A 72,089-nucleotide genomic window follows, 5' to 3' on the forward strand; every position below is an offset into this window, starting at 1 on the left:
GTTGATCACATACTTGAACTTACCAAAGTAGTAACTCATTCTGTTTTATGCTCCTCTTCTATAAGATGGATTTTTTTTATCATCACTTAAGATAAAGATAGATACGCAGGTATGTATGAAAAGACAAATATAGATATGTCTATATCTATCTTGAATATATATTCAGTTTCATGCTTTGTTTTGTTTTTTGTTATTTGTCTACTTTTTAAAAATAGTAGTTGAAGGTTATGTCAAACTGCCTTTTAATCAAGTCAAACTAATTTAAAAATATTGCTTTAGGAAACTCAATCAACTTCACTGATTTTGTTAATCATACCATACTGAAAATGACAAAAAAATTCAAATTATTTCTTAACTTCTGTCAAGGGCTTCCTTAAGTAAGTAGGTATGAAGGATATTTAATGAGACATTTGTACAATCTCCAAATAAGCAAACAAAGTGAATGTGGCCTTTGGAAAATGTGGTTTGTGGGTTTTGTTTTTTTGTTTGTTTTTGGTTTTCATTTGTGTGTTTGTTTTTATCAAGGAATCTTTCTCTTTTAGTGTAGGTGTTTAGTGTGATTGATTTCCTCCTAAATTTTGTTTTAGTGGCCCCCTATTTTTTTATGCTGTGTTTTAGTTTTTCCAGTTTAAAATATCTCTAAATTAACTTTTGATTTCTTCTTTGACCACAAAATTAGTCAGAAATTTTGTCATTACATAGAGAACAGACTTGTGTTTGCCAAGGGGGAAGGATGGAGTTAGCAGATGTAAGCTATTATATATAGAATCTATAAACAACAAGGTCCTACTGTATAGCACAGAGATGTACATCCAATATCCTATGATACACCATAATGGAAAGGATATAAAAAAGAATGTATATAAATATATATATGTATAACTGAATCACTTTGCTGTGCAGAAGTTAACACAACATTGTAAATCAACTATACTTCAACAAAAAGTAAATTTAAAATAGAAGGTTTGTCATTAATTTCTAAATATTTGGGGATATTCTAGTGTTCTGTTATTAGTTTTTAATTTAATTCCATTTTAGTCAAAAGATAAAAGACAAACCTTTAGCTAGATTTACCCAAGAGTGGACTCAAATTAATAAAATCGTAAATTCAAGAGGAGACATTATAACTGAAACCACATGAATACAAAGGATTATAAGAGACTACTATGAACAATTTTATGCCAAGAAATTGGATAACCTGAAAGAAAGGGATAAATTCCTAGAATCATACAAACAGCCAAGACTGAATCAAAGAACTAGAAATCTGAATCAAAGAACTAGAAATCTGAACAAACCAACTTTTATTATGAAGATTGAATCAGTAATCAAGAACTTCCTGACAAAGAAAAGTCCAGGAACAGATGGCTTCATGGTTGAATTCTAACAACCATTTAAAAAGAAATTAATATCAAACCTTCTCAAACATGTCCAAAAATCAGAATAGGAGGGAACAGTTCCAAACTCATTTTACAAAGCAATATTATCCTGATACCAAACCCAGATAAGGACACTACAGGAAAAGAACAGGTCAACATCTCTGATAAACAGATGCAAAAATATTCAATAAAATATTAGGAAACCAAATTCAACAGTACATCCAAAAAAAGCATACACCATGATTAAGTGGGATTTATTCCACGGATGCAAGGATGGCTCAATATCTGCAGATTGATCAATTGATATACCACATTAACAGAATGAAGAATAAAAGTCATTATCTTCTAAATGTGGGAAAACATTTGACAAAATTCATATGCTTTCATGATAAAAACTGTAAACCAACTGGATATAGAGGAAATATGTCTCAACATAAGACCATGTATGACAAGCCCACAGCTAACATCATTCTCAAAGGTAAAATGGTGAAAGCTTTTCCTCTAGGATCATGAACAAGACAAGGATGCCCACTCTCACCAGTCTAATTTAACACAGTACTGTAAGTTCTAGCCAGAGCAATTGGGCAAGAATAAGTAAAAGGCATCTAAATCAGAAAGAAATAAGTAAAAGTCTCTTTACTTGCAGATAACAATTATATATAGGAAACTTTAAAGACATCACACACAAAAAATGTTTGAACTAATAAATTAAGCAAAGATGCATGATGCAAAAATCAATATCCAAAATGAGTTGTGGATTTATATATGACAATGAACTATCAGAAATACAAAAAAACCAATTCTGTTTACAACTGTATTAAAAAGAATAAAATACTTAGAAATAAGCTTAAACAAGGAGGTGCAAGATCTGTAAACTGGTAATCATAAGACATTGATGAAAAACTCGGAGACACAAATAAATGCAAAGATATTCTGTGTTCATGGATTGGAAGAATATTGTGAAAATGTCCACACTACCCAGAGTGATCTACAGATTCAACGTTATCTCCTATCAGAATTCTAACAGCATTCCTATTTCATAGAAATAGAAAAAAAAATCATAAAATTTGTATGGAACCGCAAAAGAGCCAGAGCAATCTTAAGAAAGAAGAACAAAGCTGAAGGCATCACACTCTGGTTTAAAACTGTATTACAAAACATTAGTGATCAAAACAGTATGGTAGTGGCATAAAAACATAGATCACACAGATCATAAAAACATGGACAAAAAGATTAATGGAATGGAGTAGAAAACCCAGAAATAAATCCATGCATAATGGTTAATTAATTCATAACAAAGGAGCCCAAAATATACAATAAGGAAAACTAGTTTCTTCAATAAACTGTTTTGAGAAAACTGGATAGCCACATGAAAGAATAAAACTGGACTCTGGCTTATATGATACACAAAAATCAACCCAAAATGGACCAAACACTTGAGCATAAGACCTGAAATTGTAAAACTTGTAGAAAGAAACAGAGAGGGTAAGCCTCTTGACATCAGTCTTGGCACTGATTTTTTTGGATTCCACACTGAAAGCAAAGGCAACAAAGGTAAAATAAGTGGTACTATATCACACTAAGAAGCTTCTACAGAGCAAAGGAAACTAACAACAAAATGAAAAGGTAATGTACCAAATGGAAGAAAATATTTGCAAATCACATCTGATAAGGGGTTGATATCTAAAATACATAAAGAATTCATACAACTCAATAGCAAAAAATCCAAATAAAAAATGAGCAGGGGAGCTGAATAAACATTTTTCTGAAGAAGACACACAGATGGCCAACAGGTACGTGAAGAGGTTCAACATCACTATCAGGGAAATGCAAATCAAAACCACAATGAAATATCAACCAACACCTATTAGAAGGGCTATTATCAAAAACATAAGAAAGATTAAAGAGATAATACATGTTGGGGAGGATATTTCTGGAGAAAAGGGAACCCTTGTGATCACTGGGAATATAAATTGGTGTAGCCACTATGAAAAACAGTATGGAGGTTCTTAGAAATAGAACTATCATAGATCCCACAATTCCACTTCTGGGTATTTATCTGAATGAAATCACTGTCTTGAAAAGGTATCTGCAGCCCCGCATTCACTGCGGCACTATTCACAATAGCTAAGATACAGAAACAACCTAAATGTCTATTGACCAATTAATGGATAGAGAAACCATAAAAAAGGAACTCTTGACATTTTCAACAACATGGCTGGACCTTGAAGGCATTATGCTGGGTGAAATAAGACAGAAAGAGACAAATACTTTTTGATTCCACTTATATGTAGAATCTAAAAATCCAAACATGTAGAAACAGAGACTAGAATGGTAGTTACTGGTGCTGAGGGTGGGGTAAAAGGGGAGGTGATGGTCAAAGAATACAAACTTCCAGCTATAAGATAAATAAGTTTTGGGGATATACTGTACAGCGTAAGTATTATAGTTAATAATACTGTACTATATACTTGAAAGTTGTTAAGAGAATAGATCTTCTTTTTTCTCAGAATGAAAAAGAAGTGGAAATTATGTGATGTGTTACAGGTGTTAAGTAATCCTATGGTGGTAATCATTTTGCAATATATGTAAATCAAATCATCATGTTAAAACACAAATGTTAAACATGTAAGACGTTTAAAATCTTAAAGTTTCACAATGTTATACATTGATTAAATCTCAATAAAGCTGGAAAAAAGATAAATGAAATCAAAAATAGTATGAAACAAAAACATTAAAAAATTTTTTTTAATTTAAAAATTAAATAAGGGAATTCACTGGCAGTCCAGTGATTAAGACTCCACATTTCCACTGCAGGGAGCACGGTTCGATCCCTGGTTGGGGAACTAAATAAGACCCTGCATGCCACATGGCATGACCAATCAATCAATCAAAATAAATAAAAATGGTATGAAACAAAGAATATTAAAAAATTGGTAGAGTTACTGTTCTGCTCTAATTAAGTCAAAAAAAATTAAACTGTCATATTATTTTGAATTAACCAAGCAATTGATACTTCAACTGCCTATTAAGCTGGTTTCAATTAATAATTATATTAGAAATTCACTACTACCTAGTTTATCTACAGGAAAGTAAATATTAGTAACACATAGGAGTCAAAATTATTTCAAACTTTGAATATGCTAAACTCCACACCCAGCTGAATTCAAATGTGTTTCTGAAGATTAGGTATCACTGGCTAGAACTTATTTACTTGCCATTACTTAGAAAGACTATTTAGTAAGGAATAAACAATTGTCATCTCTTCTTCAAAAGAAAAAATGATAAATAATCTGTTTCAGGCCCAAACAATCCATTTTGTGAGTATTTTAAGTAATGTTTAGATATCAATCCTAAACAGATTAGAAAAAAAGAATATATATGCAACAATTAAAGTAAAAATTACTTTTTGTTCAAACATTTTATGTCCAGAATATTCATTCTCTGAATAAAATTTCATTATTCTCTTTCATTTGCTTTTGTTTGGTGTATGAAAATGAAATCACAATGAAACAAAAATTAAATAGCTTATTTCCTACATAATACAAAATCTCTTTGTCATGACTACAGCTCCATCCTTCAGCTTCCAGAAGATTTTGCCAATGGATACTAGGTATGACTGTTTCTTACAAATTGCATCTGTGTTAAAGCTAATTATTACAGTTCAAAATAAGTTTAACTAATTGTATAATGACAATTACTTTAAAAATCCATAGAAAGCACTAAAATGTTAAAATATATTTTCAAAACTGCAATAAGTGTTTAATGCACAAAGCAAAATCTAACACTAAATTTTCATTGTTAGTGTTGTTATTTTGTTCTTCTACTAAGTAAAAGATTTAATAAATGAGACATTTATGTCTGTTTTCCAAAACTGTATTTTTATTTTAATGGAATATCCCATTTAAGCGAGAAGAATGATAATATTTGATACCGAATACTATTCTCAGTTTTAAAAAAAGCCCATATAGATTATTAAAACCTCTTATATAACTCCAAAATTCCATTTCCTTCCTCATCATCCCAGAGGTAACCACTATCCTAAGTCTGAAGATTCCTATGTATATTATTCCCAACAAACACTCCTCTAAACTCTAGGGAGATTATAGTGAACAATACTGTAAAAGTTTTATGCGTATATGCTTTGTCAGATTGTGATAGGTGGAAAAAAAGAAAAATAAAACGAGTAATTGGGATAGGAAGAGCTATCAAATGAGTGACCTCATTGGTCAGTTACTATTTGAGCAGAGACTAAGACGTTAAAGCCAAGTGGTTACTTGGGGAACAGCATTACAGGCAAAAGCAAGTTCAAAGGTCTAAACCAGAGCATTCTTCTTTTGTTTGAAAAATAAGGAGGCTATCGTGACCGAGTGAAATGAGTGATGGGGGAGATATGAAGTTATAGAAACATTGGGGGTTTGCAGATCAACATGTCTTCTAAATTTACCTAGATTTTATCCTGAATGGAAGGCATTGCATGGTTCTAAGTGGAGGATTGACATCATTCAATTTACACTTCACGTAACCACTCTGGCAGCTGTTTAGAACGGACTATAGAAAGGGAGAAATGGACACCTGGTGACCTGTTTGGAGACTATTGCAAATATGCAGGCAAAAGATGACTGATGACGACTTGGATCAACTGGTAAAGTTGGAAAACATGAAGAATATGAATCGGAGAGGTTCTGGGTATAATATGAGGGAATAGTTCACAGGCTTTGTGGTACATGAGACGTCTTTAAAAGATACACTTTTCTGCGTTTTATGGAGTCATTTGATGGACAAATGTTAATTTTTATTATATTAAAAATGCATCTTTTATGATTTGTAATTTTTGCATCTTCTTCCAAGAACAAAATGACATTTCCCTAAACATTCATATAAAAATGTAAAGGTTTTATTGTTTAAGACTTTAATTCAATTTGGGTTTAGCTTTGTGCCTGGTTTAAGGCAGAGATCTGACTTTATTTTGCTCATATGTACAATCACCTATCCCTGAACCATCTACTGATCAATCCACATTTTTCTCATTAAGAAGCAATGCCTTCTCTGTCATATATGAAGCTTATATATGTGTGAGTAATTTATTTCTGGGCTCTATAATTTCTTCCAATGGTCATTACCTACACTTTATCATATTACTCAATTATTTACTGTAGCTTGATAAGTATGAATGTAGAGAGAAATCTTTTCTCCCTTTTTCAATGTGGTACTGTTTTTGTTCTTGGAAATTTATATTTCCACATTCAGGTTCAAATAAGATTCATAATTTGCCAAGTATCATTAATGTAATTTTTAGTTAAAATTCCAGTGAGCTTATAGGTTAAAATACAGAGATTACTGACATAATGATGTAAGATTTACCATCCACTGGAATAGTATTGCTATGTGTTTATTAATGTCTTTCAAAAGCATGTTTTAATTTTTCAATTATCTTTATAAAGTCATGATATTTTTATAATATTTAAACCCAACACTTTTAAAAGTGAAGGTTCCTATTTAAGATATATCTCATAAAAACCAATAATCATATACTTTTAGAACAGCAACACATTAAGTTGGTGTATTATTATGTAGAAAGATGTGGTGAAGCCAAGTTTTGGTCAGAAAGGGGAGGTGAATATGTGTCATGTTAAGAAATTTTTTAAAAAGTTAGTAAGTAAAAGGGTCCAGTTAAAAAAAAGGAATAAGCTCAGTGTGATGCTTTTGTGGGGAAAATAAATAAAATACAAGTGTTCCTAATTACAAATACTATATAGGTATATACTTTTTTGATATAAACTTAGATAAATACGTGAGAATACTGTTACAAATGATCGATATTTGTTACTTGAGAGTGTGGCATTACTAAGGTATTCGGAAAGAAGTGGAGATTATTTTTAATATAATAGTATTTTTATCTGCATTTTTATCATGTATTGTTACTTAGAAAATTAGCAAATAAGTAAATTAATCATGAGCGCATCTGGTAGCAGCTGGCCATTAGCTAACAAGGCTGTTGCTTATACTTTTGGAATCATCACCATGATTTCATCTACTTCGTCTAATTTATATATTCCCTAATACAAAAAAATACAGATTAAGGATGCTGAGGTTCACTGTTTTACCCCCTATATCCTCCTACTCTGGGAAATAGCACCTTGATTAAATTCAAAAGTAAAATACGAAGGATGGGAGGAAAATGGAAAACCATTTAACCAGGGTCAACTAAAATGAGACAGAAGTAGAGAAAAAAGGGTGGTAAATAGAAAGCTTGTAAAGCTTAGAATTGAAAAACTAGAAAGAGTACATTAGCAGAGACTCTGTATATATTTATATTAATAAGGAGAAAAATTAATAAAGGAAAAAGAACTTTGCAAAATTTTCCTGTAATTGAGAAACATGTTTCCTAACTTGGCATGAAATAGTTGAGTATATGGCAAACATAGTTCTTCTTATCAAATTTTATCAATCAAGTTATGTGTGATTAATGTGTTAAAACATCCCACAACACAATTATTTGTTCTTGATCCAAAGGTGAAAATTCCTAATTATTAAAATTAATGAATCAAATTAATTTACATTCAACAAAGTTAAGGAGTTCAGTGATATTACTGCAAAGAGGACTGAGCCTCTTACGTTAAGCACACATATTTTGTTTGCAAGAGTTTAGATTTTTAATACCTTATTTTAAAATTCCTTTAGACAAGTCTTTAAAATATATATTGCAGAAGATAAACACAAGAATAAACTCCTCTAAACATACATGGAAGAGTCAGTGCTTTTAAAATAAACTTAAAATTTATTTAGTTCGGCCATATTTAAAAAATAGAAAATAGAAAAAAAATTAAAAACCTATTTTAATTTTAATACAACAGCAATCTCAATGCTGCACTTAAACATTTTCGGCATTACAGATATATAACTTATTTATTATCTTGTATAGAGTCTAGTAGGCTGTGGGTTTATTTTTGCTTTTGTTTTGCTTAGTTTTGTTTTCTCTTAGCTTGCAGGTCATTTTCAGAGAATTCTTTATTATGTAGGAAGATGAAAGGAAGTTACCCTAGGCGATCCTAACTACCATCAATGAGAAGTCTTAAGTTCAGTTCACAAAGACCCCATGCTACTTAATAATAGTGTAAGTGTGTAAAAGAAGTAGGGCTTCCCTGGTGGCACAGTGGTTGAGAGTCCGCCTGCCGATGCAGGGGACACGGGTTCGTGCCCCGGTCCGGGAAGATCCCACATGCCGCGGAGCGGCTAGGTCTGTGAGCCATGGCCGCTGAGCCTGCGCGTCCGGAGCCTGTGCTCCGCAACGGGAGAGGCCACAACAGTGAGAGGCCCGCGTACCGCAAAAAAAAAAAAAAAAAAAAAAAGAAGTAAATCTCCAGACACTTATTTTCTGAGTTTGCATATAGAATATGTACTTATTATGCACTTATGGAAAGTTCAACATATTTGAAGAACTGGCAGTTCTGTTCAGATAAGTAAATTTTGGAAGTGGTAACTCTGGGGATAGGTGATTATAAGTGGGGCTATCTACCGTGCTAGGAAAATTCCATTGTATCCTTTAGAAGGAAAGGGACCTTTGTCTTTCTTGTAGTAAACACTATGAAGGATCTTCTAATGTTAAAAACAGTTGTTTAATTTCCATCAAATCTTAGTTTCTGAATTATATTACATTGTTATATTATACATTTTATTTCAGACCAGAACGGTTACTTTGTTAGAATAATTTGTTACTTGTTGATTTGTACATGTGATTTTGTCCAAGTTTGGAATTTACAGTAATATTAAAATTTAATGAGGATAATGGTGGCCATCTTGAATATTCCCACCTCCTTTTTAAAAACCATACATGTCAATAAGGAAATCAAATTCTACCACTCATATCTCAAGTTTACAGAGTGAATAAGAGAAAACAGTACTGCAAGCTTCAATATACCTGTGCCTGGAGGAAAAGACAAGACTAGCTGAGTCAGCCCCATAGCAGAGTATCAGGCAGAGCCTACACAGAAGAGTGTGGTGGATCTGTACTAGCGGCTAAACCCTGAAAATATACCTAGGGTTTACCACCAGAAGGTTATCCAGCACATCTAGGTGGGAAATACTAAGAGCACATTTGAGTTCTGGAGATTCAGAATTATCATCACTAGGAAGCTATAAGGAAGGGGCTTGGAAAGTGTGTAGGCTCGAAATGACAATTTGTGTAGGCCACTTTTGGATGGTGATGTCCCTAGTTTGCATGATAAAGGGTAACAAAGAAATAAAGGGCTCTACTGTTACAAGTATTAAATATTTCAAAGATGACATACAGAAAGCACCATTTATTAGAAAACCTGCACTTCTCCCTTGGAACATAAGCGGTAGAAAGTAGACCCAATATAATTTTCATCTCTAAGCAATTATATTAAGAAAAAAGTAAATTGCACACACACAAATACTCAAGTACTTATTAAATACAACTTTGCTGTGCCAGCTAAGCACGTTACAACTACTAACATTATATGTAGGATACAAAATATCTTTCTACTAGTTTAAAAAGCATTAGAAGCATATAAAAGCAAACTTTAGTAAGAAATTAAAGTACAAACGTCAATAATCAGTTTAGTATCTATATTGTTTTATATCTTTGTTATAAAAATATCTGCTAATTAGTCTAAAGTAATTGCTGCAGTAATATGTTTTTGCCTTCATGCCATTGGTCACACTGTCCTGAGAAAACTGCTGCAGGTTTATTTCCAACAAGTGGGCCAACAATAAGAAAAGGTGAAATGTAGGTGATTCAACACAGGAAAAACATTGCAAGATGCCTAAGCACAAATAGATAAAACTAAGAGTAGAGTAAGGGACATTGAGTATAGAAATAGAAAGGGCCAAGAAATAGAAACAATGGCACAGGTTTTAAGTTGTCACAGAAAGGATGATGAATATCGAAGACTGGTATTGAACAAAATTATTATTAAAACCATTAACTCAAGAACACCTTCATGGAATGGGGTGATGGCTTAAATGTACATAATGAAAGTTTCCACCTCAGGCCAGGGAAAATTTGCCTTGAGCAGTGAAAATATATGGACCTCCAAACAAAAAATACCAAGTCACATACAAAGTAAAGAAAAATAACCTATGTATCAGTATTTTGGACAGTAACGTACAGGGTATGACAGTAGTGGAGCAACAAGAAACCCAATGAAAGGAATATCAGAAAAGCATATATTCACCCAAGTGGCTTTAAGATCAAAGCTACAGAAATACCATTTTAATATGTCACCATTCAATGAATGCTATGCCCAAGAGCCATCCTGGAGATTCTGCTAGAGAATGTCCCTCATTCCATAAAAGATGCTTAAGGAAGCACAGACAAAAATCAATTTGAATACATGTAGCTGAAGATTCAAGATTAAAACAAAGGTGAGGGCTAGAGTCAGTATGTATAATAACTAGCTAGAACAATATAACTTAAACATGAATGAAGGAAAAACTTAAAATAGCTCACTGACTACTTGACAGGTAATAGGTAGAAGACTAGAATCTCATTTAGAGCTGACAAGCAGGGTAGCAGAATGAAATAAAGGGAAGGGAAATAGGGCACTATATCAAGGTTTTAGTATAAATGTAATCAGAATAAAGCAGAACTTATTAAAAAGGAGTACAAAACTAAAATTTTAAATTGTAATGTAGACAACAGTTGATACAGAGCATATAGAATGCAACATGCAGAGTAACAAAATAGTTATTGAAGAACAGACTAAAGTTTAGTTGTATAGATAAATGGTAACAGGCTCAGCTCACCTATTAAAAGAAAAATGTTTTCTATTGGCATACAGAAGAAAACTCAATCTACTTTCTATAAGAGAGATGTATTTTATTTACAATCAGAATGGTTAAAAGAAATGAAGAGTTAACATGCAAAACAAATGCAGACAAAAAGAAATTAGGGTGGTGATATGGATATCTGATGAATTAGAATTCACAGAAAATAAAGTGAAGCAAAGCAGGATACCAAATTAAACAGCAATGAGCAACACTCTTCATAAAGTGACACAATTATAATGGATAAAAGGAGATACCAAAAGAGGTGCAGTAATTGTAGGCAACCTTCATACACCTCTGTGTAAAACAAAGCCTGTGGATAAAAAATACATAAGGATATAGAGGAGCCAAACAATAATTAATGAGGTAGTTCTAGTGGATATTTATTGACCACTTATCTCAAAATTTAGAGAGGTAACAAAGTAAACCAATAAAATGAGGAAGAAATTAGGATATGAGCAGAAATAATGCATTTTAATAGAAAAAAATAAAGCTGCTAAGTAGATAAATATGCTGCTTCTTTGAAAAATCTATTTTTTAAAGAGGAGAAGGCAGAAAAACAAAAACGAGTACATAAATATTGACACATTCAAAATTTAAAGAGACAAATTTGGAAATACCAAAAGGAAGAAAGGAAGGGAGGGGGGGAAAAAAAAAGAAAAGGGAAAGGAAGCAGTAGAGGAAGGGGAAGGACAGGAGGAAGGGAGGGGCTTAATTAAACTGACTACTTTTCTAAGAAAATATAATTCACCAAAACTGAATCCAGTAGAGATATACAAGTTTAAATTCCAATTTTCTTAGAAGAAGTGGTGGAACTTACGTAAGAACAACTATACCCTACCCACACTCAAAAAAGACAGTCTCATATTTTCACAGAGGAATTCCACCATACCTTCAAAAACTAGATAATCCTAGTGCTACTTTAAGAAACACAGCAATGGTGAAAACAACGGTGGTACCTGTAGTAGGCTGAATGGTGATTCAAAAAAGACATGTCCATGTCTTAATCCTAGAACCTATAAATGTGACCTTATTTGGAAAAGGGGGCTTTGCAGAAGTAATTAAGTTAAAAAATTTGAGATGAGATTTTAATGAATTTCAAGGCAGATCCTAAATGCCATCACAAGTGTTCAGTTAAGAGACAGACAGAGGGAAATTAGACATATACGCAAGGGAAAGCGATGAAGATGGAGAGACATGCAGCCGCAAAGCAAAGAATGCTGATAGTCAGCAGGAAGGGCAAGAGGCAAGGACTAGCTTATCTCCTCCTGTAACCTCTGGGGGAACGTGGCTGTGCAAACAGCTTGATCTTGGAATTCTGGCCTTCAGACCTGTGAGTAAGTAAGTGTGTGCCTGTTGTCACCAAGTTAGTGGTAGTTTGTTATATCAGGCATAGGATACTAACAGAGTACCCAACCGTGATAAAGATGGTAAGAAAAAGGGAGAGTTACAGAACAATACCAATGTAAAAACTTAAAGAGTACGTTAAAAAGAACAGTGTATCAACAGATTAAAAATAGGCATACCATGATTAAGTGAGATTTATTCTAGGATTGTATGAATGGTTCACATTAGAAAATCCATTAATATGTTTATGAGATATAGAAAAAAAATCCTATCTAGCCATATGTTCCTTTCCTTGAGTTGCCAAAAATATATAAAAATTTCTGGATTAACAAACTCAATAGAATAGAAACAGATGTTTTCATACTTGAAAACATTTCAACCCCCAAATCAGTATGACATCTAAAGTCAGGTCAAAGGCCAGGATTAACTTGCAATCTCTACTATTTTTACTTATTTTGGGGTGTTATTCAATTCAGTCTGAAAAGAGAAAACTGAGTGATGGATAAGAAGAGGTAAAGGTAATATTCTTTACAGTGATTTGATAAATTTGGAAAAACAAATCAAGTGAAAAATTAATTTGAAAAATATTTCAGTATAGCAGCATGATGATTAGTTGATATATGAAAGTCAAGTTAGCATATATTAAAAAACCTCAAAGAGATAATACAGCGGAAGAAGTGATCAAATTTATAATTGCAAAAGATTCTAGGAAAAAACCTTTAGTATATAAGAATAGTAATTTTAATAAATGGTTTTTAGAAACTTGATTGTACTTCACAGGAAGACATTCATTTATATTATATTTATAATCTGTAAATGGGGAAAGTCTTTGTAACTATGACTCAAAATGAATTTTCTGTAACTTTCAATTAAATCAGCAGAAATATAAGCCCATGTATTTATTCATCTAGATGATGATGCAAATGTGGCAAATTTTGATAGTTAAAACTAGATTGTGAATATACAGACACTCGTACTATTCTTTCCACTTTTACATGTTTGAAAAAATACTAAATTAAAAAGTATAATTTGAGATTTTGGTATCATTAAAAGTATAACGATAATCTTATAACACACTTTAACCCAATATTAAAAAGCAGAAGTATGGAATTAATATTCCACAGCAGGGGGAAAAAAGGCACTGCTATTGTAATATGAAATCTAGCATAAAGAGAAAACCCAGGATAAATAGAGAAATCAACATTTTAGAATTTACTAGTTATTTTGGTGAAAATGATGGGACAGTGGTAGTTTTTTAATTTTTAAAGCCTTTTCTATAAGCATATACACATGGCTGCTAATAAAATTCACCTGTTTTCTAAAGACTGATTAATTTTGATGGCCTGTTAATTTAAAATCAGTTACATTTTATGTGGAATATAAATCTAGAATCGGCCATTCACATATAGTCAACATACTGAAAGAGAAATAAATCATTAATTTGTATTTAATTCAAGTAAAATTTAAAAAAATAAAATAAAACATTGCCTTTGGGTTGGTTAAAGTAAAACACAGAAATTGCCAAAGTTTATTGAAATTAGATTCTCTTCCCAAAACAGAAAGAGGGAATCTAAAATCCAGCACTGTTATCATGAAGAAAATGGAAATGTTCTGAATATTTTCCATGATTTGTCTCTCATTTGGCTGGAGATTTGAACATTAAATGGGGCAGTCCTCTTCTATCAACTTGTTTAAAATTGACAAACTGTTGAATAACATATCAGTTGGAAATTTAGTTGAAAATACTCAAGAACATTCATATCTATACCAAATGATGTTTAAACACATGTCCATGCTATGGCTGATGAAGAAGAAAAATAGTTAAGCTGGAGAGGTTTAAAATTTCAATATTCTATAGTTGTATCATAGGCAAGAATGCATAGCATTTAATGGAGACACAAAAGTGAGTAACAAAAAAGAAAGATTAATTTTTCCCTCTTCTTTTATGACAGCTTCATTCATATTTAAAGTCCCAATCACACCTATTGGAATGTCTGAGTTGGAAAATATGTCAAAATTATGAACATAGAAATTTCGGTGTCAATGGCTTGTTTTTTCTCTATTTTTCTTCAATGTTTGCTTAATGAGGCAGAGAAGTCTGTTTAAGCTTCTAGACTGGTGTCTGAACACCTTGATTTTCTTGCTTCTTTTCTGCCTCTCTGGAGAATTACCTAAATTACAGTGAGTAAAAGGGAGGGAGTTCCCAACCAGAGAAAAAAAACATTCAATCCCTTTCTATCACCAGAAGAGGAAATGTGAATCAGGTTTCAGTTCCATCTTTGCTTGAGACACAGGGCAAGTTATGCAACCTTTCTGAATCTCTGTTCATTCATCTTTAAAATAGAGATATATGGGGAGGGGGAAGGGTGAGCTGTGACAAAGCAAGAAAGAGGCATGGACATATATATATATACACTACCAAACGTAAGGTAGATAGCTAGTGGGAAGCAGCCGCCTAGCACAGGGAGATCAGCTTGGTGCTTTGTGACCACCTGGAAGGGTGGGATAGGGAGGGTGGAAGGGAGGAAGACGCAAGAGGGAAGAGATATGGGAATATATGTATAACTAATTCACTCTGTTATAAAGCAAAAACTAACACACCATTGTAAAGCAATTATACCCCAATAAAGATGTTAAAAAAATAAAATAAAATAAAATAGAGGTATTAATAGTACCTACTTATATACCAAAGTCACAATCACATAACATAGACACAGAAAAATAAATCTACAGAACAGCTGAAATAAGACTGTATTCTTGTGATAAGTACTAAAAATATATTAAAACGCCAAGGACTTCACAAATGAAGATGTGATATGTTCCAAATTACAGGATGTGGAGCTGGGCCTGAAAACAGGAAAAGTCCAGTGCAACTTTATATTTGGGACTTCATAATTATTTGATCAACTCTAAGCTGTTATAGAACTAACCCTCTTCCACCTTGAGAAGATCTGAGTAAAGTTATTTTTTGGAACAACAACTGAATCAGAGAATACTTGAACTTGAGGCCTGCCCGACTCAACAGAGGGGACATATTAGAAGAGGTTTAACTGAATTTATGTTGAACAATGGGATGCCAAACACTCCTTCCATTCCATACCACCTAGAATGCTGGTAGTCAGTTTATACCTGCAAACAGAAAATTAGAGGATTCATCTCTGCCGGACATGCACCAGTAGGCAACCATATCTATATGTAGGGTGTACGTTAACATTTTTTCTTTCAATCTTAAATGCAAATGAATTAATGACCATCACAAGATACTTATGACCTCTAACATGAAAGACAGGTAACATCCACACCAACAGAAACAGTAAAAAGAAACCCTGAAGAAATAGTCATGTTCAAGAGCAAGAATAAAACAAAAAATATATATGTATTACACACACATACCTCAAAATATGTATGTATAGACACACAATTAACATTTTCAGAGACAAAAATATTTCATAAAATAAAAACAAGATCCCACAAAAATAAAATATTCACAGAAGAAAGCATTCTTGAGAATTTTTTTAAAAAATGATAGAAAAACTCAATTGAAGGGTTAAAAGAGAAAAGCAAAAGGAATCTCCCAACATGTAGCATAATGGAAAAAAGGTGGAGGGGTAAACAATCAAGGAGGAGATACAAGATCCAATGTATATGATTTCCAAAGTATGGTGGGTGGCATTATTGGCCCTGATTCTTTAGTCCTCCGCATGCACAGATTTGCTATGGTCTCATCATGGGCAAAGTACAATTCTCTTCCAGTTATAGGGTGGAAATTAAAGTGTGCTGGTTCTAAGCCTGCTTGTTTATCTTCCATTGCTGTGTGAGGAACACACCTAGCTAGCCCGCTACTCAGAGACAGAGTCACAGTAGCTAACTCACAGACCTGTTAAGTATAAAGCAGAGCCATTCAGCTAAGCCATATCAAGTCAGTCAAGCCACAGCTGGAAAGCACAGAGGTGAGAAAAGATAAATGAGCATTGCTTTAAGACGCTGTTTAAGATGCAGCAGCTACATAGCAACTGCTAACTAAAATAGAAGATAAATGGAAGTCTTAAAATTAAAGAAATAATAAAGGAAACTTCCTAGAACTGCAGGTGTAGTATTTCAGTTCAAAAGGCAACAACTAAGTGTCAAATGCAATAAATAATATGAACCAATGACATAATTATGATATTAAAATGGCTAAGAAATTATGCTGTATCTTCTTAGAGCATTGTTAAGGGTAAAATCGGTAAGGATGTTCATACAAAGTATAAAAGCCAGAAATCATTAAGAATTAAATTTGTGAATCACAACAAGCACCTATGAGACAACAAAATGACTTCAAAATTTGAGGGGAAAACAATTTTCACTTCAGAATTTTATTACAGGCAATCTACTCTCAAGGGTGAAAGTAGCATCAAGATATGTTAGATAAGTAATACCTCAGAATGCCTAATTCGTAAACCTGCTTCCTTGGTCAACTCCTTAAGGAGAACATCCAACAAAGGAGAGAAGTTATTTTTTAAAAAAGACAATGGTTTAACAGGAAATATAGCCAATATTTTATAATAACTGTAAATGGAGTATAACCTTTAAAAATTATATAAAATTTTTTGTTTGTTTTTTTGCGGTACGCAGGCCTCTCACGGTTGTGGCCTCTCCCGTTGCGGAGCACAGGCTCCAGACACGCAGGCTCAGCTGCTCTGCGGCATGTGGGATTTTCCCAGACCGGGGCACGAACCCGTGTCCCCTGCATCGGCAGGCGGACTCCCAACCACTGCGCCACCAGGTAAGTCCTATAAAAATGCTTTTAAAAATGAAGAAACAAAGCAGGAAAAGCCTTTGATTACCTTGGCACCAGTAGATGGTATGTTACTACCTACTTCATGCTGAGAAAGAATAATGAGATTTAGGGGTGTAAAGTACAGAAAATGCCTCAGATAAGATTTTTAAGTACTGATTTACAAATCAACCATGACCCTATTAACTTTGAGGAATTTGCCTTAAATCATTTTTTCCACAAATTCCTCATAAATAAACTTTCCTTAACGTTATCAACAGCGGCAATCAGAAACTACTTCACGCTGGTTTGACTCAGTCTCCGTTTCTCCCATGACTTGCTGGCTGCACATTTTCTTCCAAGTACTTTATGACTTTGCCCTCTTATAAGACACATTATTGTTACACCCAGTAAAGACATCAAGGAAGAAAAAAAGACAACTAAAGGCAACTATTTAATTTAAAAAGAACAAAATATAGTTTTTACCTAAAAAAATTAAAATAAAAAAAAAGATACATAATTCCAAAGGTGATGTAAGGATCTGGCTAGGCTGCTCCTACCATCCTCACTCATCAGGAATCAAACACAAGCTGCTTTTTTCACAAAAACTAAGCTCGGCAAAATCAGAGAGTGAGTCATATTTTGCTGTATATTAACATAAACCTTTGTAATGAATTGCTCACTTATATAAGATGGATCAAGATTTCTGCATTTCCAAGTTGCAAATTCATTCTTTAAAAATATTTTTCTTCCATGTCCAGGGAAGATTTGTGTTATATGACTAGTTTGTACCCACAAAATAATCCCCTATTTATCAAAGAATGGTGCTCACAAGTCTGCCTGCCGATGCAGGGGACGCGGGTTCGTGCCCTGGTCCAGGAGGATCCCACATGCCGCGGAGCGGCTGGGCCCGGGAACCATGGTCGCGGAGCCTGCGCGTCCGGAGCCTGTGCTCCGCAACGGGAGAGGCCACAATGGTGAGAGGTCCGCGTACCACACACACACACACACACACACACACAAATGGTTGTGAAATTAAACAGAATGGTTAATTTATTCACCAGATTTGATTTCATAATCTTATGCAATCACATTCTAGATCCCACATTTTACATTTAACCCCAGTGTGTATCAATGAATATGCTTAATATATTTATAATAAAATATGCATCATATTGATAAACCCAGAGTAATGACTTAAATATTAATTATAAGAGTGAATAAAGTAATTCTAAATACTTCTAAATGTAAAGAAAAATCACAAATTTGACTAATCATCTCATTTCAATTACAACAGATTGTTTTAAGTCCAAACCTCTATTTACTTCATATTCTCTCCAGGTTTACTATATAGATGGCACCAATGCCTATTATTTCAGGACTTCGGGATTCTCTTTACTATCTTGTACAATGTTGGTTGCATTAAAAACAAATGCTGATTTTCAATTACTCCAGGAATCAAGGCAGTACAGAGTTTAACATATTAAATCACATGAAACTTATCTTAAGAGTACACCTATAATGCAGTGTCTATCCACATGTACTGAAGATGTCAAACTGCCCTGTCTAAAAGGAGAAATAAAAAGAATGGGAAAGAAATGCACAGAAGTTGAAATCAATATGGATCACTATAATAAAGGTATAAGTGTATATAAGAAAAATAACAAGCAGCTAAAAAACTAATTTAACAAATTGCATGGCAATATGCCACAGAAAGGAAACAAATGAACTATACCAGGTTACTCTTGAGAATAAAGGGCAATGCATTTCTATTTAATACAGCAGAGCCTCCCCGTTACTGTACAATGGCATATGTACATTTTACAGTCAAGATGCATATGCTTACCAAAAGGAAAAACAAAGACGCCATGAAAATCTCCTTGAAAAAAAATACGGTGGTTAGGGAGATATATGCAAAAGAACAGAGGAATGCAATTTTTTAAAGAAAACTAAAATTGCATATAAACCTGGACATGGGGAGAAGACAGAAAGCTCCAGTAAAAATATTCTACACGCAGAATATACAATAGAAAAAATAAAGTTTTATAGACTTCCGTATTAATTTTAAAGACCTTTGAAACCTCTTAGGACTATCAGTACATCCTTTTAATTATTCTTACTTGATGGCAACATTTTAGGTCTTTTAAGCTTCTCATTTTAAACTTTGGTTCATAAATTTTGCTGGCCCCAATTTTTTCTACAAGGGAGTAAGTATTTGTGTCAGGAAAAGTTCTCAGTAGTCTTTGTCACCCCACGCCCCCAGTATAAAGATGAGAATTGACAGAATTGACTAAATAAGCCAATCTTTCTGAGCACAGGTATTTTTGAGGACTCCAGGAAGATATAAACAAATGGAAAAGGCATGCATGGCCCAGACTGACATCCATAACATCAAGCTAAATGCATAATGTAGGTAATGCCATCAAATGTAATCTGGAAAATCTAGTTAGGCCGCCAGAAACTAAGGAAGTTCATCTCCCTACAGGAATGAAACTTGAGACAATCTGGGAATGAATGGACAGCTCAGCTCAATGCCATCATAAAATATAATTACTTCTCAGGCTCATTTATACAGGGGAAAAGGTTATCATTCTCAGTCTGAAGGAATAAAAAAAATGTCAGTGATGAGAGGCACTGTCACTTTGGGTAACAATTCACATGTAGTCTCAGGAGATGGTTTAAGACAACAAGTGGAGCAAAATTAGAAACAACCTGCAGGCCCCTGCTGAGTGGCGACAGCCATGAAATCGGCAGGAGGTAACTAATAGTTAAACTTCAGCTCAGTCAAGCCCTCTTGGGCACCTATCTACAGGAGCCGAGCAGCCAGAACTCTTTTGGAGCTTAATGAGAATAATCTAAGACACCAAATGTTCTGGGATTGTCTTCTTCAAATTAGTCAACTATTCAATGTTACTAGAATTTTCAGTAATTACTTATTACTGTATAGATACAAGTCTTGATATGCTCCTTCAGGACGAGTACAGATTTACACTTCAAGGTTTTCTTTTGAAGTACAGGTGTTTTCTTGGTTGTTTGCTAAGGTATATACTTTACTGAGCAACCTATTTTTGCCTTGTGTAAGCTTTATCAATTTTAACACTGAAAGACTGGTTCCCACAAACAGGCAAATCCATCTCACACATCCCCCCCAATTCCTCTGACACACAACTGTTCTAGGTCTCTAAAACATCAAAAAGAATAGTGAAAATATTTTAAAGAAAAAGGTAGATGAAATAAGGGGCATCTACTATGTACCTGGTATGATCCCAAACCTGCTACATAAGCTATTTCTAACGTTTAAATTGAGTCTTGCAAAGGAGATGGTGGAGAAAGTGACATGACAGGCCATACAGCTAATAGGAATCAACATGAGTGATATTCAAATACAGATTTTCTGAATCCAGAGCTCATATGTGTTTTATTATGCTATACTGCCCTGGCCTAAGTGTCGCTTCCAATCCCCTCTGCCTCTAAAAGAAAACAGTTTGTGCTTATACCGTGGCACATAAATATCTGACCATATGCTGTAAAAGTGGACTCCTTAGTAAAAGTGTGAATCATGTACAGTATTACCAAGGACCTGAGACTAAACATAAGTTGCTTTGTTCAAAATGATTGTGACAGAGAAAATCTATATTTCTAATGCTGCTGAGTCAACATACTTACACTATGTGAAAATGCAAACAAAAATTACATGCATGTATATAGCTACCTATGTATCTATGTTTAATGGTTATCTGGTTGGTTCTGAACACTTAGAATTATACAGCTTAAGCTCTGTCTTCCCAGATATGTCTCTATTCCTATATTCAATAAAGGGAAGATACCACAACACATTCTTAGGTATCTAAGAATAAAGTTTTATCTGTAAACTTGTATGAGGTGTGAGAAAATATATTAAAATATTATTGCTACACAGCATTTTAAGAAACATTTGTATTATGGAGGAGGAGATGATTCTTGTCTTTCCATTACTGCATACTCTAGTATTAGACATAACACTGATTTAGACAGATATATTCAAGAGTGTTCTTGAATGAGGATAAGGTTTGAAAAATTATTACATGCCTATTTCAGGTACCTTTGGAACTGCATTTTATGAGTCACTCTTAAAACCCAAAGACTGGAGCATAACTCAGCATTGTGTTAGGTTGTCTCTAAAGTAAACCTAATTATCTACTTGGTTGTACTGTATGTCAACCTTAACCCATAGCCAGAAACTAACTCAGGAAAATGCAAAATAACAGGACCCCACAGAGCATATGCGGGCCAAGGTTAGGGTATTTATCCCATCCTGAATTCACCTAGGGAGGTTTGTTTTAATAACCAACTACATCCCTTTTTTTTTTTTTTTTTAAGAAATCTTGATTTCAGTTTTTCTTAACCTGACACCAAGTGTACAGTTGAATAGTGAATAATTTATTCTTCTGTTCAGAAAATAATTGAAATGCATTTTTCATATCAATATATCATGTCCCTTTGTGATATATAATGCAGAATCTGAAATACTGCATTCAAAATTCTTAACTTCTGAGTTTGACACACAGATATGGACTTAAAAAATAAAACTAAACAAAAAACCCCAACAAACAAAACTTTCCCATTGGCATCTTGTTAATTGTATATAGCCACAAGAACTAGCATTTGTGCATTGTGACTCAGTTTGCTATTGAAATAGAGAAGTGAGAAACCTTGGGGATAAAGAAGGGGGTCATATAGTCAACCTTGATATCCCCAAATGCATCCCTACTCAAAGACTGTGCATTTTTAAAAATACCAAACTCATAGGAGGACTCACCCAGGAGGGGCCTTGGAATATAGAACAGTAATGGTAGGCAATGGGCAGAGACTCCAAGAAATTTAAACCACTATCTCTGCATTTGTTGAATTTATGGTTAGATTCAAGAAACTATACAAATACCAATAAATATAAATAAATTAAGTGCCTTTACATATGGCCATTTCCATGCAAAAGAAAGAAAGAAAGATATTATCACCTAGAGTTGTAGAGTTGTTTAGGGGTTAAACTAGCTGATATATTATCGCATATAAAGTATTTAGTACTAGGCCTTCAATTTGCTTTTCCAGTCTCTGCATTCTGTAAAGGTCATTGTTGGGACATCTCACATGAAAATATGAGATCAGCCAATGGATAAGTGGATTAGATGCACTCTCACAGTACTAACATCTTCTGATTTGAAAAGTAGACATTAAAAAAAGAAGGTTCCTTGCTGCAGTGTTTTGACATGACACAAACATGCATAAAGACCTTCTTCTCTGGAAATATAAAAGAAACCAAATAGGAAGCTACTTTTACCCATGAAATATAACTGAAAGTCAACCTCCTCATTGAAGCCTCATGGCTCCTTTAAGTCCTCATGCCTACCTCCTTCTTGACCCTTGTTCACTTTCTTGGCCACTTTCTTTTACTGAATTCTGGATCTGGTTTTTCCACTGTATACTGACTTTGTTTCTTGTTCTCCCAAACCAAGCCTCAGTAAATTTAAGAAAACTGAAATCATATCAAGCATCTTTAATGACCACAACACTATGAGGTTAGAAATCAATTACAGGGAAAAAAACACAAACACATGGGGTCTAAACAATACATTACTAAATAACCAAGAGATCACTGATGAAATCAAAGAGGAAATCAAAAAATACCTAGGAACAAATGACAATGAAAACACGACAACCCTAAACCAATGGGATGCAGCAAAAGCAGTTCTAAAGGGAAGTTTTTAGCAATACAATCCTACCTCAAGAAACAAGAAACATCTCAAAGAACCTAACCTTACAACTAAAGCAATTAGAGAAAAAAGAACAAAAAAATCCCAAAGTTAGTAGAAGGAAAGAAATCATAAAGATCAGATCAGAAATAAATGAAAAAGAAAGGAAACAATAGCAAAGATCAATAAAACTAAAAGCTGGTTCTTGGAGAAGATTAACAAAATTGTTAACCCATTAGCCAGACTCATCAAGTAAAAAGGGAGAAGACTCAATAGATTTAGAAATGAAAAAGGAGAAGTATCAACTGACACTGCAGAAATACAAAGGATCATGAGTGATTACTACAAGCAACCATATGCCAATAAAATGGACAACCTGGAAGAAATGGACAAATTCTTAGAAAAGCACAACCTTCCAAGACTGAACCAGGAAGAAATAGAAAATATAAATAGACCAATCACAAGCAATGAAATTGAAACTGTGATTTATAATCTTCCAACAAACAAAAGCCCTGGACCACATGGCTTCACAGGCGAATTCTATCAAACATTTAGAGAAGAGCTAACACCTATCCTTCTCAAACTCTTCCAAAATGGAGCAGAAGGAGGAACACTCCCAAACACTCCCAAACTCATTCTATCAAGCCACCATCACCATGATACCAAAACCAGACAAAGAGGTCACAGAAAAAGAAAACTACCGGCCAATATCACTGATGAACATAGATGCAAAAATCCTTAATACTAGCAAACAGAATCGAACACCACATTAAAAGGATCACACACCATGATCAAGTGGGGTTTACCCCAGGAATGCAAGGATTCCTCAATATACACAATATACACAAATATACACAAAATCAATGTAATACACCATATTAACAAACTGAAGGAGAAAAATCATACGATCATCTCAATAGATGCAGGAAAAGCTTTTGACAAAATTCCACACCACTATAAAACTCTTAGAGGAAAACACAGGAAGAACACTCTGACATAAATCACAGCAAGATCTTTTTTGATCCACCTCCTAGAGAAATGGAAATAAAAATAAACAAAATAAAAATAAGCAAATGAGACCTAATGAAACTTAAAAGCTTTTGCACAGCAAAGGAAACCATAAACAAGATGAACAGACAACCCTCAGAATGGGAGAAAATATTTGCAAACGAATCAATGGACAAAGGATTAATCTCCAAAATATATAAACAGCTCATGCAGCTCAATATTAAAAAAAAATAAAAACAACCCAAACCAAAAATGGACAGAAGACCTAAATAGACTTTCCTCCAAAGAAGACATATAGATGGCCAAGAAGCACATAAAAAGCTACTCAACATCACTAATTATTAGAGAAATGCAAATCAAAACTACAATGAGGTATCACCTCACACCAGTCAGAATGGGCATCAGAAAATCTACAAACAAATGCTGGAGAGAGTGTGGAGAGAAGGGAACCCTCTTGCACTGTTGGTGGGAATGTAAATTGATACAGCCACTATGGAAAACAGTATGAAGGTTTCTTAAAATACTAAAAATAGAACTACCATACAACCCAGCAGTCCCATTACTGGGCATATACCCTGAGAAAACCATAATTCAAAGAGAGACATGTACCACAATGTTCATTGCTGCACTATTTACAATAGCCAGGACATGGAAGCAACCTAAGTGTCCATCAACAGATGAATGGATAAAGATGTGGCACATATAGACAATGCAGTATTGCTCAGCCATAAAAAGGGATGAAATTGAGTTATTTGTAGTGAGGTGGATGGACCTAGAGTCTGTCATACAGAGTGAAGTAAGTCAAAAAGCGAAAAACAAATACTGTATGCTAACACATATATATGGAATCTAAAAAAAGAAAACAAAATGGTTCTGAAGAACGTAGGGGCAGGATAGGAATAAAGACCCAGACAGAGAATGGACTTGAGGACACAGGGAGGGTGAAGGGTAAGCTGGGACAAACAGAGTGGCATGGATATATATACACTATCAAATGTAAAATAGATAGCTAGTGGGAAGCAGCTACATAGCACAGGGAGATCAGCACAGTGCTTTGTGTCCAGCTAGAGGGGTGGGATAGGGAGAGTGGGAAGGAGACGCAAGAGGGAGGAGATATGGGGATATATGTATATTATAGCTGATTCACTTTGTTATAAAGCAGAAACTAACACACCGTTGTAAAGCAGTTATACTTCAATAAAAATGTTTAAAAACTAAAAATATATAAATACTGTTTTAAAATCATTCATTATGTTACGTTTGAATTATGTGTTATTATATGTGAATATCTCCTCAATAAAAAAGAAGTGTATATAACAACAAAAAAAATAATTCCCCAATTCTTTATCTCGTGCTTATGGTAGAATGTGTCCTCCTGAAGAAGCATGAACCACTCAATATAACAATGATTCAATTTAATATGTTGGAAGAATGCCTTCTTGAATATTTTCAATCCATAACATCAATCACACAGTATTTTAAAAAACACATTTTAGATGTAAATAGAATTACTTGAAATTCTCATTGAAACTGACCTGAATTACCAGAGATCAGGAAATTTAGGTATGCCTAAGCAGAGTTTAGGATGACAGCTTTGCCTGACTCTGACCACAATGTGCCCTAACTCCTTTTTGGATTTTACAGGAAATACTGAAACCGCTGATCATAATGCTGTCAAGTCTAGTTCTATTAACACTGCATCTTGTGAAAGTCCTGAGAAGTAAATTGGTAATTAGCACTTGAGGCTTTATCATTCTTAGTGAGCAAAATACAAGAATGGTAATTTTTCGGAATGGAATTACAAATTACTCATGCTACTGGGCTTAAGTGCATCTCTGGTAAAGACTAAAAAACCAGATTGTGGAAAAGTCTTTTTAATACACTATTGGAAACCAAAATCTAGAAATATACGAACATACAATGTGATAGTAAAAGAGACATAAAAAGGCATATCACACACTGCTATTCAAAGAGGGGTTGGGTGTGAGGGTGGGGGGTATTCACACTTAGATATCCTATGAAAAGCAAACATTATCAATATAATTAGATAAAACTGAAGTTATTGACTCGGAACAATACAAGATTTTAAAATAAACTAGGAATCAATAACTATCCCATGCTTGGTGTCAGTTAAAATAATCAACTAAAATTTAATAACCTCTGTTGAAGTAACCTGTACTCATCTGCGTTAATATACAACTAAACATAACCAGTAATAATCCACAATGTTTTATACATATATATGTATACATATGTATTTGTGTGTGTGTACTCAATCATGTACTCTTCAATCATGCACGCTTAATGTCCAAGTGTGATACATTTGAAGATTTTTTTTTTTGATTCAAAACATCAGCATGTTTCACTAGGAGACAGTTATCAGAAAAGTCATGGAGTTTTTAGAATTAAAATCTTCCACTTATTGTTCTCTGGAGACTGCCCCAGCTCTCCAAGAAAGGTCAGGCTTTTCTTATGTCATAAGGAGAGAGACAGCAATTAATTTAGCAAGTTCCAACACGTATCAAAAACAAAAGTACCACCAGTAGGGTGAATGACCTAGGGTTGATGCCTTCTGTCTACACGTCTAGTGGGTTTCAATATGATTCTTACAGAAAGAGATCAGACCTTCCCAAGCTAGACTGGACATGCTGAGTCAACCCAGCTATCCTATCATCCCCTTTCAAAATATTACTAGTCTTAAGTCAAATGTGTCTTGAATCCCTAAATTCAAGTTACTTACACTGCAACATGTCATATCATCACCAACATTGCCTAATTTAGGGAAAATCAGAGGCTTAACAAGGGAAGATTTTTACCTTAAAAATGCAGTTTCTTGGATAGTCTAGAACTTTGCAAAGAAGGATTTTTCCAGGAATTGCTACCATTACAATAATGTAGATATTATTCAATGACTGATTCTGAGTCAATAAAGTAGAAAAATCCAAAGCTTACTTTTCCAAAATCACAGTGGTAATAAGAAGCATGGTCAGAACTTGAACCTAAGACATATCGCTCTAAATGCTAGGGACTTCCTTGAATCTTCCTTGAACAACCAGATTCAAGGAAAAACTGCAGTTTTTATAGACCAGGTTTGTGCCTGTTTGACACCTGGACAAATTAGTCAAAAACTCCAATCAGTTGAGAAAGCTTGTTACTCATCAGCTCTGCAAACCTGCTATTTTGATTGACTTGATCAACACTTAAATGTTACCTACACTCAACTACAAGAAATCTTAGTTCCACATAAAGTCATGACACCTTAACATAGCAGTGGATTTTAGAGACAAGGCTTAACACCCCACTTCTCATAAAAACCCCTGTAACTTTGTCACCCCAGCAGTTACAGTTATTTCTCAAAGGGTTCTTAGGAAACCACCTGATTCTGAAACAACTTTGGTACTTAGAAAAATGTTGGTTGGTAGAACCTTCCCTAGAACTATTAAAAAGTTCTCTAAGTGGATTTTATGTACTCTAACATTTAAGAGTTGCCTCTCATCAATTGAAAGATCTTGAAAGATCTCCTTATGTTGAGTTAAAAGGTGCTTCTTGTGGTGATGTTTTCTGTGAAAAAATCATAAAGTGTGAAATTTATAATTTCCCAGGCTAAATTTTTTTCTTTCCAGTGACTCGTTCTATCCCATGCACATACTCTGTCTGCTAGGATCACTTACCCCAATGAACTCATTTACTGAAAAATACGGAGCACAGCAGTGATTCTCAATCTTCAGTATGTATCAGAATCACCTGGAGGCCAGTACCATACTGTCTTGATTACTGTAGTATAGTTTGTATTATAGTCAGAAGTCGGGGAGCCTGATTCCTCCAGCTCCGATTTTCTTTCTCAAGATTGCTCCGGCTATTCGGGGTCTTTTGTGTTTCCATACAAATTGTGAAATTTTTTTGTTCTAGTTCTGTGAAAAATGCTGTTGGTAGTTTGATAGGGATTGTATTGAATCTGTAGATTGCTTTGGGTAGTATAGTCATTTTCACAATGTTGATTCTTTTAATCCAAGAACATGGTATATCTCTCCATCTGTTTATGTCATCTCTGCTTTCTTTCAGTGTCTTACAGTTTTCTGAGTACAGGTCTTTTGCCTCCTTATATTTGCAAATGAAACAATGGACAAACGGTTAATCTCCAAAATATACAAACAGCTCATGGAGCTCAATATCAAAAAAACAAACAATCCAATTAAAACACGGGTGGAAGACCTAAACAGACATTTCACCAAAGACATACAGATGGCCAAAAGGCACATGAAAAGATGGTCAACATCACTAATCATTAAAGAAATGCAAATCAAAACTACAATGACGTATCACCTCACACCAGTCAGAATGGCCATCATCAGAAAATCTGCAAACAATAAATGCTGGAGAGGGTGTGGAGAAAAGGGAACCCTCTTGTACTGCTGGTGGGAATGTAAATTGGTACAGCCACTATGGAGAACAGTATGGAGGTTCCTTAGAAAACTACAAATAGAACTACCATATGACCCAGCAATCCCACCACTGGGCATATACCCTGAGAAAACCATAATTCAAAGAGTCATGTACCAAAATGTTCATTGCAGCTCTATTTACAACAGCCAGGAGATGGAAACAACCTAAGTGCCCATCATCAGATGAATGGACAAAGAAGATGTGGTACATGTATATAGTGGAATATTACTCAGCCATAAAAAGAAACGATACTGAGTTATTTGTAGTGAGGTGGATGGACCTACAGTCTGTTATACAGAGTGAAGTAAGTCAGAAAGAGAAAAACAAATACTGTATGCTAAGGCATATATATGGAATCTAAAAAAAATAGTACTGATGAACCCAGTGGCAGGGCAGAAATATAGACATAGAGAAAGGACTTGAGGACGTGGTGTGGGGGAGGGGGAAGCGAAGTGAGAGTAGCATCGACACATATACACTACCAAATGTAAAAATACTTAGCTAATGGGAAGCAGCAGCATAGCACAGGGAGATGAGCTCGGTGCTCTGCAACAACCAAGAGGGGTGGGACAGGGAGGGTGGGAGGGAGGCTCAAGAGGAAGGGGATATGGGGATATGTGTATACATATAGCTGATTCATTTTGTTGTACAACAGAAACACAGTATTGTGAAGCAATTATCCTCCAATAAACATCTATTGAAAATGATAAAATTTAAAAAAGGAATCACCTGGAGGGCTTTTGTTAACTGAAGATGGCTGGGCCCCGCCCATAGTGATTCTGATTCCCTGGTAGGCAGGGAGAGGAGGTAGTGGCAAAAATTTGTATTTGTAGTAATTTCCCAGATTTTACTGAGGCTGATGATCTGGCAAAATGAACTTTGAGACCACCAGATTGGATTAGAGAATAACTCTGAACTTCCCCTTGTTCTTTATTAAATCAGCCTTAGAGCACATTTGATTTTTTTTTTTTTTAATCACAGTCCTCACACTGACAAGTCAAACAGAGCTGGCAACCAACCAAGTCTCCAAGTGTTTTCCCTATGTTCTGTTTTTAACTCACAAGGTCTCCAAATTGTAATGGCTTGGAATTTTACGTGTATTTACATATTTTGATGGTGTTGTTCAACTGATTTTTTTTTTTGACTGATGTTGACTTTTTCTCGTTATCACTGGGCTTGTTATTTTAACTCAAGTGCTAGTTTCAATATTTTTCATTACACTTTGCTAGATTTCATCCATCAATTGATACGTGTCAAGGTATTTATGGAAACTGAGTCACAACTTCTTAGCTGTGTCTCTCAGATCTTTCTCTTCAGAATTTGATTGTCTTTATAACATGTACCAAGTTGATAACTTCATCATAGTTGAGCCTTTGCCCAGTTTGCCAGTGTTTACCCAATATGTTAACATTTGTCCGTATTAATACAGTGAGAGAAGAAATATTTGGCTTTAGGAATCTTTCCTTCCCAGCCTAAAATGGATTCTATTCACACATGTGTAAAATTAAGAATTAAATCTAATAATTGCAAAAAACACAGCCATGGCAATATATATGGAGCTAACTTACATGGCACTAACATTCATTCCTTTTGAATTTCAGTTTTCTGCAGTTTCAGTAATGGGGCATAATTTTAAAAATCCAACCATAATTTTAAATATCCATAATTTTCAATATCCAGCGTAGCACTCCTACGCTCACTGTTAAAGCGTCCCAGGGTCAAATATTTGAACCAAATGCTATGGTCCTTGTCCAATTTATCTGCCCTGTGTAACCTAGCTGATGTTACAGTAAATTTGGGTTATAACCTTAACACTGAATATTCAATATTTCATAGGCAAAGAGGCCAGCCAGTAAGTTACATTATTTTATAAAGTCAAAACATTTTCCTTTCAAGGTAGTAAGGGGGCAGAAGCAAAATTCTGTATTTACCTTGTGATTACATTCTGCATTCAATTAACATAAGCTTGCTTGATTTGGGGCCACTGAAATCCCTGTACTAGACTGACACTGTCAAGTCATGGGAAAACTGAAAGTTGCAAAACAGAGAAACCAAAGGTTAAAGAGCGGTTTGTAATAGATTGGTCTTGCATTGCACTGTGTTTAATAGAAACCCAACTATACTGGCTTACCCAAATGGACATTTATTTATTCACTTAATAAAAAGCCTGGAGAGAAACAGTATAGGTGTAGGGACTCATTGATGTTCCTTATCCCTATGACTTCGCTTAGTATGAGATTTTCAACCTCATAGTTGTCTCCTTGTAAGAAAACAACTGTTTTATCTACTGTCTCCTACTGCTAGGCAAGAATAAGAAACAAGACAGAAGTTGATTTTTCATTTTGATTACCCAGGATCCACAGAAAACTTCCCTTGGGTTTTGAGCTTAACTTTTGTTACCTATCTATCTGTAATAGCAATGAGGGACAGAATGTAGATTTAACAAAAGTTATTTCATTCCCAAACAAAATCCATGTTCTGTTAGTAAGAAGGGAGGAAGAGATATTATGCAGCTAAATAGCAATGTTTGCCACACAATTCATATACACAGTCGGGTAAATTCAGGTTTGGAGATGCTAAAGGATCCTCAGTTTTGGGGGAGGGTGTAAAAGACTATAAACTTATGAAAACAAATTTGGATATCAAAGTGATTATTTAAATGAGAAAAGACATAGTATTATGTTACAGATTTAAAATACGAACATGTGCTTATGTGAAGGCATTGCTGGGGCATCTCTCAGGACTTGGAAGGGACCCATGGGTATAGTACAGAGGTGTCAAACTACTTTAGAGTCCTTAAATACAAACAGTGTTCATTATTCTATTTGCCAGCTACTTTCATTAAGATAATCTCGGTTGTACCTATTCAGTTACAGAAAAAGAGAAAAACAAAGTAACTTTTGAGTGCTAGGTCATCCCAATTATTAAGCTGTCACAAAGATGGTTTTTGTGATTTGCTGCTATCATTATTTTGATAAAGATAATTTTGATACACTGAAGAACATCATTCAACTACTTTGAAGTTAATCTCTTAGTCATTCAAATTATTTCCCATAAATCATAATCAAAGGAAAAGTTACATTTGGAGTCTATGCATCAAATGTCACTATATGTCTCTATATTAATCACCTAAAAACTACTTTCTTAGATTATTATTTAGGAGGCAGAAATCTCTTATGCTTTTTAGATACTAAAAACCAGGTTTACTAGATTACTAGTGATCTAATAACCAAATTGAGTTTTCCATATGTATTTTCTAACATTAACTTGTTTTAAAGGAATTATATATAAGGTAAGCTTTTGTGTGGCTTGATCACAAATCCCAAATGTATTATCATTAATCTCTGAATATCTTCACTTTCAAATATAACATACCTAGAACTCAAAATCTTATTGAATCCATGCTCCTATGTTCTGCTCGTGAACTAAATACAAGAACATATAATAATGGCACAATGAAAGGGTTTACCTAAGCTTGTTTCTTCTGCAAACAAGTCACTGGATTTTGAAAGAGACAATTAACTTTCCTTATCTATAAAATGTTTATAAATAATCTTATGATCCCACTTGATAACATTTAAATTTGTTTTAGAGGAAAATATGAACTTATGGCATGGTCTTAAAAATAGGCTAAGGCTTCATTCAATATAATTAGTGTCCTACTGGGAGCAGATAATTCAGAAATCCTAGTGTCTATAACATCTCAGGATTCAGATCCTAAACTATAAAGATGGCATTTCTAGGGAAGAATAAGGTAAATATAAGACTAAGATCCCTAAAGAGTAAAATCAATAAGCCAAGAATCAGAAGTAATCAAAAGATAAGGAACAAAATGAACAGGAAGAAAAAAGTTCCTTTGCAGGAAACATCATTTATGAATCAAATATTTAGTAAAATGCTAATTGCTAAATCACAGACAATGCTATCTACAACTGCTAGGTAGATAGTATGGTAAAAGACTAGTAAGACTAGAAGATGAAAAAAGACTAAAAGTATAGTATGTAAAATAGCCGTCTTCAAAAAGTTTATAACTATAAAAACATGCAATACAGTACTGCAGGCAATGTGGACTGTAACTTTGGATGCAGACATGTTTTTGAAGAACACCTACACAGTGATTCTGCTTTCTTTTGCAGGATAAGGATGCAGAATTGTTGGTGCCAAGTTTGGTTTAAGAACCAGATAAGTAGAAGTACAAGAGATCATTATTTTAAGCTCTTATGGAATGATGATGCAAATTTAAGTACAACAGAGTGATGTTAAGGCAATAATTGGTTTCCATTCTTAATTCAAAGTGGACCCCACATGAATAGAAAGGGCAGTTAGTAGCTGAGCACCCTATCAGAATTTAGAGACAAGGAAAAACCTTGTAAAATCTCCACTATACGTGGACCCCAATTTATGTAGCTATTCCATTTCTATAAAGGTCTCAATCCTTGGCTAAATATGAGTATGGTTTCCTCCTGCTTACGTGAAATCATTTACAATACATGATGTGATAGGAAAGAGATGGGAATGGAAAGTTAAGCACAGGCCAGCCACTGACTTCCTAAACTTTGTATGTAGTTTGAATTTTCTCTGGAGAAAAATGAGGACCATTTGAATAGTTTTAACTAAAAAGTGTCATTATCTCATCTGTGATTTGTGAGCAAGGTTGAAATGAGGAGACTAGAGCAAAGCAAGACTAGAAATATGGGAGCAATTTAAAATAAACCATTGCAATATTTTCAGGACTTGACATTAAAATTACATAGATAGGTCCCATGCAATGCTTATCTAGGTTCAATTATTTCCCACAGCTGAGGCAAGAGCCTTCCCTATAAGGTTGCTGCTCTAGTGGATATGAAAAGTCACCGTCCTCAGCACGGTGTGAGCACCAGGCACTATTATCTCTAATCTTTTGGGTTGTTCGTTCTCAGCTTCAGATAATTTCCTCAGATATACACACTGATCAATACTCAGGTGGATACTTGAGGTGGCTCTCTCAAGATCCCTGGAGTTCTCTGTGTAGCTGTCTTTTCTTCAGTACTCTGCCCTATGAAATCTCTCTACCTTAGCTTCCTCAGGTTCTCCTCCTCCCCTCAGCACGAACTTCCTCAACCCACGGAGTCTGCACAGCTTTGCCTGGGTTGCTCTTCCCCGTACCACTATAGTAACTCTCAGGGAAATAACCTAACCGTTTCAGGTGGGAAGGTAAATCTAGTTCCCATTACTCTATTATAGCCAAGAAAGCTTCCACATCAAAGTATTTTAGTACTATAATCCTTTATGGTGAGATCCAGGGACTTGATTAAATTTAATTCTTTTAGAAAGACTATTTTATAGGTTGTACTGTATATTTCTTAATATATGTCATCAGGAAGCACATAATGTTGATTTTATTCTTTTATTCTTCTGGGGCTTATTTTAAAGTTATATATAATTAACATTCATACAGAGGTATCTCTGATGAAATACCCCAAATATAAAATTTTCAGTTGCTTATTTACTTTATAGGACATTCGAGGTAACAGTAACCAAGTTTTTTTTTAAGATTTCTAATATAACAGAGCACTCATAGTTTCAAAGACTCCTAGGACTTATTTTTCAGTATAATTTAATTCTCACTTCTGCACATAACAGAAACAGACTTTGCCAAAAATACCATATTCTGAATACATCATCTCAGGTGAAATTGCTGTGTCTAATGAAGTAGTCATCCTCTTACCATGGAAACATCACTACACCACTGCCAAGTTTAGAAAATTCAATCACACTCATTAATGGCCGAGATGACCATTGTTATATCTGTAAAGAAGACATTGCTCTTTTTATTGAATCTATGAGACAAAGATAAATATATATTGATCTCAACATAGATTCACTACCACAAGTAGAACCACTTTACTAATTAAAGACGATGAATATAATGAATTTTCATGGACGTAAAATATGTTGTTAGTTTTATATATTTCCAAAAGTAACTGACATATACAATTTGTGATATATGTGTTCAAATTCTTAGGATGTGCTCATTTTTATGCCAGAACTAGGATATAACTCACACTCAGCTCTTACTTCAAGGAGGTTAATAGCCCACAAACCACAGGTCCTTTGGTATTTTTCCTATGACACACCACACACATGCAATGGGCAAGTAAAAATGGAAATGTCACTCATTCATTCTAGAAAGTAACAATTTAAAGGTAGAGTAAAAGAATTTTTACTGGCCAGGAACATTTAGAAGTTCTTCCACATACGGCACGGAGTGTCAGTATTCCCATTGCTGCTTTAAAGCATTCATAACTGGTTTCAATCAGTAATACTGTCATCTCAGATTGGTAACCAGTATGCAACCAAAGGAAATGTACCTAACACCATGAGGTTAAAACTGCTTGTGAAAACCAGGCTGCTAAATGTATTACACCTGTTCAATCTTAACTCCAGCATTACTTTTTTTCATTAGGTGAGGCTCAATTACGTTTGCAATCTCCTGTGATCACTACAAAGTCTAGTTTCATCAATATATTTGTTCTTTTCCTTAGGCTTCGACAAATTTAATAAGCCTTGAAGGTTGCCAAGTTTGCCAACTGTAGTAAATGCAAGGAATACAGAATATACTAAATCCATAATATTTCTAGAATCACAAGTGATACAAAGTCTATTTCTTTTCAAGATGAGTTGGTTTAAATTAAGAGAAATATACAGGTGACTATTCTTTTCTGGTTGTGTATGGATGTTTTATGGAGTATGTGTTGATCTGAGGCAAAATCCTCACTGTGCACAGTTGCTACCTTCATCTGTCTGCACGTGAGCAAACATGAGAAAACGAGTGGGCAAATACAGTTGAAAATCAAATATAAGGGTCAGGACCCAGCAGCAAAAAGCCAAAAACCAGAAAACTGGCAATGACATCAACTGCAATTCAATCATTTTAGACTGAATGAGATCAGCCCAACTTTCTAGAACAAATGTGAACAACGCAAGTTACTCAGACTTAACTTCTTGTACTAGAGTAGAATTACACTGATAGGAAATCCACCATAACGTTTATCATCCTGCAGATATTTTATTCCCCAATAATATGTATTCTGGCCTATTTGGGGAGGGGAAGAGTGGGAGAACTGGGACATAAATAGAAGATTCTCTGTTGAAGACTGGATCGATCAATGTTGCATTGTTTAAACATCATTGTTCCCAGAAGAAATACATAGAAAAATGTGAGAGCCATTGCTTGAGTATACAAATATATTTTCAACTCATTCAAAAATCCATAATAAGTCAAAGACCAGAATATAAATATTGTAATCCTTATGTCACCCCTCACTTCATCAACTCGTTTTTAATAGAGGCAGCAATTTTTTTTTAAGTTTTAAAGAAAGGAACTGGGAATGAGCTTGCAGTCAATAGCATCAACCAGGAGACTCTCATAGTTTTATAATTAACTACAAAGCAAGTATGCATTTACAAACAAACACCAAAACAATGATGCTGAGGAACCTCATAAGGATGAATAAAGATTGTACAATATTGTTATGATTAAGCATTCTTTCCTCTGAGGGGCTGTTTAGGTTTTTATTGTTAGTTTGCAGTTTAATAAAAATGTAAATGCCATTCTGAATGAGAATAATGGGGAAAATATTGAGGAAAAATAGAGAGATAAGTGCCCCAGAGCACCTGAGTAACAGATGGCAAAAAAGATGGCCTGGTTCCACCTGGGGGATTTTAGGGCTCACCCGCGCATAGCATAGGTATGTGAATGAGGTAATTAAACAACTCTACTCCACAAGGCAACTAAACACAAGGCTACTTCGAAGATGTTGGTTCAAAAGCTGTAAAAATGGCCTAACACAGCAAGTTGGGGCAAAAATTATATGATCAAGCACATATTGAGAGAAACTGTGCTTGTGTAAAGCCCACTAGCTCCGAGGTAGTCCTTTCTATTTCAGCGTTTTCTTTTATTTTAATCCTTATTATCCCAACCCTTGGGTTTTTCACAGTTTAAAAGATGGAAATAGTGGTAATGAATGTGTTGTCATCAAAATAAAGACATTGCAGTGTTTTCTATCAAGAAGAAGGATACATTGAAGGGTCAGTTCCTCTAAACAAGTCACTGGGGTAAATTCAAACCCAGTAGTGGGTTTGAGCACTGGAGAGCACAACACCTTTAATCATATTTTCACTACAAGTCTATTCCATTTTAAATTTGTACCATATCACAGTGCTTTCCAAATGTTCTCACTGGCCATAAAGGGCTAGGAACAAAACTCTGTCTCCAGACAGTTTAGACAACTCACAGTCTTTCATTAGTTGAGAGATCTGGACAAGATATTTAATCTTTCCAGGCTTTAGTTTGCCCACCTGTAAATTGGACACTAAGGTTTAAAGATAAAGCCTGTGTCCGACTAAAGCTTCGTCAGCTTCTCTAGAGAAACAGAACCAATATGATATCTGAGAAAGAGAGAAATTTATTTTAAATAACTGACTCACGCTATCGTAGGGCTGATAAGTCTGAAATCTGCAGAGCAGGCCGGCAGTCTGGAGACCCAGGGAGGAGTTGCAGTTGCAGCCTCGAATCGACGACCAGTATGCAGGAAAAACGTCTTCTTCTTGGAATTTATTTCCTGCGGGGCCTATTTAAGCACTTCGTGGAGTTCCCAGGGCAACTGCGTAACTGCACAGGTGTGTTGTATTGGGGGTTAAGAGGAGAGGATACAGGTGTGTGTAGTGCAGTGATTCTCAGACCTGACTGAAACTAGGATCACCTACAGAGCTTTTAAAACCTACTAATAGCGACCCCTCCCCCCAGTCTTAATGTGAAAGCTCCCCAGGTGATTCTAATGTGCACCCAGCTTTGGAAACCACTTTTGAAGGAAAAAGATTATTCTAGAAATAATTAGGGAAAGTATGTCATCCCTATATATCAGAGATATAAACTCAAACACTGCTCTAGCTCACGAATTGACTATACAGCATCACATTACCTTCAGTGTTGGCCCAGGGCTACCAGAGCATTCCTAGGTATAGGTGGTAAATCACCCAAAGTAATTCCCTTTCTGACATTGATATGTTACCTTATACACAAAACATTTGCTGAAACATTTTGCTAAGTGCAAGAAAGTTAAAACAATGTAAAATCCATGATATTCATTTCTTTACATTTCTTTAAATATTTATAGTAATGTAGTCCAAGGAAATCATAAACATGAATAAAATGCTGAAAAGCAACACGAAAAATGTCATGTAGTGAAAATGAAACTAATAAGCTTAATTAACATAAACTAAAGCTACCAATCATTCATCAAATCTCTATTTTGGCCTAGTTTTTATATTAAAACCTGTGAATGATATAGATATAATCCATGCATTGAAAGAGGTTACTACCACATTAGAGATGAGTGAAATATCATATGATGATGCTTGATAAATAATAACATCTATCATTTGTTTAACACCACATATTAAACTGTTTAAGCACTTACATCTATGAACTCAATTCTCATAACATGTATGAGTGGTAATTACCATTTTTCAGACAAGGAAACCAAGGTATACAATATTAACTAAATTGTCTCTTATACAGCTAATTACTGGCAGAATTAGAATGAAAATAGGAAACAGGGAAAACTGGAACTGAGAACAAGAGGTCAAGAAGTGTCTGACATGGAAATGCTGATCATTTACATAAAGATGACCCTGGAAGGTATAGGGAGGAGTTGAAATTACCTAGAAAAGAATATATACAAAATGCTTCCCACTCTCCCCAGATTCTCCACTCTTATTGCAGCACGCAGGCTCTCTAGTGGAGGCGCTCAGGCCCAGTAATTTTGGCGCACGGGCTTAGTTGCCCCACTACATGTGGGCTCTTATTTCCCCAACCAGGGTTCGAACCCCTGTCCCCTGCATTGGACGGCAGATTCTTAACCACTGGACCACCAGGGAAGTCCCAAGCACACCTATTTATAACTCCCTAGTGTTTTACCCATGATCCCTAGAGAGAAAATAGCCTGTTTTCCCAGCTGTACTCTTTCCCCTTTCTTGCCCATGCTGAATGTTTCTTTATCTCTCCCCTGGGAGGCTTCTTCAGGCTCTCTGCCAGAGCCTATCTGCTGACTCTCATAACATTTTTCACGTGTCACTCCTGTGTCACTGGAGTTTTATTTATTGGCAAACCTGTCTCCTCTCAGGGACTGTGTGTACCCTCAGAGTTCCAGTCTTACAGAGATTTATGTCCCAAGTTGCTCAATAAAAGAATGAATCTCCAATGAGGACAATGTCCAAGGTTTAAAAAACAAAAACACTAAACAAAATAAACAAAACAGAAAAAGAGGGGAAAAGACGGAATGGGGCTAGTGAAGTAGGCTTTCCAGAGTGGGCCGCAGGATTGGAACAGAGAGAAGGTAGACTGACCACTAGCTATCATGGAAAGAGGCTGGAAGGAAAGAAGGAGGGAAAGAAAACCAGTTAAACCTGGGAAGTGAGGCATCCTGGCTTTTCACAAAGTAGCAGAGGCTCCCAACACTGAGATGTCTAAGAGAAGTATAAATCTTGCCTGAACTATAAAATCCTTCACAAATCTAGAGCATGATGAAATTTGAAATGTGAAAATATGACTGAATTACAAAATTTGTTTTAAAGCTATGAGAAAACACTCATCTATATTTTCCACATTTTTCTAAGCAAATATTTTAGAAATGTACATATATGTACATATTTACTGATATAAACTCACATTAAACAAAAAGTAAATTCATAAATGTATTCTGTAAAGAAATATATTCACTTTCTAATCCTCCTTTTTCTAATCCTGCTGCCAGTCCCAGGAGGGCTGTTTCATTAGTACCAGTCTACCTTTTACCTTTTTTCTTTTGAAAACAAAAACAAATACATATATATATATGTATATATTTATATATATATATATGGTTTAAATATACATTTTAGTGTTATGAATTCATTTTCAGTCATAGTCTATTGCTGTCAAATAAACAGTATGTAAATTCCTGTAAAAGAATCTTAGAAATTAGCAGAAAATTTTAATCCTAATTCTGTTCAGGAGTAAACAAAATAATCAGAAAAAAAGCAACATGTTTCACCAAGAATTAAAAATAAATGAGTTTTTCAGACCCTTTCCATCAACCCAATGGTACTTTCTTAACTGAGAAATTTTGCCATAAAAACTATAAATGAAGATTTTTGTTGATTGTCAGAAATCACTTATTAAAGAAGCAGTTTTTCAAGTGTTAAAAAAAATCAGTGATAGAATATGTGTAAATTGATTCTTAAGGATAAGCTTCTCAAGAAAACACTGAGATCAATTGCTGAAGGTTCCCAAACATAGACTCCAGATGGGTCTGCTGAATGAATTTTTTTTTTATGCGGTACGCGGGCCTCCCACTGCCGCGGCCTCTCCACCCGCGGCCGGGCGCGCAGGCTCAGCGGCCATGGCTCACGGGCCCAGCCCCTCCGCGGCATGTGGGATCTTCCTGGACCGGGGCACGAACCCGTGTCCCCTGCATCGGCAGGCGGACCCCCAACCACTGCGCCACCAGGGAAGCCCATGAATGAATTTTTTAAAAAAGAAATCAGGCCACAAGAAGGGAAGAGGGAAATGGAATTTAGGATATCGATTTTTTTTCCAGCATAATCTAAACTTTGACTGGAATTTTATGCTAAAAGGTAATTCCTGAGCAGTGCTTAAGCTGCTTAAGCTTAAGCTTCCACCAGGAAAAGGTCACTATATGTTTAAATTTTGTCTTGTGTACCGGAAATTGAAAAGTGAAAATCGCTTCAAGGCACGTTCCCTGCTATGGAACATAGGTTGTGGAATTTATCTTAATATTAAAATGAAAATACATGTTATTGACCTAATAAAATGTAATTAACGCAAATATTTATATAAAGAATGTAACTGAAGCACTTTTCATAATTTGTTAATTGCTGTCATCTGCTACATATTTTATCCAGGGTTTAGTCTTCAGTGACAAAATAATAAAATGCCTACTTTAAAAAATACCTGGATATCATTCAAGATTTTATAGATGGGAAATAAGCCAATGAACGTACCTAACACATTTAAAGGGCCTTTTTACCTACCAAAATTTAAGCAAAAAAACTCTAACCTACATTATCTCCAGCTTTGAAGCATGAGAAAAAGCATAACAATTATTTTTTTATTTTCACACACTGTCACCTAATTAATTTCTTCAAAAACATGGGGAATTGTGCTTTGATTCTCTTCCTAAATCATCAAAATTAGCCTTTCATTCATCAACTACAAGCTGCTAAAATATCAACTGTCACTGTGAATCAAAGAAAACAGTTTTGGATTAAAAAAAACTGATACATTGGAATCTGATTAATTTTTCACACTGTCATCTTAGGAACCAAAGAAAAAGAAACAATGAAAGAGATATATAGAATGAATACAGTTATATGTTTATAAGGATTAAAATGCAAAGGCAGAAGGAACATGGATTGTGAATGATACCACTGGAGGAAAGGAAACAATATGGAGGCCACAAATGGCTTAAGGGAAAAAATGTTCATGAAAACATGTATATGGAAAATTTTCATTTTCCTGGTTTTGCCACATTTAAGCATTACGATATATTTTTTTATCTTCTAGCTCGTTAACTTGCAACAATTTGCTCCATGGTTATTTCTCCACATTATTTCTAAGTAAATTGTTTGGGAATATACACGTATGTACATATATGCTTATATACTTACATGAGTACATAACCTCACAGTTTTTTATGAAAATATTCTGCTTTATCCCTTGCCAGTATGTTAGAATCTTCTTCACTACAACCCACATACATATACTTTATTATTTTATATTGATATTGAATATGTGTTAACATTGCAATGTTATATATAATTATTACCCATTGATGAAAATTTAACTTGTGTCTTAATTCTTCCCCTAACAATTACTGCTGTGAATTTTATCATCTTTGTACAGATTTCTTTGTGAAATTAAAAGTTTTCAAGGTTTCTGTTTTTACATGTAAGGTTATCTTTTTACTGTTTAATTTGCAGGAATAATATACTTATTATGAATATTAGGTCTTTGTCATATTGAAACAGCTATTTTCCTCCAAGTTGTTTTCATTTGCTCAAATTTTTAATAATTTTATTCATACCTTTTGGCAATTATGCCACACTTAGAAAAGCCATGATATAAAATAAAATATTATACTCGAGATATTATATTAAAGCAGTTTTATGCATCTTTTCCTCTAGGGCTTTACGGTTTTATTTTTTCCACTTTTTAAGAACATTTAAATTGTTGAACTATCTAGAATATATTTTGGCTTAAGACAGCAGATGCCAATCCAATTTCTCCCCTTTTCTTCAAATAGTTAAATATTTGTACCCACTCCATTTATTAAACAATTCATTGTTAGCTTGATAAATGAATAGAAACCTGTATATTCTTAAATTCTTCAAGCTATTTATTTTGTTCAAGTAGGCTGTCTGTCAATATGCTATTCTGATTTCTATATTTTAACAATAGTTTCAATAGCTCATAATCTTAGTCTTATTTCACTACTCTTTTTCCCCACAAAATTTTATATCTGAGTTTGTATGTTCATACATTCAAACCAATTTTCATTCCGTTTTAATGATTATAAAGGTATTGTTAATTTGTTAGGGTGTGATTGAACATAATTTATTAGGTACTAACATTTTCAAATGAAGAGACTGTATCATGTAGAATTTGGTAGAATCATATAATTTACGAATAATTTATATATATCATTATATTAGGCTGGCCAAAAATTTTGTTCGGTTTTAAGAAACAATAAAAAACACATTTTTCATTTTCACCAAGAACTTTACTGAACAACATATTCACTAACCAAACGAACTTCTTTGCCAACCCAATATATTGTAGTAAACATGGCTGATTACATTTACTCAGAGATAGTTTATGCTAGTATTAATATTTTTAACATTTTTTTAAAATTGTATTTCTAATGGATTATACTTTGTAGATAAAAGTTACTCTTATGTGTAAATGATATTGGCAATGAAATTATTAATACTAAACTAAGTTTAAAGACATTTTGTTTACTATATGTTAATCATGCTATATTCATATGAAAAGAATGTCTTCTCCTTTTAAAAATATATATTCTTTTTAATGTGCTGTTTTATCTACTTTAACTAGAAGAAATGTGAAATAAAAGTTGAGATAGAGGCATCTTTATTTTCCCATGAAAAGGTTATTTTTGTCTGTGAAAAATTTTAGCAATTTTCTGAAATATGTATTATTTGGCAGGATGGCAACATATTAAATTTTTAGATGGGTTTTTCTCTTATTCAGAAATAGGAATCTATCCTTATCCCTGACTTTGTATGTCTCAGCACAGCTTTAATTATTACAACATTCTCAAAAGTTATAATTCACTTAATTTAAATAATAGCATGTCTTTATACAATTTAAAGGAATGTTAAGTAAAAAAACACAAACAGTAATCAAATGTCACCCTCTCAGATAGGCTGAGGAATGTTGACTCTAAAAATTTGTTGCCTCTAAACTTTGGTTGTTAGGTTCAAGTCAGGGTCAGAAGTCATAAGTTCAAAAAGGAATTTTGAAATACAGAACTTATTTTTTATTTGAAGTGTATTAATGACAGTTTAATACTGGCAATCATATTATTGGCCATAATTAATTGATGCTTAAAACTATCTTTCTAACAGATTCTGAAATATAAAACAGTAGTTTAAGTTTAAAAAAGACCCTTAGTATTATTCTTAATTCTTTTCTTTTTTTCATAATGGACCTCATTTCCATTAGGAAATCCTGTTGGTTCTACCTTCAAAATACTCTTTCCCCATGCTTGCTTCCTTGGGATTTTAGCTGTCTGTTCAAATGTTACCTTTTTAAAAGGGTCATTCCTGCCCATCCTATTAAAATTAGTAACCCCTTAACATTACTTTCTAACCTCTGGCCTGCTTTTTCACTCAGCAATATTCTCTAACTCACATTAGTTAGTAAAACCTTGTAATAATAATAAATAACATCCAAAATTATTAAGGAATCACATTATTGTGAGGCTACTGAAAAACATCATTTTTAGATGTGGTTTGTATTGGCAGAAATTGTATACTGCAATAAGAATGTCCCAGTCACAAGGCAATCCTAGCTTACACAATCCTAGCTTACATTCATCTCCCACCCCTTAGAAGCTCAGAAATTTAGCCAGCCCATATTGGAGAACAAAACTGGGCAGACTGACAATTAACTGTCAGTCACATTATATTTGAATACAAGTTATCTCAGGTGCATTGTCTCAGGATTTTACTTCATTTCACAATTACATATTCATTTATTTGTTGACTGTGACCGCACTACAATGTAGGCTCTATAAGGACAAGAACTTCGCTTAGTTCACTACTTATTATCCAGAGCAATAATACCAGGAGCTCAATATATACATGCAAAAACAATTATTGAATGGATTTGATTGCTACGGAACATGCCAGGGTGTGAATTATGTTTCTAAGAAGGCTTCAAAGGGATCCATTTCCTGGTCATTTAAATCTTCCACTACCCAAAAGATACTTGAAGATTTCAGTGGCTGCCTATGAGAATGGAACAACAGAATTCATTTCAGTCATGAGCAGAATTTAAAAGAGAAGCATAAGATAAAGCAGCAAATGAGTCATTTCCAGAAATTCGGTCTCTCACTTCATCATCACAGAGCCAACTCCAAAACTAGTTGGTAGTTCAGGATCTTCTGAAAATTTGATATTTTAGTTGACAAAAGTTGGTAATGTTCCAAGAATATTGTCTTATGCCTTAGGAAGTTAAAATGAAATGGGAGAATGCTCCAAACTTTGTCCTTCATATAAAATACAATACAGCTATGGAAAGAATGATAGAATGACTTTCCATTAGTATATACTTGGAAAATCTAGTTTCACAAGGAACAGTAAAGAAACATGCAGAAAAAGAAATTTCAGGTTGATTGCTGTATTATCTGGCTCTCAAAAAATTTAAACATGAAGAAAATTAATCCCATTTTACTTAATCTGCTTAATGCTTACTTATTATGGCAATTTAAAGCTCTACAATTTTTCTTCTAAGCTATCTTGTATTAAAAATATAAGAGAATGGTAATTGTACTTACTCATGGCAATAAATATTCTGTAGATTGCCCCCAATTATCTTTTTTACTTAATTATTGAACTGCCTAACAATCTTTCCCTTCATAAACTAAGAAAAACAAATCCATTCCTACATTCCTTTCATGAAATTTTAATCCTAGAATAAAATGCTTCCTTTGTAAAACAGCATGCAAACCATCAACTTATATTTTAATGTACTCGAATGCGAAACAATAAATTATCTCTGTATATTGTATATCCTTGACTGATAAAGAACCCAGATTCACTGAGAAGAGATACCCCTTCCCTTCCTTTTTTTTCCCACAGATCCAAATATTAGAATATAGTTATCATTCTTTTTGTTGGGCTTCAGTATCTCTTTTACTCCTGGACAGGAGAAAAGCATTTGGTTGCAGCAGAGGAATAGAGCACAGAAGTGAAGCCTTAAATGTATTGTGAAGCTTCTCTTTAGTATAGCTCCTTGGACTGGGCTTGAACATCTGTGTTTTTTTTTTTTAAATTTATTTATTTATTTTTGGCTGTATTGGGTCTTCGTTGCTGCACGCGGGCTTTCTCTAGCTGTCATGAGCGGGGGCTACTCTGTGTCGTGGTGCGTGGGCTTCTCGTTGCGGTGGCTTCTCTTGTTGTGGAGCATGGGCTCTTCAGTAGTTGTAGCACACGGGCTCTAGAGCGCAGGCTCAGTAGCCGTGGCACACAGGCCCAGTTGCTCCACTGCATGTGGGATCTTCCCGGACCAGGGCTTGAACCCGTGTCCCCTACATTGGCAGGCAGATTCTTAACCACTGCGCCACCAGGGAAGCCCAACATCTGTGTTTAAATGGAAGAGGGCCAGAACTCAAACACAATGTCTGTATAGGAGAAAGTATGAGATTAAGGACAACGGTTTGAGAACCAAGTCAAAAAACTGTTCAAAAGAGAATTATTAGATTCTGATCATAAGTAGGGTTGCTTCAGTGCTTAGAGGATATAGTCTGGCAGAGTGGAAAAGGGTCATTTCCTCTATGCCCATCCAGAACTCATCAATGCTCTGAAATGCTGTGGAGTATAGATTGGGGAGCATGGCAGAAACAAAGTGCTTGGTACTAACACATGGTATTACAAGAGATGACATTAGCATGCCATCATTTAGGGTTTCCAAGTGGCTTTTTTAGGCTTAGATGATTAGAATGCAATAATGTGTGAGGGCCAAGGCTGTGCTTACTGAGTTCAATGCTCTACTCAGATGCCTAGAACAATACTTTGTACAAAGTAGGTATCCAATAAATACAGGTTGAATGGATGAATGAAGTGCAAGCCTTAACAGAGGAGAAAGAATACGGAACATACTACATGAGGACCCTTCCTAGTCAGATGGGTGCTATTAACTATGGATATAAGCAAGAAACTCTTTGTTGATTCCCATGTTGAAGTAAATCTTCCTTTAGCCAAATCAAGACTGAGTCCATGTAATTTGTGCGTGAAAATAAATATTGTATCATTGTTTATGCATAAACTAGTGATATCAGGTGTCATTTGGATTTCACACACACAAAAGGTAAGGCACAAAGGTTAACTTGACCAAGAATATGATAAAATGTAAGTTAGGGAGACTTCCTATTTGTTTTTCATTTACATTTTCCCAAACACACAGTAAAGATAACTATAAAAGGATTTTTAAAACTCAGAAAATGTCTATATTTTTATAACATAGATCATGACTTCCATTCTTGGTAATGATAAGTAATACTCTTTTGACAACTACCCCCCAAAACACACATATAAAACCTGGGCACAACATTCTCCCCACACTGATCTATAGATTCAATGCATTCCCAGTAAAATTCACAAGAGAACTTTTGAATAAAATGACAAACTGATTCTAAAATTTAAATGGAAAGACAAATAAACTAGAATAGCCAAAACGGTTTCATAAAGAAAAAGTTTAGAGCACTTACACTACCTAATTTCAAGATTTACTCTAAAGCTGCAGTAATCAATGGAGTCCCTTGTTTGCATAAGCAGAGAGGTACAGATCAATAGAAAAGAGTCAAGATATAGATCCTGACTTATATAGTCAATTGACTTTTGACAAAAGTGTCTGGGTAAATCAGTGGAATAAACATACTAGTTTTAATAAATGATGCTGGAGAAACTAGACACCTGTTTGGAAAAAGAATGAACCTTGACTTTTACTTCATAATGCATTAAACCCACAGACACACATGATGGATTTAAGACCTAAGATAGGCACTAAAACTATTAAACTACTAAAATAAAATAGAAAAAAACCTTTGTGACATTGGTTAAAGCAAAGATTTTTTTTTAAAAAATAGTACAATTCATAAAAGAAAAACAATGATAAAATGTACTTTAAAATTAAAAGCGGCGGGAGACGCTAAGGCTGCTGCTGCCGCCACCAAGGGGCCTGTGTGCGAGCACAGGTCACTCTCCACACCCCTCTTCCGCGGAGCCTGTGCAGCCCGCCACTGCCAGGTTCCCGGGATCCAGGGACAACTTCCCCGGGACAGCGCACGGCGGGCCTCAGGCTGGTGCAACGTCACGCCGGCCTCTGCCGCAACGTCACGCTGCCTCTGCCGCCGCAGGCCGGCCCCGCACGCAGTGCCCCTCCTTCCCCCATCCCCCAACCCCCGGCCTGAGTGAGCCGGAGGCCCCGAATCAGCGGCTCCTTTAACCCCGTCCTGTCTGAGCGAAAAAACAGACGCCCTCCAGCGACCTACACGCAGAGGCAGGGCCAAATCCAAAGCTGAGCCCCTGTGAGCTGTGAGAACAAAGAAGAGAAAGGGAAATCTCTCCCAGCAGCCACAGAAGCAGCGGGTTAAAGCTCCACAATCAACTTGATATACCCTGCATCTGTGGAATACCTGAATAGACAAGGAATGATCCCAAATTGAAGAGGAGGACTTTAGGAGCGAGATCTATGATTTTTTTCCCTTTTCCTCTTTTTGTGAATGTGTACGTGTATGCTTCTGTGTGACATCTAGTCTGTATACTCTAGCTTCCACCATTTGTCCTAGGGCTCTATCCGTCCATGACTTTTTTTAAAAATTCTTTTTCTTAATAATTAAGTTTAATTGTAATAACTTTATTATACTTTACCTTCGTTCTTTCTTTCTTTCCTTCCTTCCCTCCCTCCTTTAGACAACGAATCACCCCAAATTGAGGAGGTGGTCTCAGGGAGCAGGATTTATGATTTTTCCCCCTTTACCTCTTTTTGTGAAGGTGTATGTGTATGCTTCTGTGTAAGATTTTCTCTGTATAGCTTTGCTTCCAACATTTGTCCTAAGGTTCTATCCGTCCCTTTTTTTTTTTTTTCTAAATATTTTTTAATTCAATAACTATATTATACTTTATTTTATTTTTACTGTATCATCTTTCTTTCTGTCTTTTTTTCCTTCTTTCCCTCCTTCCTTCCTTCCTCCCTCCCTCCCTCCCTCCCTCCTTTCTTTCCTTCTTTGCTTCTTTCTTCCTTCCTTCCTTTCCTCCTTTCCCTCTTTCTTTACTCATACTTCTACTAATTCTCCCTACATTTTCTCCCTTTTATTCTGAGCTGTGTGGATGAAAGGCTCTTGGTGCTCCAGCCAGGAGTCAGGGCTCTGCCTCTGAGGTAGGAGAGCCAACTTCAGGACACTGGTCAACAAGAGACCTCCCAGCTCCACATAATATTAAACGGTGGAAATATCCCAGAGACCTCCATCTTAACACCAGCACCCAGCTTCACTCAACGACCAGCAAGCCACAGTGCTGGACAACCTATGCCAAACAACTAGCAAAACAGGAACACAACCCCACCCATTAGCAGAGAGGCTGCCTAAAATCATAATAAGGCCACAGACACCCCAAAACACACCACCAGACGTGAACCTGCCCACTAGAGAGACAAGATCCAGCCTCATCCAGCACAACACAGGCACTAGTCCCCTCCACCAGGAAGCCTACACAACCCACTGAAACAACCTTAGCCACTGGAGACAGACATCAAAAACAACGGGAACTACGAACCTGCAGCCTGCAAAAAGGAGACCCCAAACACAGTAAGATAAGCAAAATGAGAAGACAGAAAAACACACAGCAGATGAAGGAGCAAGATAAAAACCCACCAGACCTAACAAATGAAGAGGAAATAGGCAGTCTACCTGAAAAAGAATTCAGAATAATGATAGTAAGGATGATCCGAAATCTTGGAAGTAGAATGGACAAAATGCAAGAAACAGTTAACAAGGACCTACAAGAACTAAAGATGAAACAAGCAACGATGAACAATGCAATAAATGAAATTAAAATCACTCTAGATAGGATCAATAGCAGAATAACTGAGGCAGAAGAACGGATAAGTGACCTGGAAGATAAAGTAGTGGAAATAACTACTGCAGAGCAGAATAAAGAAAAAAGAATGAAAAGAACTGAGGACAGTCTCAGAGACCTCTGGGACAACATGAAACGCACCAACATTCGAATTATAGGGGTTCCAGAAGAAGAAGAAAGAAAGAAAGGGACTGAGAAAATATTTGAAGAGATTATAGTTGAAAACTTCCCTAATATGGGAAAGGAAATAGTTAATCAAGTCCAGGAAGCACAGAGGGTCCCATACAGGATAAATACAAGGAGAAACACGCCAAGACACATATTAATCAAACTGTCAAAAATTAAATACAAAGAAAGCATATTAAAAGCAGCAAGGGAAAAACAACAAATAACACACAAGGGAATCCCCATAAGGTTAACAGCTGATCTCTCAGCAGAAACCCTACAAGCCAGAAGGGAGTGGCAGGACATACTGAAAGTGATGAAGGAGAATAGCCTGAAACCAAGACTACTCTACCCAGCAAGGATCTCATTCACATTTGATGGAGAAATTAAAACCTTTACAGACAAGCAAAAGCTGAGAGAGTTCAGCACCACCAAACCAGCTTTACAACAAATGCTAAAGGAACTTCTCTAGACACGAAACACAAGAGAAGGAAATGACCTATAGTAGCGAACCCAAAACAATATATAAAATGGAAATAGGAACATACATATCAATAATTACCTTAAATGTAAATGGACTAAATGCTCCCACCAAAAGACACAGATTGGCTGAATGGATACAAAAACAAGACCCTTATATATGCTGTCTACAAGAGACCCACTTCAGACCTAGAGACACATACAGACTGAAAGTAAGGGGATGGAAAAAGATATTCCATGCAAATGGAAACCAAAAGAAAGCTGGAGTAGCAATTCTCATATCAGACAAAATAGACTTTAAAATAAGGACTATTAAAAGGGACAAAGAAGGACACTACATAATGATCAAGGGATCGATCCAAGAAGAAGATATAACAATTGTAAATATTTATGCACCCAACATAGGAGCACCTCAATACATAAGGCAAATACTAACAACCATAAAAGGGGAGATCAACAGTAACACATTCATAGTAGGGGACTTTAACACCCCACTTTCACCCATGGACAGATCATCCAAAATGAAAATAAATAAGGAAACACAAGCTTTAAATGATACATTAAACAAGATGGACTTAATTGATATTTATAGGACACTCCATCCAAAAACAACAGAATACACATTTTTCTCAAGTGCTCATGGAACATTCTCCAGGATAGATCATATCTTGGGTCACAAATCAAGCCTTGGTAAATTTAAGAAAACTGAAATTGTATCAAGTATCTTTTCCGACCACAACGCCATGAGACTAGATATCAATTACAGGAAAAGATCTGTAAAAAATACAAACACATGGAGGCTAAACAATACACTACTTAATAATGAAGTGATCACTGAAGAAATCAAAGAGGAAATAAAAAAATACCTAGAAACAAATGACAATGGAGACACAACGACCCAAAACCTATGGGATGCAGCAAAAGCAGTTCTAAGGGGGAAGTTTATAGCAATACAAGCCCACCTTAAGAAGCAGGAAACATCTCGAATAAACAACCTAACCTTGCACCTCAAGCAATTAGAGAAAGAAGAACAAAAAAACCCCAAAGCTAGCAGAAGGAAAGAAATCATAAAAATCAGATCAGAAATAAATGAAAAAGAAATGAAGGAAACAATAGCAAAGATCAATAAAACTAAAAGCTGGTTCTTTGAGAAGATAAACAAAATAGATAAACCACTAGCCAGACTCATCAAGAAAAAAAGGGAGAAGACTCAAATCAATAGAATTAGAAATGAAAAAGAAGTAACAACTGACACTGCAGAAATAAAAAAAATCATGAGAGATTACTACAAGCAACTCTATGCCAATAAAATGGACAATCTGGAAGAAATGGACAAATTCTTAGAAATGCACAACCTGCCAAGACTGAATCAGGAAGAAATAGAAAATATGAACAGACCAATCACAAGCACTGAAATTGAAACTGTGATTAAAAACCTTCCAACAAACAAAAGCCCAGGACCAGATGGCTTCACAGGTGAATTCTATCAAATATTTAGAGAAGAGCTAACACCTATCCTTCTCAAACTCTTCCAAAATATAGCAGAGGGAGGAACACTCCCAAATTCCTTCTACGAAGCCACCATCACCAAAACCAGACAAGGATGTCACAAAGAAAGAAAACTACAGGCCAATATCACTGATGAACATAGATGCAAAAATCCTCAACAAAATACTAGCAAACAGAATCCAACAGCACATTAAAAGGATCATACACCATGATCAAGTGGGGTTTATTCCAGGAATGCAAGGATTCTTCAATATACGCAAATCTATCAATGTGATAAACCATATTAACAAATTGAAGGAGAAAAACCATATGATCATCTCAATAGATGCAGAGAAAGCTTTCGACAAAATTCAACACCCATTTATGATAAAAACCCTCCAGAAAGTAGGCATAGAGGGAACTTTCCTAAACATAATAAAAGCCATATATGACAAGCCCACAGCAAACATCATCCTCAATGGTGAAAAACTGAAAGCATTTCCACTAAGATCAGGAACAAGACAAGGTTGCCCACTCTCACCACTCTTATTCAACATAGTTTTGGAAGTTTTAGCCACAGCAATCAGAGAAGAAAAGGAAATAAAAGGAATCCAAATCAGAAAAGAAGAAGTAAAGCTGTCACTGTTTGCAGATGACATGATACTATACATAGAGAATCCTAAAGATGCTACCAGAAAACTACTAGAGCTAATCAATGAATTTGGTAAAGTAGCAGGATACAAAATTAATGCACAGAAATCTCTGGCATTCCTATATACTAATGATGAAAAATCTGAAAGTGAAATCAAGAAAACACTCCCATTTACCATTGCAACAAAAAGAATAAAATATCTAGGAATAAACCTACCTAAGGATACGAAAGACCTGTATGCAGAAAATTATAAGACACTGATGAAAGAAATTAAAGATGATACAAATAGATGGAGAGATATACCATGTTCTTGGATGGGAAGAATCAACATTGTGAAAATGACTCTACTACCCAAAGCAATCTACAGATTCAATGCAATCCCTATCAAACTACCACTGGCATTTTTCACAGAACTAGAACAAAAAATTTCGCAATTTGTATGGAAACACAAAAGACCCCGAATAGCCAAAGCAATCTTTAGAACGAAAAAAGGAGCTGGAGGAATAAGGCTCCCTGACTTCAGACTATATTACAAAGCAACAGTAATCAAGACAGTATGGTACTGGCACAAAAACAGAAAGATAGATCAGTGGAACAGGATAGAAAGCCCAGAGATAAACCCACGCACATATGGACACCTTATCTTTGATAAAGGAGGCAGGAATGTACAGTGGAGAAAGGACAGCCTCTTCAATAAATGGTGCTGGGAAAACTGGACAGGTACATGTAAAAGTATGAGATTAGATCACTCCCTAACACCATACACAAAAATAAGCTCAAAATGGATTAAAGACCTAAATGTAAGGCCAGAAACTATCAAACTCTTAGAAGAAAACATAGGAAGAACACTCTATGACATAAATCACAGCAAGATCCTTTCTGACCCACCTCCTAGAGTAATGGAAATAAAAACAAAAATAAACAAATGGGACCTAATGAAACTTCAAAGCTTTTGCACAGCAAAGGAAACCATAACCAAGACCAAAAGACAACCCTCAGAATGGGAGAAAACATTTTCAAATGAAGCAACTGACAAAGGATTAATCTCCAAAATTTACAAGCAGCTCATGCAGCTCAATAACAAAAAAACAAACAACCCCATCCAAAAATGGGCAGAAGACCTAAATAGACATTTCTCCAAAGAAGATATACAGAATGCCAACAAACACATGAAAGAATGCTCAACATCATTAATCATTAGAGAAATGCAAATCAAAACTACAATGAGATATCATCTCACACCAGTCAGAATGGCCATCATCAGAAAATCTAGAAACAATAAATGCTGGAGAGGGTGTGGAGAAAAGGGGACACTCTTGCACTGCTGGTGGGAATGTGAATTGGTTCAGCCACTGTGGAGAACAGTATGGAGGTTCCTTAAAAAACTACAAATAGAATTACCATATGACCCAGCAATCCCACTACTTGGCATATACCCTGAGAAAACCAAAATTCAAAGAGAGTCATGTACCAAAATGTTCATTGCAGCTCTATTTACAATAGCCAGGACATGGAAACAACCTAAGCGCCCATCATCGGATGAATGGATAAAGAAGATGTGGCACATATACACAATGGAATATTACTCAGCCTTAAAAAGAAATGAAATTGAGCTATTTGTAATGAGATGGATAGACCTAGAATCTGTCATACAGAGTGAAGTAAGTCAGAAAGAAAAAGACAAATACCGTATGCTAACACATATATATGGAATTTAAGGGAAAAAAATGTCATGAAGAACCTAGGGGTAAGATAGGAATAAAGACGCAGACCTACTGGAGAACGGACTTAAGGATATGGGGAGGGGGAAGGGTGAGTTTTGACAGGGCGAGAGAGAGTCATGGACATATACACACTAACAAACGTAGTAAGGTAGATAGCTGGGGGGAAGCAGCCGCAAGGCACAGGGATATTAGCTCGGTGCTTTGTGACAGCCTGGAAGGGTGGGATGGGGAGAGTGGGAGGGAGGGAGACGCAAGAGGGAAGACATATGGGAACATATGTATATGTATAGCTGATTCACTTTGTTGTAAAGCAGAAACTAACACACCATTGTAAAGCAATTATACCCCAATAAAGATGTTTAAAAAAAAAAAAAAAAATTAAAAGCATTTGTTCTTTGGAAGATGTAATAGAAAAAAAAAATTAAAAAGGTCAGCCACAGACTGGGAGAAAATATCCATAAACCTATATTTGACAATGGAGTTGTATATGTAAAAAATTTTTTTTAATTTCTTATAAATAAACAAATAATAAAATACCATGTTAACATAATGGGAAAATACTCTTTATAAAGAAGATACATTACTGGACAAAATGTAACGGAAAAAATGCAAATTCAAATGACAATAAGAAACCACTAAACACACAATGCCAGAATGGCTAAAGTTAAAGAGACTGACATTATCAGTGTCAACAAGAATGTTGAAAAAATTTAACTCGTGTGTTGCCGGTAAGAATGCAAAGTGGCACAGCTGTTTTGACAAACAATTTGGCAGTTTCTCAAAATGTTAAACATAGGGCCTTAGTCTTGGTTCATACATGGTCCCCAGGAGAAAGAAATGACAATTGATTCCTTTCCTGTCATCCCAGGATACCATTAAGATGGAACTCCCAGGCCTATATATGTTTTCATACATAGGCTCTGACATTTGTATTAGTCTGCCTCCTCTCTGAGGCACCTCCCCACTGCTGATTTTCCTTTTAGGCAGTTTCACTGTATATTTAGAACTAATATTTTACTGGGTAAAAAACCTCTCCTACTACCTAAAACCTCAGCATTTTCACAAAATAGCTGTCCTTCATGCTTGACTTCAATGAAACATGCATTTTCCCTTTCATCAGAAAATAAAAGCACTCTCCTTAATGCTTATTTTATAAGACCATACAAAGTATGAAGACTGCAAGCAAATATAACCTTCTCTACCTTGCCTACAGTAATTTCAATCATTTATATTCTGTTCATAATCCCAAATCCTGCCTACCATTAGAGTCATGTTGTCTGATCAATTATTCAGGTATATATGGGTGCTCTTCATGGCTTCAGTGAAATGCTGGTGTACTCACTGACAGTCGAACAGAGCATTGAAACTTAGCTCTGAGCCCTTATCTATTCAGCTTTAATATCTTCCACCTTCACCCACATTCAGCGACACAATTGACACAATTCCATAACCACACCAGAGCTTTGTCATTATCAGATGCTTTCCACCTTATTTGCATTCAACATTTGCTTTCTTGAAACTTCCCCTTGAATTTTATTTTATTTTATTTTTTATTAATTTTTATTGGAGTATAGTTGCTTTACAATATTGTGTTAGTTTCTGCTGTACAGGGAAGTGAATCAGTAATACATATATCCACTCTTTTTTAGATTCCCTTCCCATTTAGGTCACCACAGAGCATTGAGTAGAGTTCCTTGTGCTATACAGTAGGTTCTCATTCGTTTTCTATTTTATATACAGTAGTGTATATAAGTCAATCCCAGTCTCCCTGTTCATCTCACCCCTCCCTCCCCTCCTTGGTAACCATAAGTTTATTTCTACATCTGTGACTCTATTTCTGCTTTGCAAATAAATTCATCTGTACCATTTTTCTAGATTCCACATGTAAGTGATATCATATATTTGTCTTTCTCTTTCTGACTTACTTCACTCTATATGACAATCTCTAGGTCCATCCATGTCGCTGCAAATGGCATTATTTCATTCCTTTTTATGGTTGAGTAATATTGCACTGTCTCTATGTACCACATCTTCTTTATCCACTCCTCTGTTGATGGACATTTAGGTTGTTTCTATGTCTTGGCTACTGTAAATAGTGCTGCAATGAATATTAGGGAGCATGCAAACAAAGCAACTGACAAGGTATTAATCTTCAATATATCCAAACAGCTCATGCAGTTCAATATCAAAAAAACAAACAACCCAATCAAAAATGGGCAGAAGATCTAAATAGACATTTCTTCAAAGAAGGCATACAGATGGCCAAAAACACATGAAAAGATGCTCAACATCACTAATTATTAGAGAAATACAAATCAAAACTGCAATGAGGTATCACCTCACACTGGTCAGAATGTCCATCATCAAAAACTCTACAAACAAGAAATGCTAGAAAGGGTGTGGAGAATAGGAAACCCTCCTACACTCTTGGTGGGAATGTAAATTGGTACAGCCACTACGAAGAACAGTATGGAGGTTACTTAAAAAACTAAAAATAGAACTACCATATGATACTGCAATCCTACTCCTGGGCATATATCTAGAGAAAACCCCTTGAATTTTAAAACGTGCACACCCATTAGTCAAGTATACAAAAAAATTGAGATATCCCATCCAGTTACTTTTTATGTCACTTCCCTTCCTTTATTTCCTTCCTCTCAGAGCATCTCCCTGAGGCATATCTAACCGCTCTACAACCAGAGCTCATAATAGTCTTGCTATTTTGTCCTTTTATTGAATGCTCTCTGATAAACTGGTTAAGTCCAGCTGTCATATTTACCATTTTTGAGGGCTGCTATGAAATTTGACACAATCATGTATAACATTTAATTTCAAGTGTCTATTTATTATTTGATTTTCCTACATATCATCAACATGTATTTGAGCATTAAAAACTTACATGTTTGTAGGGTCCACTTCTAGAGCCTAAAAGTATTTTAGAGTCTGTTCTGTAAGACTGACTTCAACCAACACATATAATTTTAATTTATGATACTTGTTTTCACAACTCTGTATAGTTAAACTTGTGTTTGAGTCAAAAAGAAACAAACATAATGTTTCAATAAATTCAAAGTCACAATCAAGGATTAGAAATTTAATTTTAGATTAAAAAATAGTATCGATAATTATTTCAAATGTAAGTAGGTTCAGTCTGGCAGGACTGATCAAATCAAATGTGTCATTTATTTTAGTAAAGGTAGAATTTCCAAATAGATCACTGCCAATTCATGTTGAGATGAATAAATACATAGTAATTTTCTCCAAGTCACAAGTATCCCACCCACCATATTTTAACTGAAAGTATAATTTTTAAAAATTAAAAATATTTCAAAATTTGAAATGTGGCTTTATACTTTCTTAACATAATGTGATTATTTGGCTGAGATTAATTTAAGATATTCTTATAGGTGAGGTTTTCAGTTTCTCAATAAACAATTGATCCCTACATATGAGATTGTCTACATTGCAATGTAGTTATCTAAACAGAACAGCAGTTAAACACATCAGAAGAACTTATTCTGCTATCAGTCTATGGACGGCAACTTAGGTAGTCACATTGATTCACCGGGGCAGAAGAACTGAACTGAACTTTTTCATTAAAAGCAGAAGAAAAGCTTATTTTTAATTTTAGACATTTCAAATAAAAATATTAGACAGTCCATTTCTCTTGATGAAACTATCTTTGAGATCATTATTATGAGTTAAATATTGAATTTCATATGTAGCCCAATTTGTATAGTATTACCAGAACATTCAGACCCAATAAGGAAAAAAACTGGAAAAGAAACTTAGTTTAATCCACTATTGAAATAATTTTTAAATAAAGAAGATCAGTTGAATCATCATCAAATTAAAATTGATCATGAGAAGTATAAAACGATTCAATTTTAGATATTCTAATTTACCAATAGAGAAAATTTGCATATAATATTGAACACTCAGAGCACACAAAAAAAGTTTTTTGTAAGCTGAAATGTTTTTCATTTCAGAATGAGTTAAGAAATACACTAGAATAGTATTCAGAAAGTAATGCATTAAAAGGTGTTGTAGTTTTTTAAAGAGATATTTTAAATAGTTTAAGAATCACAGAAGCATCAATGGTGTTTAATAAGACATTGGCACTAATATATTCAAGTCAAATTGAATTTTATTATTTAATTATAAAATAATTGATATATTCCATATACTTAAGAATATGCTTATATTCTGTGATTTATACTAACAATAAATCAATTATGCAAACTAAGAGGCAGAAATATATAAGAAAAATTTAAAAATAAGAAAAGGGTAATAATGGATAGCATTAGAAATACCTTAACCACCATAATTTTTATTTTCTTTTAAAAGAAAGATAATTACCTACTGAAACAATTATATGGGTTATAAAAAGTTAACGCGTTACTTATCATTCAACATCATCTAAAAATTGTCACCTAAATAGTGATTGCAGAATTTTATTTCTGCCAGTGATAAATGTGGCAGAAAGAGAACAGGTTAGCTTTACCATTCCACCAGTTAGAAAACTATCGCTGTCTTGATATACCATAAAATTTTATTTAAAACCTATTGAGGGGCCTTCCCTGGTGGCGCAGTGGTTGAGAGTCCGCCTGCCGATGCAGCGGACGCGGATTCGTGCCCCGGTCCAGCAAGATCCCACATGCCGCAGAGCGGCTGGGCCCATGAGCTATGGCCGCTGGGCCTGCGCGTCTGGAGCCTGTGCTCCGCAGCGGGAGAGGCCACGACAGTGAGAGGCCCGCGTACCGCAAAAAAAAAAAAAAAAAAAACTACTGAGAAGAAATAAATATGGAATCCCATAATGTCATTTTTGCATTCACTTTTTCAGAGAATATCTTCCCTTTAAAATATATGTTCTTACACTTTACAGGCAGTACTTAGCTTCCTAATGCAGAATCCACTTCCCACTTTTACCCCATGAATAATTCTGGTGTGGGAAGTTATCTCAGTAAATCTCTCACACATGCCAAGTAAGAAACACTTCCATTTATATCTTCTTATCAAAGAGAAATAAATAATTAACATCAAATGTTCCTTTCAAAATTCCTAAAGTTCATATTTAACCACAGACTAAGCAAAAATATGGTCTTTTATTTTTCTTCTGCCATCTCTAGAGCATTGAAATATTATATTGGCTTGGGCAGCAAATATTAGTCAATGTATAACTGATATCAATTTAAAGCTATACAAATACAGACTCAAATAACTAAACTTCTTTTTAGATGTTATCTAAAATATGAGAAATTAATGACTTGCAAGTGTAAAAGAAATGGAACTAGATGAACTTAGGTAGCAGTGTCTAAGATTAAAAATAAAAGAAACTAAACTTTGCTAACCATTTCAAAAGTTGTTTTTCTGCTTAAAAACATGTTTTTATCAATGAAACTATTGTAAAACCACCCTTCCCAAAATAAACAGAAAGAAACTTGGGGAAAAATATATGAAACAGCTCTTTTCATACATTAGGCCACAGACAGCAGATGATCCATGCGAGACGGGAAATACACTAGGTAAATCGGCCAAGTTCCTAGCATTCTGCCAGGAGGCAATTTAACAACTACAGGGGAGAAAGGGAAAACACACAGAATCAGAGATTTTGCCACATTGAGGAGACACAGATCAGACTTCAGAGATATAAGGTTCCTAGAATTTGTAAGAGAACTGTAGAAGAAGGAGCTGTAAAGAGAAAGAGCTCCAGAAAGAGCTTCAGACCAATGGCTAACCTTGAATCTGTGGTTGAATAACAATCTGCATATTAAATTCCATGAGACTGGGCAAATATCACGTGCTAAGGAAAAAAACATTACAGTGGACTTATAAGCTAAACAATTTCCAGATCTCACAAAGTGATAGAAATCTTTTGAGCACCCACTAGCCAGGGTGAAGTGACATCATTGAGTACAGGGGGATTTGCCTAGAGACCCAAGAAGGGCTACACATTGGGAGCAGAGCTAATTAGCCCTAGAGTAAGGGAAACTCAGACTTTTCCTACAAAAGCTAAGAACTACACACACACAAATCAAGCTGACTTAGATATAAGTCTACCGTGCGTATAACTGTGTTAGCCAGAGGTGAATGGGCAAAAGGCAGAAAAAATATTTTAAGAACTCACATTCAATAAAAAAAATATAAACTAGTGATCCAAGAAGCTCAATAAAGCCCAAGGAGGACAAACATAAAGAAAATCACATAAAGACATGTCAAAATGAAGTTTCTATAAACTAAGATTTAAAAACATTTGAAAAACCTTCTATAATAAGCATTCTATTCAGGGGAAGAAAGATAAAACCAATCATAGAAGGGCTGGAATTACAGGTAAAAACTCAGTGGACCCTCTCCCCAGTAAAATAACAACTGGTGAAAATTATTCTTAAGAATTATTTAAAACCTTTGGAAATTTTCTGAAGGCCAAACAGAAAATGGAGAAACATTTCTTCAAAAGTCTACCAAATTTCAGTAAGAATAGTGAGAATCTGTGGTATTTGCGCCACAATCTGCTCCCCTACCACATCTTCCAGATCTGTGTTTTGGAAGCTCTAACCTGGAGGCTCTACCTCTGGCAGGTGTGGCCAAGAAGACTGAGGCCTCCTCTACCCCTGCCCCTCAGTCTGTGTCTGATTTCACCAGGGAGGAGCAGACTGCCAGTATTTTTCATTCTGCCTCTAGCCTCATTTGCAGAAGTTGAATTCTAGGCAGTTGTGGCTGAGAATACTGGGTCTCACTTCTCCCATCCAATTATTCTACACAGGCTCTACGCTAGGTGCAGCATGCTGAGAATATTGGCCCTGGCTTTTGCCCCTGGCCCCACTTGCTCATAAGGTGAGGTGGGTGGGGAAAGAATACGGGGGCTGTCACCCTCGCCCAGTCTCCTGCAATGGTGCAGGGGTTCAGCCAAGGAGAGAGACAGACCAGAAGAATGAAAGAATCTGCAGCTCAATCGGAAGGGGCTGCTTTTATTTGAAACAGAATATGGAAAGTTCTATTTTTAGGACCATTGTTAAAAATAGGGGAAATCTTGGTGGAGAGCAATTAGGAGGAGATGTTAGCTCCATAACACAAATAAAAATGGCAGAGTGGCCAGTTTAGTGAAGAGAATGAGGAAGAGAGCTAAGAATAGTTCTCCCGGAATTAAATTCAACTCTGGTAAAGAAGGCTGTGCATGTGTGCTGAGCTGTACCCACTTAGGGACAGTGACAGCAGGACATGTTAGCTCACATGAAATCATTCTCCAGGCTGCACATAAAACCATCAGTACAGAGCAGAAGCCTCATTGGTTCAAGGAATTTAAACACTACCTCTGATCACACACTGACTGAACAATAACTCTGACCTAGGGATGACACCTAGGAAAACAAGCTTGAATATAAAATAAAAATAGTCATTCCTGGCCATCTGGAAGAATGTGTGAACGATGCAAACTGCAAATGCTCAGAAATGATCAGAGAGGGAATATACAGTCTTCTAGTCCCAGGGACTAGAAGGACATGGGACAACAACATAAATCCTCAGATTGTGAAAGCAGCCCCTTTGCCCAAATCACCCACATATGTAATGGTAAATGTACAATTCTAACTGGCTATGGGGACTTAGGTGCAGTCTTTGACCAATAAATGGTTTACATCAATCCAGGGGCTATTTCTAGTTAACCGTTATAAAAGCTAATGATAAGGGAAAACAATATGAACAAGGACATCAGAGGCTGTAGACTACAGGGGAAATAGACTTCACTGAAGTAGTTCCACCACATCACTAAACAAATAAGTAAATGGCTGGGTGAGCAACAATAGCAACCCTCCAGAAGTGTGGGTGGAGATGGTGTCCGTATCAAGAGTTCCAATGTGTAACCTAAATTTTTTGGTTTTCAACAAAAACAAACAAAAGACAAGAAAGTCTGATCAATGCACAGGGGAAAATATGTGAGATATATATAACTCAACAGTTTGCTATAATTATTTCTTCATTTAATCTTACATTTGTGCGTATAAAATTTGAAAAAGAACAAAGTTGGAGAACTTCCTAATTTCAAGACTAATGCAATGCTACAGTAATTGATGAAGTAATGTACCATCATAAATATACACATATAGGAATGTAATAGAATTCACAAATAAATCTTTGCATTTATGGTCAATTGATTTTTTTACATGAGTGCCAAGAATAGCTTTTCAACAAATGGTGCTAGTTATAACAGAATATCCACGTGCAAAAAAAATTGATATTAGACCCGGACTCAAACCATAAACAAAAGTTAGCACAAAAGGGACCACACGAAACTATAGTTTATCTAACAGCTAAAACTATAAAATTCTCACAGGAAAGCAGAGATGTATGTCTTTATGCCCTTGGGTTAGCCAGTGGTTTTTTAGATACAACACCAAAATTATGACCAACAAAAGATAAAATACATAAATTGTATTTTGTAAAAATTAAACACTTTTCTGCCATAAATATTACCAATAAGTAAAAAGACAACCAGGGAACAGGAGAAAATCTTGAAAGTCCTATCTCTAATAAGAGACTTCTATCCAGAATTTATAAAGAATGCTTTCAATTTAATATAAAAGATATAAACCGATTAAAAATGGGGAAAACATTTGAAAAGACATTTTTCCAAAGAAGATATACAAATGGCCAAAAGCACATGTAAGGATGCTCGAAATCATTAATCATTAGGGAAATGAAACTCAAGACCACAATGAAACATAGCTTCACATTCACTAGTATGACTGTATTTAAAAACACATAACAACTCGTATTGGTCAATGTGGAGAAATTAGAATACTCATACAATTTGGTGGGACTTTAAAAGTTGCAAATGCTTTAGAAAAACGATTTTCATTTTCTCAAAATGTTAACCATATGGACTAACAATTCCACCTCTACTTATACACCCCCCAAAAATGAAAATATACCCACACAAAAACGTGTACAAGAATGTTCATACCAGCATTATGAGTAACAGTCAAAAAGTGGAAATAATTCATTAGCTGATTTATGAAAAAATAAAATGTTGAATAGCCATATAATGAAATCTTATTCATTAGTGAAAACAAATGAATTAGATACATGCTACAACATGGATGAGTGTTAAAAATGTGCTAAGTGGAAGAAGCTAATGACAAAAGACCATATTGTAGGATTTTATTTTTATGAAACATCTAGAATGAGCAAATCTACAGGACAGAAAGTAGATTACTGAATCCCTGCAGGTGAGGGTGGGTGGATGTGAGAAATGGGCAGTGGCTGCTAGAGTTGGGTGGTTTTTTGGGGAAGGAATGAAAAATTTGAAATGCGATTATGGTGACTGTGCAACAATTGTGTGAACTGTTCAATACTAAAAACTTCGAATTGGGCACTTTAAATGGGTGAAATGTATTATGAGTGAATTATATCTCGGAAAACTTATATAAAAAAGAAATCACAGATTGTCAGAAACTCCATAAACCAGACATAATGGAACAATATCTTTAAAGGACTGCAGGCCAAAAAATAAAATAAAATAAAATAAAACCCCTATATATTTATATTTACATACACACACACATATACCCTAGGGTTATATAATTAAGTAAATAAGCTGTAGATAAAAAGATAGCCACGTTTTAACTGTCAGAGAAAACATAACAAATAAGCAAGAGGGGAGCATAAAATAAATCCTGTATTGCTGAATTTAAGTCTGAGATATTAGTTTGAACACATTTTAATGTTAATATATTCAGAAAACTATGGAAATATTTATAGATATGTGTACGCATATGGGTTAACATATATAAATACACTAGTTATATATATGTATATATATTATATATGTGTACACACTATACATTCATATTCATATATAAGTTAATCACACTATAGAAAATGAGAAGAAAAAGCCAAATGTACAAGATCAATAACACCTATATATTTTTTAAATTAATGTTTCAATTATTTTTGACAGATTTCATTGTTGATTAATTTTTGAAAAGGGCAAGTTAATAAATTAACAATTTCTGCATGATTTCTCATTGACTTTAATAAGCTAATTTGTTTTATATATCTCCAAATTTGCACAAAATATACACTTTACTGGGATTTATTTGACCACAGAATATTTTTCTGAGAGATTTTTCATGGGAAAAATTTGATAGGCTAGAATTAATTAGTCCAGATAGATGATGAAATAAAAACCTAAAGGAGGTAACAAAATATGAACTTACATTTATCTACATAGAAAGATGTATTTTTTTAAACCATTTTTTAAAATTTGGGTTGGCTGTATCTTTTGCAAGTAATAGTAACAAAGCTTTGAAGAATTGATCACATCAATAATATAATTTCATAAAATTCCATCCAATTAAATGTTTCCTTGGACAGACATTTTTATATTAAACATGTTGTTAAAAATAACAACATTTAGGGATTTCCCTGGTGCCGCAGTGGTTAAGAATCTGCCTGCTGGTGCAGAGGGCTTGGGTTCGAGCCCTGGTCCGGGAAGAACCCACATGCCACGGAGCAACTAGGCCCGTGAGCCACAGCTACTTCAGCCCGCATGCCTAGAGCCCACACTCCGCAACAAGAGAAGCCACCACAACGAGAAGCCCGCGCACGCCAAGGAAGAGTAGCCCCTGCTCGCCACAACTAGACAAAGCCTGTGCCCAGCAATGAAGACCCAACACAGCCAAAAATAAAAAAATTTTTTTTAAATGTAACAACATTTAAATCAAAGAAAGCAAATCAAAATAAAATAAAACCAGTGTTTCTAAATGCCTTACCAAAATTATTTCTGGAAAAATAAAGACCTTAAGTTTTCTTAGACCATATATTAGAATCTTGCTCTCTGAATGCTGCTTCATCTCCCACCATTTGAATTCAGTTTTCACATAAGCTTACACCAAATATCTGGCGGGATGATTCTATCTACATGTAGATAAATGTAAGTGGAAAGATGTTAAATGACCAGAGTCAACTCTTGAAATTCTATCAAGTTCAAAATGTACAAGATTAACTGGCAATTGCTGGAGTTTTTTGATTTAAATTCTCTTTTATCTGTGGTTAAGTATAAATCTGTTGGGTTTAGCCTATATCTACTCTTAAGTGCAGCTTCATTAATGTTTATACTTTTGAAGAAAGAAATGGGTTCCAAAGATTCCATGTTCCTTATTTAACTGTAAAATGACTAAGTGCAGAATGCAGTTATCTCCACCTACATGTTTCTAAACAGCTTCAGGCAGGTGGAGTGATTATATTTTACAGTCAAGTTTACACTTGAGGTTCCTTCTGGGTCTCATTGACTCATTGGAGATTTGGAAATGATGAAAATTTCTAAAAAAGCACAGGCTATTTAATTCGCCTTGGAGATATATAAGCCTAGACAGCTTCTTATGAACTAAAGAGACTTCTGAAGAATTGGCAACTAGGGTGCTTTTAAAATGGCATGAAGTTCTGCAGTGTGGCTGTGCCCAGCAAAAGAAGATCAAAACACCAATTTTATAATGCCTGTCCATTTATCTCAAAGGCAAAAAATAAAACCAAAGAACCTCTTAGAAGTTCAACATTTACTTTTCATCAAGGCACTTCCAAACAAGAACTGAAGCATATAATCATGGTGCCAAGTGTCTAATATACCCTGAAATGACAAATGAATTTTGGTTATACATAGTGTCACTGATGAATACTGCATTCTGTATCCTAGCACAATGAAAGCTGAGTTATATTACACTAAATCTGCAATACACGAAGTACCAGATAAATAGTTGCTACTATAGATGGTTGCGATCCTTGGATGAACTTACACTTGAACCTTTTTGAATCTTAAGGCAGAAGCTGACATGGACCTTTGTGGTAGACAGAATTTCAAGATGGCTCCCCAAATTCCTACTCCCTGGTGTTCATGTCCTGTATAACCGTCTCCCCTTGAATATGGGAGATTAATCTGATAAGCCCTTTTAGAAAAGAATCTATATGTCAGATGTAGAATTGAGATATTCAAAGAAGCAATAGATGGCTCTCCTGTTGGCCTTGAAGGAGCAAACTGCCGTAATGTAGACAGAGCATCATGGCAGGGAATGGTGGGCATTCTCCAGGAGTTGAAAATGGTATCCATTTGACAGCCAGCAAGAAAAAAAAAAAAAAAAAAGGCCTTGATCCTACAAGCACAAGGAACTGAACTCTGCCAACAATCAATGAGTTTGGAAGAGGCCTGGAGCCTTATATGAGATCACAGGCTTGGCTGATATCTTAATTTCCTTTTGGTAAGACCCTGAACACCAGATTCAATACCCATACTCAGACACCTGACCCAGTGAAATGAAGAGATAATGAATGGATGTTGTTTTAAACTTCTAAATTTGTGGTAATCTATTCTGCAGCAATAGAAAACTAATGCAATTTTAATACGATTTTCCAATGACCTGGAGAAAAAAATACATTTGAATGCAAGAACAAAATGCTATCAGTCTTCCTGAAACGATCACAAAAGGGAAATTTAAACTGTCTTCTTTGTTTAGTGTTGCTACACATATATAGATAATATTGCATTTTTCATCATGTCTCATTATTCCAGGTTTATTAAGCTTCATTCTCAAAAAAAATTCTTAATCATTTTGTTTATACTTTATACTACATTCTCTTTTGGTTTAATTGTCCAAGTCAACTGTCCAAGTATAGATGAAAGATTATCCAATTAAAAATTAATTCCCGGGCTTCCCTGGTGGCACAGTGGTTGAGAGTCTGCCTGCCGATGCAGGGGACACGGGTTCGTGCCCCGGTCCAGGAAGATACCACATGCCGCGGAGCGGCTGGGCCTGTGAGTCATGGCCGCTGAGCCTGTGTTCCCGGAGCCTGTGCTCCGCAACGGGAGAGGCCACAACAGTGAGAGGCCCGCATACTACAAAAAAAAAAAAGAAAAAAAAAAATTAATTCCCTAGGATTTCTAGGCAAGTAGCCCAAAAATATTCTGTGTGGAAATATAGTTTGAAATTGAGCTTAATTTGTAATGTTTTAGAACAGCAAATTAAAATATAAACCCTCCAAAATTTGTTTTTATGCAATATCAAAATGAATAGTCCAAATTAATAAAATTACATTTGTTTAGTGATAGTTTCTTTTAGAATAAAAGATTTCAATTATCATGTAGCTTAGACTAAGTAAATATGAAAGAGGTTTCAAAAATCCATATAATACATTGAAATAATTGAGTGATTTTACTACATGAGAATAAAAAGGCACACAGTTTTGCAAATTATGAGACATTTGTGCTCTATTAAATGAGAAAAGGTATTAGAAAATATAATATCTATTATAAATATGTTAGCCACAGTGAGTCATAGTGTAATATGACTATTTTAATAGTCAAAAAAGTAATTGTTAATGATGATTATGGGAATGGTCTCTTAAAATTGTATATAGGTTAATAAATCAAATAAGAACAACAGAACAGAATTTTGGAAAATGACTGGGGAAAAGAATACTGGTATTAGGATGCATGATGTTTTAAAATTTCCTATGGTTACAACAATTACTTTAGAATAAATTTGACCAAAGTATGTTCAACAGAAGATTGGAATATGTGGGAAAACTAAGCTATTGAAGTACTTACCCAAAACTATAATTATCTTTATTTTTTTGATATTTACATTGATTAGCCTATTATTATATCTTTTATATTAGGTAGTGAGCAAAACAGATGATCAGGAAACAAGAATTTTTATAACATCATAGTTAGTTAAAAGACAATACAATTCTCTAGAGAAGCACTTCCTTATGTCTGGTATGAGTATGCATTTCCTAGGACTCATTAAAATGAAGATACTAATTCAGTAGGACAGGAGCAGGAACTTATTTTCTTCATTTCTAATAATCTTCCAGGTGATGTAAATGCTGCTGGTCTAGTGGCTCCACTTAGGATAGGGAGCCTCAGATCATTCCTACGGAATCATGGTCAGAGATGCTGTGTCTGCACTACCCCAACCCTCTGAATCTTTGGGCAACCTGTGTGAATTATGAATCAGCTGAACAAGAGGTAAAATCTTTGAATGTATATAAATTCAGAATTCTGTGTCTATTATTGCTTCTATGGCTATTTTAAAAATATTTAACAAATATATATTGATTATTTGACTCTATATGAGAAATGTCTCAATGTATTTCAAAGTGAGGTTGATCTTACGATCAAAATGAATGAATTGGTCATTGTTATGGGTTGAATTGTATCCCCCCCAAAAGATACATTGAAGTGCTAACCTTTCATACCTGTGAATGTGACCTTATTTTAAAATAGGGTCTTTGCAGATGTCATTAATCTAAGATGAGGTCATTAGAGTGGGCCCTAATCAAATATAACTTGTTTCCTTCTAAGAAGAGAAGACAGAGATAGGGAAAAGACTGCCATGTGACACCAGAAGTAGGAATTGGAGTTATACATCTATACGCCAAAGAACACCTGGGGCTATGCAAAGTTGGAAGAAACAAGGAAGGATCGTCCCCTAGAGGCTTTGGAGGGAGAATGGCCCTGCCAACACCTTGATTTCAGAACTTCTGAACAGTGAGATAGTAATTTTCTGTTGTTTTAAGAAACCCAGAGTGTGTTACTTTGTTATAGAACCCCTAGGAAACTAATGCAATTATTAATCATATGGGGGGAGGGGTACTTAAAGGCTTATTTGCATGAGAATACTGAATAGATCACCACATGCAATAGTAATATAGTGCATAAAAGAAATGGAATATTTGTTAAATTAAATTAGTATGTGTATATATTAGTTCTTTTTTTTAACTACCTAATATTTCACTTCAATTTCCTTATTTTTTAAATTAATTTATTTTTGGCTGCATTGGGTCTTCGTTGCTGCACGTGGGCTTTCTCTAGTTGCAGTGAGCAGGGGTACTCTTCCTTGCAGTGCACAGGCTTCTCTTCGTGGTGGCTTCTCTTGTTGTGGAGCATTGGCTCTAGGTGTACAGGCTTCAGTAGTTGTGGCATGCAGGCTCAGTAGTTGTGGCTCGTGGGCCCTAGAGCACAGGCTCAGCTGTAGTGCATGGGCTTAGTTGCTCCGTGGCATGTGGAATCTTCCAGGATCAGGGCTCAAACCCGTGTCCCCTGCATTGGCAGGCAGATTGTTAACCACTGCACCACCAGGGAAGTCCCCATATAACTTTTTAAAATATGGATTGTAAAAAAGTTAACCACAGAATCTATGTATTTTACCATATCATAACACAAATGTTATGTTGAGGATGCATAGAATCAAAGTTGTAAAATTTTCTACAAAATAATCCCAGTCAACTGGTTATAGTGAAGATTAAAGGAAAAGGTAAAACTGGATGTAAAGCATTTACCATGTGCCCACAAAAAACTCAAAAATAGTAGTTTTCTTCCAAATGATATGAGCAGTAAGGGGTTAATATCCAACATATATAAACAGCTCATACAACTCAACATCAAAAAAGCCAAACAACCCAATTAGAAAATGGGCAGAAGAATTGAACAGACATTTTCCCAAAGAGAAAATGCAAATGGACAACAGGCATATGAAAATATGTTCAACATCCCACTAATCATCGGGGAAATGTAACTCAAAACCACAACGAAATATCACCTCACACCTGTCAGAAATGTTATCAAAAAGAACACAAATAACAAATGTTGGCAAGGATGTGGAGAAAAGGAAACCCTAGTACAATGGTGGTGGTAATATAAATTCATGCAGCCACTGTGGAAGAGACTATGGAGGTGTCTCAGAAAACTATAAACAGAACTACCATATGACCCAACAATTCCACTCCTGGGTATATATCTGAAAAAAACAAAAAAACTAATTCAAAAAGACACATGCACCCCAATGTTCATATCAGCATTATTTACAATAGCCAAGGTATGGAAGCAACCTAAGTGTCCATCAACAGATGAACAGATAAAGAAGATATGGTCTATAAATACAGTAGAATACTACTCAGCCATAAAAATGAATGAAGTTTTGCCATTTGCTACAACATGGATGGACTTGGAGGGCATTGTGCTAAGTGAAATAAGTCAGACAGAGAAAGACAAATACTGTATAATATCACTTATATGTAGAATCTAAAAAAACATTAAAAAAACTAGTGACTATAACAAAAAAGAAGCAGACTCATAGATACAGAGAACAAACTAGTGGTCACCAGTAGGGAGAGGGAAGAGGGGAGGGGCAACATAGGAATTGGGAATAAAAAGTACAAACTTAGGTATAAAATAAGCTATAAGGATATATTGTACTACATAGGGAATATAGCCAATATCTTATAACAAATATAAATGGAATATAACCTTTACTTCTCACAAAAAATAGTAGTTTTCATTGAAATCATAAAATATGTGACCACCTTTTTAATATTATAATGCATAATATTTCTTGAGAGGTAAACAGCTATCATCCACATCCGTGTGCTAGTGTGTGCACACATGTACACACGAGCTAAGTCCAGATATTGGAAACAACAGACTTAGATATCCTTCCTCAAAATATTAAAATGTAAACTAGAAAACCAAAGTAACAAAAATTTTCAAAAGAATAAAGAAATGCAAGTATTAATAATTTGAACTTTCCATTTGAACATGAACACTGTTATATGTTACAGCTGGAAAAACTGATCCAGCTGGCCTTGGGTTTTTATTGATTCAAGTTATTTATAAAATGACTAGACATTTTAATAACTTAAGGTCAACAAACACTTAAATACTAGTACAATGGTGGTGGTAATATAAATTCATGCAGCCACTGTGGAAGAGAAACCTAGTCATAGAAAAGGTAATGGTTACTCATATAGAATACTTCAGATTTAGACATGAGCAATAGCTAAGGTATATTTCTTAATCATGATCAAGTTAAGGCATCCAAATTAAAATTCTTCTAGCTACTTAAAAAATTAGTGTGGCCATTGAACCATTTTAAAAATTTAAGATATCCTAAATGACATATGCAATATATACAAACTGAGGTAGAATATCAGAGCTTTGTCATTTTAATGATTTTGATAATCAAACAGAACAAATGCACCCCTACTCTTTTTAGCAGATAATCACAGAATCTTAATTTTTAAGGTTTTATTCTTATAAGTTTTTAAAAATTAGATGTTATTATGACTTAGTGGAGAAGAGCACAATTAAAGTGGGCTATATATTTACATGTTATGGCTGCACCATAGTAAACATGACTTAGAAAATAATATAAATGTATGGTTGTATTATGTAAGGACTGTGATATTGTTTGATTCAATGAAATTAGCATAGGAAGAGAATTATTCTTTTTTTTTTTTTTTTTTTTTTTTGCGGTACGCGGGCCTCTCACTGCTGTGGCCTCCCCCGATGTGGAGCATAGGCTCCGGTCGCGCAGGCTCAGCGGCCATGGCTCACGGGCCCAGCCGCTCCGCGGCATGTAGGATCCTCCCGGACCAGGTCACGAACCCATGTTGCCTGCATCGGCAGGCGGACTCTCAACCACTGCGCCACCAGGGAAGCCTGAGAATTATTCTTTATTTAAACAATCTTTCACATATTCTACCATTAGTTATTGCTTCCCAACCAAGAAATTAACACAAGGCTTCTATGTGACGATCAATTGAAATTACAGCAGATTTCACTTCTGTACATTTGGGAAACACTGACACATTATAACATAGCAGTGAAATTCAAACCAAAAACTACTCAGATAAGGTATTTCTAAGTAAAGTCAGATCATGTCAGCTTGTTTAATTCAAAGTTATATCCGGCCTTCAATTAGAACTAGAACGTATAAAACTGCAGAGGAGAGGAATCATGTTCATAGCTTTGAACCACTTTTCTATGACATTTCTCTGTACATAACCAGATTTTATGAGTCGACTTGAACATTTCCAAAGCCACAGGCTTTCTAAAATGGTTGGGGAAATTGTATTATTTGGTCTTTCCTCAAAATTCTCTGTACTTAATTCCTTACTTTATTCCCAAAGGGTATTACATGCCTCGTTATACTGTATGCAATGTAATAAAATAAAGTTAATAATTATAATAAACAAGCCAGATGAACAAGAGGTAAATTGTAAAGAAAGGCCAGGAACAAAACTATTAAGCAAAATGCATGTCAAATTATCCTACATAATTAAACACTGAAATTTCATATGTGAGGTCCAAATAACCAAACCAAAGTAAAACAAAACATTATTTATACCCATAAGGTAAAAGCTTAAAATACGTAAAACACAAATACATTTAATATACTATTTTGGGAGTAACGCTGATATGATAATAAGTACATGACAGAGAAAATCATATAAACTGATTATTTAAGAAACTGGAGTAAGGTACGGAGAGGGAAGTCAAAGCAATATGTCAAAGTACGCACATACTTAAAGGTCTCACTTAATTCAGAAATAAAATCAAGCATCAAGATCTGAAACTCAAATGCTTTCAGGATCCAGGCAATCATCGACGTGTTAAACTTCCTGATGCAACACAGTATTGAAAGGTGAAGAGGGTGATCAACTGTAAGAGTACATGCTTCCACATTAAAAATAATAAGGGTGCCCCAAACCTAAACCTAAACCAAATCCAAAAACAACAAGCAGACCTGGAAGCCAAATGAGGCACTCTGATTTACAATATCACCTACTTTAGAGGAATATCTCGAGCATAACTCAAAAAAGACTTCAAAGTTATAGTAACTAATAAAATTCTAGTTTACATACATTCTGCCCTTC

The sequence above is a fragment of the Phocoena phocoena genome, chromosome 16 (genome assembly GCF_963924675.1).
Source record: "Phocoena phocoena chromosome 16, mPhoPho1.1, whole genome shotgun sequence".
Classification (NCBI taxonomy): Eukaryota; Metazoa; Chordata; class Mammalia; order Artiodactyla; family Phocoenidae; genus Phocoena; species Phocoena phocoena.